The sequence below is a fragment of the Gadus macrocephalus genome, chromosome 17, assembly GCF_031168955.1.
Source record: "Gadus macrocephalus chromosome 17, ASM3116895v1".
NCBI lineage: Eukaryota > Metazoa > Chordata > Actinopteri > Gadiformes > Gadidae > Gadus > Gadus macrocephalus.
The window spans coordinates 15,194,995-15,267,083 of record NC_082398.1 but is presented as its reverse complement, the minus strand read 5'-3'; the positions used below and the strand labels follow the sequence as shown (position 1 = coordinate 15,267,083).

At 42.5% G+C, this 72,089-nt stretch overlaps 3 protein-coding genes and 1 long non-coding RNA gene across 4 annotated transcripts; all 4 read right to left on the bottom strand.

Annotated features, from left to right (window-relative positions):
• Nucleotides 1–15,219: 15,219 nt before the first annotated feature.
• On the bottom strand, nucleotides 15,220–32,183 carry LOC132445454 (uncharacterized). The gene is made up of 3 exons (XM_060035450.1): nucleotides 31,851–32,183; nucleotides 16,380–16,562; nucleotides 15,220–16,274 (listed from the first exon to the last, which is right to left on the bottom strand). Exons 1-3 carry the CDS (start codon nucleotides 32,089–32,091, stop codon nucleotides 15,235–15,237), a joined length of 1,464 nt encoding a protein of 487 aa, XP_059891433.1. The 5' UTR covers nucleotides 32,092–32,183; the 3' UTR covers nucleotides 15,220–15,234.
• LOC132445607 (uncharacterized) lies at nucleotides 23,544–26,367 on the bottom strand. The gene is made up of 3 exons (XM_060035698.1): nucleotides 24,667–26,367; nucleotides 24,354–24,566; nucleotides 23,544–24,113 (listed from the first exon to the last, which is right to left on the bottom strand). The coding sequence occupies exons 1-3, from the start codon at nucleotides 25,852–25,854 to the stop codon at nucleotides 23,904–23,906; spliced, it is 1,611 nt and encodes a 536-aa protein (XP_059891681.1). The 5' UTR covers nucleotides 25,855–26,367; the 3' UTR covers nucleotides 23,544–23,903.
• LOC132445455 (uncharacterized) lies at nucleotides 31,004–31,535 on the bottom strand. The gene is made up of 2 exons (XR_009522589.1): nucleotides 31,330–31,535; nucleotides 31,004–31,225 (listed from the first exon to the last, which is right to left on the bottom strand). It is a non-coding gene; the product is annotated as an uncharacterized LOC132445455 (long non-coding RNA).
• Nucleotides 32,184–44,811: 12,628 nt separating the features above from the next.
• On the bottom strand, nucleotides 44,812–46,259 carry LOC132445787 (uncharacterized). Its single transcript, XM_060035913.1, has 3 exons — nucleotides 45,568–46,259; nucleotides 45,279–45,414; nucleotides 44,812–45,066 (listed from the first exon to the last, which is right to left on the bottom strand). The coding sequence occupies exons 1-3, from the start codon at nucleotides 46,206–46,208 to the stop codon at nucleotides 44,812–44,814; spliced, it is 1,032 nt and encodes a 343-aa protein (XP_059891896.1). The 5' UTR covers nucleotides 46,209–46,259.
• Between the last annotated feature and the right edge of the window lie 25,830 nt (nucleotides 46,260–72,089).

Genomic DNA, 72,089 nt, shown 5'->3' with positions numbered 1-72,089 from the left:
ATAACAAAAAGTATAAAATACTGAGCCAATGTATAGAAATATGAAAATAAATAAAATAACATCCTGAATACAATTTGCTGAATTACAACAAATGTAAATATGACAAGCATTAACAGCCTGTTTAAAGGCCCACTATGCAACTTTTTTAGCCAAAATTACTTTAATTATGCTGGTTGAGAGTTATTCTGATGGCTCTCCATTCCATTTCTGGGTCGTTTGGTGGGTGTGTCATTGCCCGATGTCACCTCTCCAAGGAAAAAGCGCACATGCAACTTGCTCTGTTCGGACCGACACAATCCGGATGTGACGCAGCGGAAGTATCCAATCGCGCCTCGAAAATGTAGTCAGATTGTAGTTTCGAAAATGCTTTACGGCACAGACACACACCCAAACTTGGCACCGGCTGGATATTAACAGCCAGTTGCGAGGCAATTGTTGCATTCATCATGGATCAATCGACTGATAAGGGACCCAAGAGGCGACTGTCGGTGGAACAAAAGAAGAATGGACCAGAAAAGAGATCAGACACGAGTGAAAGGGGAACTATGCAACTTTTTTGGCTTGATTCACCTTAATATAACTCATCCTTGCCGCTTTTACCTTAATATAACTATAATATAGAGTCATTGCGATGGTTCTATTATACATTTTTGTTCGATTGTTCGTTGTTTCGACTCCCTCTTGCGCATCTTGGCGGAGAAAAGGAATATGTTTCTGCCGGGCGACCCGCCGCCCACTCTCGCGGGAGTCTCGGGTCTCGCGAAGTAACGAATTGCTTTACGGCACAGACCCCCAAACACGGAACCGGCTCAATATAAACACAAGTAACTAAGGGATTGTTACATTCATCATAGATCAGCCGACTAAAAAGAGACAGAAACCCAATGTAGGAGGAACAGAAGAGAAAAGGGAGACTGACCGAGAGAGAGGCCAGGCACGAGTAAACGTTGGGCAAGCTTTTCAGGAATAGCGTGAACTGAAAGAAAAAGAAGACTGCAAATCAGACGCCGACTTGGCCGTGTTGCTTTTGAAATTGAAAGTACCCTTGGGTGAACTTTGTCTTCGTGGTATTCTTGATGTTGATAGTCTCTGTACAAATGTGTTTGCTCAACCATTTTGTTGTGAGCCCTGTAAAAATTGTTTTCTCGACCGTTTTGTTGTGAGCCCTATGTTGCAACCATATAAACACCTTTTGTTTCCATGGGTGTTTTGCTGTTCGTCTGTCTCGTCCCCCAGATACAGACTGAATCCCCGAATCCAGGTTCTTGTTTATTTAGATTATTATGTTGGCCAACACTCTTACACTGATTGTTCTGTTCAACCTAAGATAAAACAATTATAATCTAGGATATAAATTCTCCCCGTCAACCATAAAAAAGGATGGATTTATGTTTATTGCAATACAAATACACCATTTTAAAAATGTATAACCTTGCCTACACTTTATGAACATCTACTTCGGACATGGCTCCACGTATTCGCCGGCTTCTTTGAAAACAAATGCACATGGCTCGCGTAGAAGTGCATGGGGAAGGGTCGTCAACGAGCTGTTACGACAGTGTTGTAAAATATCTACTACGAAGCTGTAGTGGGCGCTGTGTAGAGAAATGTGCGTGCCAAACCAAGAAAACGGCGAAGAAATGCCCGAAGTTGCATAGTGGGCCTTTAAATAAGCAGTGTCAATTTTTCTTCAATTCGATCCATAAACATCTATCAAACACATAATAACAAACATCATATTCACAATGGGTATTAGGCAGAGTCTGCAAGAATGATTCAAGTTTGAGCCACATTTACACATATCAGACTGAGAATCCAAACAGTGACATCTCATGAAAACTGAACACTTCAATGACTGTCCTTAAAGATCTAAAGATTGGCCTCCTGTATATAACAGAGGCATTGAACACTTTGATACTTTCCTCTGTGTTATAAAAAAAAAGGTCCAAGTGCCTCTTAAAAAAACAATTGCCACGAAGCCCTTGGGGATTATTTACATGGAATCTTCTAATGCAGAACTTCTAACTGCATTATTGAAACTATTTAGATCATCACTTCATCATATCATTGTTTACACACTCATTTCAGACGTATTCTGCGGTTATTGTGATTGGCAGCAAATCGATTTAACAAATTCATCCAAGTCCAGGGACTTTGCTCGTCTGGACTCCACACTTAATCAAATCTTCACCTCCTCTGTCCACCGTAGATCCAGCGGCATCTCCTGTATGCCCTACTGTCTTCGAGCAGTTCTACCCACTGTCGCTCTCTGAGCTATCGCAGGTGGTTACAAAATTGAGACCTTCACAATATCCGCTAGAGGGGTCGGCAACCTTTGTGACATGGAGTGCCAGTTTGAAATTTTCTTCTCATCTAGTGTGCCATTATCAACAATAACGCAAAGTTAAATTATGTCACAATTTTTTTATTTTTTCCAATATACCTGGAATTTTATTCTCAACAATAACAGTATCTGTATTCTTAACAAAATAGCCACATCAATATTTCAAAGACTGAAAAACAGCTACACATTTAAACAAAAACTAGTGTAGGCTGAGGCAACATCAAATTATCAGATGCCTACCAGACAGTCAGTGTGATCCCTGGCCCTGCTTTGCTTGACTGAGCTCTGTGATCTGTGGCTTGTAGTTAGTTAGGCCTACTTTGAGTTGCAAACATGCCTCAGAGTGCTCCGTTGTTAACCTCCTTAATAAATTCGCCATCTGTAAACGGCTTCCCATGCTTTGCAATGCAATGCGCAATGCGATAACTTGCTTCTGTCCCATGATCTTTAGCAGTGGTAAAAACCTTGAAGGAGCAAGGTTGTTTTTCATATCTGGACACAGCACGTTTGATTGACTCTAATTAGTCTGCTTGGTCTTTGAAGGTCTTCTCGTGGTTCGTCTCAAAATGACGCTTAACACTTGACGTTCTGCACACAACATTCTCACAGCATAAAATGCACACAGCACGGTCCTTCACAAATACAAAACCAAACTCTTGTGTCCAGCAGCACTGAAATGGCCTAGTTTTAGCTGCAGCGGGTGTGGCCATTGTTCACAATATCACGCTCTGTCATTAATTTATGTCAGCACGAAGACAGCGGACAGTGCGCTTGAATTTCAGACAATTTGATCTGAAATTCTCCCGCTGCAACCTGACCAATGGCCACACTCCAACATAAATTCCAGTGGTGTCCTCCGGGTCCTAGTGCCGGCAGACAAAAGCCGGCTTTTTTTTTTTCTTTTTTTTTTTAAACGGGACAGATAAAGTGAGTATCGTAATAACACTGAGGTGCCGTGCCAGTGTTTATTCTGCGGCGTGCCAACCGTGGCACGCATGCCATAGGTTGCCGACCCCTGCGCTAGACAGTATTCCTGCCAGATTACTGAAAGACGTGTCTAACACTGTTGGCCCATACATTTTAACGTTAATAAACACCTGCCTTTCCTCAGGCTGTGTTCCATCTGTTTTTAAACATGCTATAGTCCAGCCAATTATAAAAAAAACACAACCTCGACCCCTCTGTTCTCTCCAGCTTTAGGCCTATCTCTAAGCTTCCCTTCCTCTCTAAAGTGTTAGAAAAAGTAGTTTTAGAACAACTGCAGGTACACCTGGATTTTAATGACATAACAGAAAAGTTTCAGTCTGGTTTTAAATCACGCCACAGCACAGAAACTGCACTTTTAAAAATCTTTAATGATCTTCTTTTAACTGTGGACTCGGGGAGCTCTGCTGCGCTCGTGCTTTTAGACTTGACTGCTGCCTTTGACACAGTCGACCACCAGATTCTTTTATCCCGCCTGGAACTCTGTGTTGGTATCACTGGAAATGTCCTAAAATGGTTCAAGTCATATCTGTCCAAAAGAACCTTCTCTGTTCATCTAGGCCAGTACTCCTCAGCTGCAGCCCCACTAGTCTGTGGGGTCCCCCAAGGCTCTATTTTATCTCCAATTCTCTTTGCATTATATCTGCTGCCCCTAGGTTCCATTTTTAAAAAACACAACATTTCGTTCCACTGCTTCGCAGATGATCTACAAATATACCTGCCATTAAAATCAATCAAAGAATCAACAAATGCATTGTCAAACTGTCTGAAAGATGGGAAAACCTGGTTGGAACTTAACTTCCTATCACTAAACAATGATAAAACCGAAATAATTGTTTTGGGCAAATCCGAACTGCTGGATGGCATCGACAGTGTTCTTGGTCCCCTTGCCTCCTACTGCCGCCCTTCTGTCAGAAACCTCTGAGTTATTTTCTACAATGGTTTTAAATTTAACACGCAAATCAGCTCAGTCGTGAAGACAAGCTTCTTCCAGCTGCGACTCCTAGCGAAAGTAAAGCTGTATCTCCCACCAAAGGACTTTGAAAGAGTCATTCACCTGTTCGTAATGTCCCGTCTAGACTACTGTAATTCTCTATACTTTGGTGTGGACAAATGTCTGCTCCGTCGCCTGCAACTGGTCCAAAATGCTGCTGCACGTCTCCTCACTGGAAAAAGGCGATATGACCACATTACCCCTGTCCTGGCCTCTCTCCACTGGCTTCCTGTGGTTTTTAGAATTCAATTCAAAATTCTGTTGTTTACTTTTAAATCGCTACATGGGCTGGCACCTAAATATATGTCAGAGCTGGTCCGCATCCATGCTCCATCTAGAGAAATTCGGTCAGCTCAGCAGATGCTGCTGGATGTACCCAGGTGCAGACAAAAAACAAAAGGCGACAGAGCCTTCGCTGTGGCCGCTCCTAACCTTTGGAACAGTCTCCCCCTGAGTCTGAGATCTGCCCAGTCCATAGAACAGTTCAAAACACAACTAAAGACTCACTTTTTTACATTGGCTTTTAATACAGATTAAGATTTTATTTTATCTTATTCATTGTTGTTGCTAATATGCAATATTAAGCCTTCTTGTTCTTTGTTTTGTTTTTTATATTGTATTTGTGTACAGCACTTTGGTCAACTACTGTTGTTTTAAAATGTGCTATATAAATAAACTTGACTTGACTTGACTTAAAATACCCAGACTGCTCAGTCGATCATCATCCATAGTGGATCTCAAGTGTGTCTTTATTAACTTGAGTGTGGAAAAGCTGCGTTCACAGGAGGCAGTACTGACTGGTATGGCAATAGCAATTTTGCATAACCTGAAGAGCTCATGGAATACCTCTTTAAAGGGTTCAATGCATTTAGTGAGTTCTACTATGCTAGAGGGCTTCTGTATGCCAGATTTGACTTTTCTCTCTAGGATTCTTTTCATTTGGTGCACTGCATTACAATGAGAATTCTGATAGAGGACAAGCCACTACGTCATCAGGGGATCTAATGTTCAGACTGACCTTTGCTAAGGCCAGGAAGGGAGAGTATAGAGCCAAACCAGTGAAGACTGAGGCGACATTCCGTAAGTGTCAACTTTTTTTTTTTCTCAGAAAATGAACATTTATATTGAACATGAGACAAAGTACTGCAACTCGGGTACTTCCAACACAATAAATGAATAAATAAATACCTCAAAATATACCAAACATTCAAAGTGCAAAATGTCAATGCATGAACAGTTAATCAATGAATAATATAGTAACTAGTGATTCCCTTTTGTGTGTATTGCACAGAGTATGTGAATGATTTGATGGACATGATCATGGAGAAGGTCTTTGTCGACCCAGCATCCTACAGAGCAGAGATTCTGAAGATAAACATCCCACCGGAACTGTCTTCAGAATATGAGCATCCAGACAAGGAGGAGGTCATCGCCAGCTACGTCTCCAGATTTAATCAAGGGAGGGTGGTTTGAAGCCTCCGTATCTTCCATGGGCGTCCGGAAATTCCCGGTGTACAATTTATGTAGGCTCAATACCTGTAACGACTGAGAAAATGTAACATTAGTCAACAGGTTCTACAATGTCAACATCTGTTCACATTTTCTCATTGAATTCAGTGAATTCTTCACTTATACTGTATTTAGATGCACAAATATTCATGACTGCGTTCAATAAATGTTTATTGTATCTGTACAATGTTTTATGTGAATTAATGCGTAATATGCAGTATCTGCTTATGAAAAAATTGGCTATATGTTAAAATATGATGTGAAATTGTGGCTTTGGCTGACTTTATTTAGTTTATTGTGTATGAACAGTAGGGATGGGAATTGATAAGAATTTCACGATTCCGATTCCGCTTATCGATCCGATTCCTTATCGATTCTCATTGGGTGAGAAAATAAGTACAAATGTGTTTGCTTGCATTACATCTCTTTAATATCTGATCAGAAGTGCATCTAGTATTAGGAAATTGTACATTTTTAAATCAATTGGTCTAGACCAAAAAATACATGTTTGGCTTTTTAAGCCCAAATGCCATCATTATGTGCCATATAACTAAAAACACAGACTGAAAACAGTCGAGTAAGAGCTTGTGCCTTTTGGAATGCGAACAGTGCTCATTTGCATTCAACTTGTAACAAAATTCAACTGACATAAACAAAATGAAGTATTGATTAGACAGAGATTTATTAGATGGGCCTACCTAAGGAACACACACGACCGGAAACCATAGCAACGCCGGTAAACAAACCCCGAGAAGCCCAATCCCTATGAGACAGGGCTCCAGACTAACTTTTTCCTTGGGTGCACTGGTCCGCCTAAATTTTAAATTTGGGTGCACCAGCACGTATTTATGGTGCACCCAAGTTTTGAGTTGTTGAGGGGGGGGGGGGGGTTGGACCGTGCCTGCCTTGCGCTGAGTTGTTGACAGGGGGGGGGGGGCAACCGGGCAACTGCACCGTCGATATTTACGGCATTGATAAATCATATTTTGACCATTAAATAAATGCCTTAAAGGCCCACTATGCAACTTCGGGAATTTCTTCGCTGTTTTCTTGGTTTTGGCACGCACATTTCTCTACACAGCGCCCCCTACAGCTTCGTAGTAGATATTTTACAACCCTGTCGTAACAACTCGTTGACGACCCTTCCCCATGCACTTCTACGCGAGCCATGTGCATTTGTTTTCAAAGAAGCCGGCGAATTTATATCCTAGATTATAATTGTTTTATCTTAGGTTGAACAGAACAATCAGTGTGAGAGTGTTGGCCAACATAATAATCTAAATAAACAAGAACCTGGATTCGGGGATTCAGTCTGTATCAGGGGGACGAGACAGACGAACAGCAAAACACCAATGGAAACAAAGGTGTTTATATGGTTGCAACCAAGCAAGCTAGAAACATACAGGGCTCACAACAAAACGGTCGAGAAAACAATTTTTACAGGGCTCACAACAAAATGGTTTGATCAAACACATGTGTACAGAGACTATCAACATCAAGAATACCACGAGGACAAAGTTCACCCAAGGGTACTTTCAATTTCAAAAGCAACACGGCCAAGTTGGAGTCTGATTTGCAGTCTTCTTTTTCTTTCAGTTCACGCTATTCCTGAAAAGCTTGCCCAACGTTTACTCTTCTTCTGTTCCTCCGACATTGGGTTTCTCTTTCTCTTTTTAGTCGGCTGATCTATGATGAATGTAACAATCCCTTAGTTACTTGTGTTTATATCGAGCCGGTTCCGTGTTTGGGGGTCTGTGCCATAAGGAATTCGTTACTTCGCGAGACCCGAGACTCCCGCGAGAGTGGGCGGCGGGTCGCCGGCAGAAACATATTCCTTTTCTCCGCCAAGATGCGCAAGGGGGAGTTGAAACAACGAACAATCGAACAAAAATGTATAATGGAACCATCGCAATGACTCCTAGCCTGTTATATTAAGGTAAATCAAGCCAAAAAAGTTGTATAGTTCCCCTTTCACTCGTGTCTGATCTCTTTTCTGGTCCATTCTTCTTTTGTTCCACCGACAGTCGCCTCTTGGGTTCCTTATCAGTCGATTGATCCATGATAAATGCAACAATTGCCTCGCAACTGGCTGTTTATATCTAGCCGGTGCCATGTTTGGGTGTGTGTCTGTGCCGTAAAGCATTTTCGAAACTACAATCTGACTACATTTTCGAGGATACTTCCGCTGCGTCACATCCGGAATGTCCCGGTCCGAGCAGATCAAGTTGCATATGCGCTTTTTCACTGTAGAGGCGACATGGGAAAATGACACACCCACCAATCGACCCAGAAATGGATACAGAACCATCAGCATAACTCTCAACCTGCATACTTAATGTAATTTTGGCTAAAAAAGTTGCATAGTGGGCCTTTAAATAAATGTAGAATCTGTATCTCTCATAAAGAATATCGTCAGACAATGCCAAGGGATCGGTTCTGTCCCGAAAAACCCTCTGTCTCCGGAGAGACGCCTGTACGATAAGTGCGCCAAGGTCCATGGGAACACCCACAAATGGTGACGCCATTATCGGAGGAGGGGCTAGGAAGCTGCGCACGCCGATATAAGTAGCCGATCTCCGGGTAGACTCGCTGAAAAGCTGCTCCCGACCAGGTTTGGTTGCGAGCGTAAGTCACCAATGGTGATACAGCGACGCTTAAAGAGATCGACTTTCATGGTACAGCTAACCCAGGCTTTCAGCTCAACATACCTCGCTAACCCTCTAATCGAGCTTCGCAGTACAGGCCCCTGGATTGGGCTTCGCGGGTTTGTTTACCGGCGTTGCTATTGTTACCGGTCTTGCGTGTTCCAACGGTTTACTAGGTATCTAATAAATCGCTGTCTAATCAATACTTCATTCACTGCCTCTTCCGTGGTTATTGCAATATTATGAATCGACTGCTCTGTAAAAAAAAAAAAAGAATAATAATTATACCAGATAAATTTTCAGTCGCACCGGTGCGCCCAAATGAAATATTTGGTCGCACTACCCCGAATTCTAGGCACATGTGCGCCCAAATTAGGCGCACTCTGGAGCCCTGTGAGAGCTCCCCACGCTACGGCCATCCGGAGGCGCACAGAGCTGTTGGCCGTGATATTATATATAAAATTATATTATATTATATACTATTATATATAGAGCTCCGGGAGTCGCAAACTGCAACTATCACTTCCTCCTCCGTGCTGCAGTTCACCCCGGACTGCACTGCACTGAGTTTGACGGTTGAACGCTGATTGGCTGTCATCACGACAAACTTGTCGCCGGTTTTCTCTCGCGAAAAATTCGCCCGATACGCGTCTCTACGTTCACTTTGTATGGGATCTTGTCGCCCCATCGCGTTTGGTGTGAATGCACAATGCGCTTCTTCCTCGGCGGCGCCATGTTTGCTGCGTTCTGAACCAAAACGAAGCAGCGTGTGTGTGACGTCATGACGCATTTGCCGCGACCGATCGTTAAGAATCGTTAAGCAGGCTTGCTAATGATGCCAAGGAATCGGTTGACTCGGCACGATTCCCATCCCTAATGAACAGTCAAGTAGGTTATTACATGTAAAACTCACTGCTCTATCCCCCATAGTCGAAAAGGACCGTAGTCAGCTCTGTAAATGTTGCATGCGTTCTGCAGCGAGAACACATTCAGACAAACCGGTTCTAAACCTGGATGGTCTATCATGTAGGGAGGCCTTTCATCCAGCTGTTCCAGCCGTCTTGTAAACTATTATGGATAACATAAGGTGAGTATCTGCAGTGGCATGTTATCAGAAATCATGCACTGCAAACATAAGTGTAGGTAAGGGTTAGGTAGCTGCTAATGTTACCTGAGGCACCTCCTGACAGCATAAGTTCTCCGGCTCTGACTGCATTGTGGCACAATTTCCACATGTGCACCTATACAAACAAATACAAATAAATCATGCATGCATAATGCTAAATAAATAAATAAACCTGGCATACCAGTATTTGCAACCAATAATAGCTCCCACGTCCGAGATTGGTGCGTGCTCCAGATGGACACATTTTCCTAGCCTGAGTTGAATGTCCAGTAGCGCTAGGCATTCTCAAGATTACAACACAAACACATCTGGTTGACATAATTTCACGTTTTGTGAAATAGAAGAATATAGTTATAACTAGTGTAAATTCAATAGGCTTACTATATAATCGCCTAGCTTTTAAAGATGGCTACTAGATACTTATATTTAATTCATTTGCACTATTAACATGACATATTTACCAAAAGCACCTTACCATGCATACTGAAACACGGCCGGCCCCCGCAAGCGTCTGATTCAAGCGTATGAACCCAACGCAGACTATTCATAATATTCGAATGAACACGGAAGAGGCAGTGAATGAAGTAGCCTATTGATTAGACAGTGATTCAGACACTGTCACAGAGTGTGAGAGGAGAGTTGACGGACAAGATGGCAGTTGACCTAGTTTCAAAGTTTATAGGCCTACCGTGTATACTCGGTAATACCGGTGTTGACGCAAGTGTATTACTCGGTGTGAAAATGTCCACATCGCGGCAACCCTAATGTCTTCTATATATCTAGTGCCAGCAGCTAGCGTCAAACTTATACTGGAAAATCAGACAATGACGTTGAAAAGTTCCTTAAAAAATAGAAAGTTTTTCTTTGACTAACCATTCAGAAGCATCCTGCTGAATTCTCGGAGTGAGGTTCTGCAGGAGCCTCCTCTCCTACTTCAGGATCCGATTCAGGTCGAACATATATGGTTGAACCACTGAAGCTGCCATGTCCGCTACTTTCACATGCTACGCTGCACTCTCTCCGTAACCATGGTATAAGTTTGTTAGAAGGGCGGGTCCAAATGCAATGAGCGGTGGCTCATTTGCATTGAAGCTACACCCCCCTGAAACAGCGCATTCTGAAAGGGACTGAATCAGAGGGAATCGCGGTAGGCGAGATTTTTTTTCCTAAAAGTTATTTCAAGCAAACAGCTTCAAAAACATGTTTTTGGAACCTCAAATGCTATGTTTACTTGCTGGGAAAATAGCATAATATGTCACCTTTAATATTCTAACCTGTTATGGGCAGGCCGAGAGGGAGAGACGTTGGAGAACCCGACGCAGTCTATTCATAATATTGTAAGGCCTAAAAAAAAAAATTGTTTGGTTCCGGTTTTCGACCGACCCTGTCAATTTATGTGCGACCCAAATTATTTTATGATCATGGAAGAAAAAAAATGATGCTGGATTTTTATTATTATTACGTTTTTGTACAGCACCTCTTCATTCTGTTGAGCTGGATGAGTGCATTCTCTCGTTTTTAAATGAAAACAACCTACCTATCATTCGCTGCCGCTGGAAAAAATAAAATTAAAAAATGAAATAAATTCTCTACCTACCCATGACCTCAACTGACAACCAACAGGAACCAAACTTTTTTTTTTTTTAGGCCTAATGACCACGGAAGAGGCAGTGAATGAAGTATTGATTAGACAGCAATTTATTAGAAACCTAATAAACCGTTGGAACACGCAGGACCGGTAACCATAGCAACGCCGGTAAACAAACCCAGCGAAGCCCAATCCAGGTCTTACTGAAGGCATTTAATGGTCAAAATATTATTAATAAATATTCAAAATATATTCGAATATTAATATTAATAAAACAAACTTCGAATATGATTTTGTGGCAAAAGTCAAAGCCCTAACACACACACAATTTAATTAATTTACTGTTTGGAATAGGGCGATATACCGGTATTAAAGTTATACCGGTATATTTTTGAAAAGCGATATGAAGTTGAGACAATATCGCCATACCGGTGTACTATATATTATTTAGATGTTGCTTTGCGAGCGCTATTTTATAAAGCCGACCGCTGCTCTCCGAGCCTACAAACCACGTTCAGCTGCTAAATCCCGCCCCTTACATGTATGTAGTGTTTTCCCACCCATGTTACGCACATGGACCTATTAAAGAAGGTTACGCATCACAAACTTTTAACCAAAACATGGCGGAGACGGTGGAAGAGAGTGAGCAGTTGGTTACAAAAAAAAAAGAATGGCTCTGTTATTTGGAGTTATTTCGGGTTTAGGATTCAAAACAGCAAAGCGACGTGATTTGTAAAGCTTGCAGGAAACAGGTTACGACAAAAGGTTGAAACACTACAAATCTCTTCAGTCACCTGCAGCAGAACCACCGACTGCTCTATGAAGAGAGTGTCAAACTTTGTGGTGCTGCTGCTGCGGCCAAAGGCTCGCAGTCGCAGAATGTCTCTCTCCTTAAGCAAAGCTCGTTGCAAGCTTCATTAATCAGTGCCGTGCCTTACGACCGTAAAAGTAAGAAGTGGCGCGATATAACTAATTTGGTGGCATTCCATATTGCCAAGGACATGGTCCCTATAGCCGTGGTCGAGAAAAAGGGTTTCATCAATTTGTTGAAAGGAATTGACCCACGGTATCTATTGCCCAGCCGCAATTATTTTGCTCGGGAGGTTCTGCCAGAAATGTATACAACGTGCAGAAAAAACTTGGCGGAAAGACTGGCCAAAGTGACGCATTTCGGGCTAACAACCGACATGTGGACAAGCCGCACATGCGAGCCGTATATGTGTACAACCGTGCACTTTATTGAAGATTGGGAGATGAAAACAGCGTGCCTCCAAACAAGCTACTTTCCAGACAACCACACGGGTGAACACATTGCAGAGGCTCTTCAACATGCCCTAGTTAACTGGTGGCTTGACGAAAAGGGACTCGTAGCTATAACGACAGTTAACGGGAGCAACATCATCAAGGCGGTGGAGCTGAATGAGTGGCTGAGGATGCAGTGCTTTGGACACCGACTTCATTTGGCTATAGGGTGCGGGATCCGCGTTGCATTGTGGGACGTGGCGGCCATGTTGATGGATACGCGAACATTAACATAACTCTGACATAACGTTGTTGAACGAAGAGAAGTAGCAGTAGAGTTGAGAAAGAATAGCTAGAAAAAATATGTTAAAATCCCGAAAAGGATCTGGAATTTACCGGGACACATTAAATAGAGATGCCAGGGACCGGTATGGTGACAAAATCAGCATTATTGATAATTTGGATCCATATGAAGTTCCAAACAATGAGTGGAGCACCGACGACGACCTGTTGCCACAGTTTTGCATATCAGACGTCTTCGGCTACCTTGTTTGTGGTGTGAGCGCCTATACGTCAGAACAGTTCCGAAGCTACAAGTCCTTGGAGTCTCATGTGCAGTTCACGAATGGATGGGTTCAGGAGCTGCAGATCATAAAGCCAGCAAACAGTGGGAACACAGTAATTCGGACAAAGGTAAGCTGTGCTCCGACGGGCTCTGGCACCTGCTAGATGAATGTTGAAATTAATTTTCAGATGTTATACTTTACTGTCGTATAAATGTCATTTATATGTCATGTATACACATTACTGAGGGGTTTAGGTTAATGTTTGGTTTCCTGCATAGAATGAAACATAATGCAGTGGTGTCCTTACCTGCATAATGTATGTCCATTTATTTCTCCTCAGGTCTTGCACTCTCAGCGCATCAATGAGACTCCCCTGAAGCCATGGGTCATCATTGCCAACGATGGCCAGGTTTGCTGTGCACACTGTACATGCATGGCTGGCATTGCAGAGGCATGTACACATGTTGGGGCTCTACTGTTTAAGATTGAGGCAGCAGTCCGCATCCGTGGAAAAAAGACCGTGATAGATGTGCGAGCTTACTGGAAAATACCAGCAGGAATAAACAAAGTCCACGGAGAAGTCGCCCACAAGATTGACTTTACTTCAGCAAAAGCGCAGAGGATTGCTCTGGACAGAGTCATCAATGACAACAGTCCCATGCCTGGCTTACGGACACGAGCCAGCAGACACACGCCCCAAGCCACATTGGACGACTTGTCGTCACTGCTCCCTGTTCTCCATAAACACAGGGCAGTTTGTATGTCGACAATGGAGACCTACTTTCACGACTATGCTGACCCTGTCCAGCCAGCTGTGATGCCAAAACCCCTGCAAGACCGTCTGCGTGACCCACAGTTTGATAATGCTCCACTATCTGTCCTTCTCCAGCACTGTGAGACAGTGAAAGACATTGCAGCTGTGTCAAAGGAACAAGCCAACATCATCAGCACCCACACAAAGCAGCAACATAAGTCATCTGCCTGGTATGGAGTACGGGCAGGGAGAGTAACCGCCTCAGCAATGCATGCAGTTGTTGTTTGCAACATTGAGAAGCCGGCTGTGTCCACGGTGCGAAAATTGTGCTACCCAACAGCACTGTTGTCTATACAAGACACAAGATGGGGGATTGAGCATGAGGAGACTGCAAGGAGTGTGTATCAGGCCAAGCAAGCACCACACCACATTGACCTGAAAATTGAGCTGTCTGGTTTCTGCATCAACCCTGAGTTTCCTCAAGTAGGCGCTTCACCTGATGGATTACTTCACTGTATCTGCTGTGGGAAAGGCTGCCTGGAAATAAAGTGTCCGGCAAAGCACAAGAACAACACTGTCCAGGAGGCTTGTGATGGTGACAGGGACTTCTGTCTCCAACTTGTGGACAACACATATCAACTTAAACAAGGCCACAGATACTACACACAGGTGCAGACACAGATCTTTGTGACTGAGTCCAAATACTGTGACTTTGTGGTGTGGACACAGAAAGATCTCGTTGTTGTCCGAGTCATGCCAGATGTCAGGTTCTGGGAGTCATGTCTGCAGAAGGCACAGGAATTGTTCCTGAAGGTTTCCCTCCCTGAGCTCATTTGCCGCCACTACACACAAGATGCCTCCACACCGCAGACCTCAAGAGTTATGGCTGTCAAATCTCGTAACACTGTAACAGTCCCACAAGTAAGAGGGCAAAAGAGAGCGAGGAAGAGGACCACAGAACATAAAGAGAATATGTGGTGCGTGTGCCAAGGGCCTGAGGAACTGGATGACATGGTTGCGTGTGACAACGAGAACTGTGTGACGCAGTGGTACCACCTTTCCTGTGTTGGACTTGATGCAACCACTGCAGCAGGTGACTCCTGGTTTTGTGATGCATGTCTGTAGTAGCTGTCCAAAGACATATATTGTATATTATATATTATATATTGTATATTATACACCTCTTGCTTTTAATAATAATTTAATAATAATTCATTTTATTTGAGGGCGCCTTTCAAAGCACCCAAGGTCACTTTTGGGTATGGATGCAACAGACACTTATGGCTGAAAACCACTTACTTGGTTAGATGTTAGCTTAGAGTATATTGTCAGTACAAATAAATTGTCAATTCAATATTGATCAACAACTAATGAACTAATGAACACTTAACAACCAATGCAAGCTTGAAGTCAAAAAATCTAAGTTGTTGAAACCAATGTTAAAGTTAACCAATAATGATCAGGGAGAAACCAGATGCACATTTATTTCAGCACAACACTAGGGCTCATGTTTGTCAGAGCACAACATACAGACACAATCTTATCAAGAAATGTCATGTCTTCATCCTTGCATGGCAACACCATGTGAATAGGTACTTTAGCTGACAAAATGGTGTACTTGTTGCGGACGGTTCCGATCACCCTTTCCACATGAATTCGGAGGTGGGCAATTTTTCTTGTGCTCTCCGCGTCTCTTGCATCCAGCTGACAGCGTCCTTTTGTGAAAGCAGGGATCTTTACTTCGGCACACATAAGTCCTACACTGTCCTGTATGTCAAAGCCGCGGTCAGCCAACACCAAATCCCCAGGTAACAGTTTGTCCAGAATCCCACAGTTATCAGTTACGTGCTTATCACTGACGCGTCCCCCCCATCCCTTGGAAATGAAAGAAATTGAGCCCTGTGGTGTAATACTAATAAGGAACTTCATAGTTGTGTTGTGTTTGTAGTGGGAATATGACTGAGCTTGAGCTTTAAGATTTGATGGTGTCTGTATGAATATTTCAAAACAGTCCAGAATAACAGCAACACGCTTCCCAAAGGCCTCCACAAACTGATGGGGCATAGTTGCATGCAACGCATCTCGCCCTGGCCAGTTAATCAAAGGGCTGGTGCGCGCATGCAGAACATTTATGGTGTCACTGAACGTTTTGGAAACAGTTTTTCTGTCTACACAAAAGAGGTGGGCAATGTGTTGTAAAGGTAAGTTTAGTCTAAGGCGCATGAGGGTCAGGAAAAGCATCTGAAAAGGTGACAGAACTTTAGTACTCTGTGTCATGTACGGTCCAACACAGGCTAGAACACCCATGACAACTTCAAGGTGTGGAAGTCCAGTGTAGTATTTCACTTTGACGTTGTCATCCTTCAGGAAATGTTCATCCATTTTTCTCTGGCCAAGCTCACATTTCAGGGTCCTGTTCTCTTCCAGCAGCCGGTTGATTTCAGCACGCCGACGCTGACAGAAGTCACATTCTGTCAGCAGTGTCTGGTCAGCTCCATCCTCTGCTGGTGCTGGTGTCTCCACTGTGGATCAGATAAGGAAATATTTTAGCTAAATGTGCATCATGCAGCTGAAACAGCAAGAAAAGCAATATAAGGTCTTGTATCTGCTGGCTCTGTAAGGCTTACCTGGTGGAACAAGGTCATCAATAACTGTCTCATCCATCGCAGGTGTACTGTCAGTCCTTTGCCGTTTTCTTTTGTTCTGTCTCTCATAGCGTGCAGTCTTTGTGGCCTTCATCTCAGTGTGGCCCAAGTGTAGTGATGGTGCCCAATCCGGATGCGAGTTGTACATTTCATTTGCTGGTTTTCCTGGTAACACAATTTAAAAATTATTATCCATAGCAGAAGTGTTGAAAACATATAGAACCATAATGTTATGAAAGATCCTTAATATACATATTATTATATTATATGATTACATTACATTACATTTGGCTGACGCATTTTTAACCAAAGAGACTAACAACATGGTAACAGTTAAGTTTTAAAGCAATTCTCTCAACAATTTTAGGACAATTTAAAAACGGTAGAGTACAGTAAGAATAAGTGCATCAGTGAGTGCTGTTTTTAAACAGTTGAGTGTCAGTTCAAGACGGCTGGTAAGTACGGAAGCCGAGAACGGCCATCGATTATTTTATTTTTTTATGCACTGTTATCTCGTGATAACGACTTATTATCTCGTTATCTCGATATAACAAAGATCGTTTTCTCGTGAGATATTTTTTCCCCTTCGTTTTCTCGTGATAACGAGATAATCCCTCTGTTTTCTCGTGATAACGAGATGTTTTTTTTCCTCCGTTTTCTCGTGATAACGAGATAATTAATTTGCGTGCAGCGTGTCCGCTCCTCTCACTCACTTCGGAGAAACTGGACACAAATAACCATCCCGTAAGTCACCCACGTTTAGCTTCTCAATGGATACTGTGTTGTGTATCAATACCTAACGTAACGTGAGCTTATACGCTCCCATTTAGTTAACGTAACGTTAGGTTATGTTAGAAAATAAGCTCCACGAAAAGTAATATCGTTTTTTTTCTGAGCCTCCCAGTGCTAACACTTCTGTCATTCATTCAGCTGCGCCAAAATGGATGAGTCGTTCCTTGCTGCCTTGAGGCAAAGAGGGATACCTGATGCAAACCTTGAGAAAATGTCACAGGACAAGGTAAATAACATCAACTGTTCTGGCTCCTGTGTGGTTGTTGTTTTTCTGTCATGTTTGTGTTTCTTTGGCGACACCTGAGGTCCGTTTCACAAAGCAGGTTCAAGAAACTGAGTTTCAACCTGAACTCTGAGTTGAGGTTAGTAGTTAGTAGTTAGTAGTTGATCTACTCTGAGATAGAAAACTCTGAGTTTCCGGTTTCACAACAGCAGATTTGAGTTAGTTTAGTCAACTCTGAGTAGTTTAACCCAGAGTTAAGCGCGTGCGCCACAACTTTAAAAAGCCAGCATCAATGGAGCCCCGATTCGACGAGTCACCATGGCAACGGGGAAGCGGAGGGCGACGTTTTAATGCGCTCATAGTGCAACACCACCAACAGAGAGAGAGACGGCGTTTAAACTTACTCATTGCTGCTCTCGTCAATAAGTTTAAATGTAGTCCTTTGCAATCACAATAATATCACAGGGGGAAACTGCTTGAATGGTAGACTATTCATTTATTTCATTTAGGTGCAATCCTTCGGAGGAGAAGCGCACTTGGCAGCAGTTTAAGATGAAATATGAAAACATTGTTCAAACAGATAAGACTTGTGGCGCAGGAGGTACAGCGGGTCGTTCTCTAATCAGATGGTTGGCAGTTCGGATTCCAGCTTTTTTATTTTTTTTTATTTAATTTAATATCTTTTTTTTATTTTTTTTAAATGTAACCTCATTTTGATCATGTTTTACACTGTAACGTAAATATTAAGTGGCTATTTGACTGTGCAGTTGTTTTATCCCCAACATAATGCTGTGTTCACACAAATGTCTTCTCATCTATATCATGTTCTGTTAAATAATTAAGCCTATTTAAACTAACACACACTTCTACAACAGAAAGAAGGCAGATGCCCGTAAAATGGGTGGTGGCCCAGCACCGCCACTTCTAACGGAGGCAGAGGAGCTGGCCCTAAACCAGAATATTAGTATATTATTCTGGGATAGCCACTTTGTGTATCGCTAACTAGTTGCCTAGCAACCAAGTATCGTTTATGTATGGTTAAATCTGTAATCTTAATCTGTCATCAATCTGTTATATTTTAAACAGTTGTTTACATTTATGTGAACATGTCTGACAGCTTACTGTCTGTATTTTTATGTCTTGTCTAGTTTTACGAATCTGAATGGAATTAAGTGAGAGATGGAAAATAAATTAAATCAGTTCAAGTTTCATGGAAGAAAAGTCCCGCTCTTCATTTTATTCTCGTTAGCTATCTGTCTGTGCTTTGTAGTGGACACAACTGCCAGGACAGAATATCACACAATATAACACAATAACACTTCCCAACAAGCTATCATGACATGGGACCAATGGATGCCTTGGACGTCTAGTTAAATATGATGTTGATGATGATTTTGTTATTAAAAGACCATCTACTTACCTGATGTTTCTGTAAGAGAAATATTAATAGATGATAAACGTTTTTATGTAAGACTGATGATAAAGGAGAAATTACCTGCTTTGATAAGGGAATATTTGCTGTCCTGGTAAATTGGGTGTGTTGTTGTGTTATGTGCAGTGAGCTAATTTCTTTTTCACTGTTCAATGATTATCTTCAAGACAGCCAAAAGTCCTTAAGCTCATGTCAAAACCCGTTTTGTACAGTTTTGCAGTTAGCCTAATTGAAGAAAAAAAGGAAACATGTAAATATTGCATGTCCTACATCAATAAGGATGCTGTCGCTATAGAAAGAGAAAGACATATTTCTGTTTCGTGTTCTTTTTCTCACGTAGCCTAAACTGAATCCTGCTAACCGCTGACAACTCACATTGCCCCAATGCATTTCTCATTATGGTTTGCTTATCCTTAGATATGTCCAGACATTGAATTGGTGAAGACAATGATGTTGTAACTCTGTGAATATTATGTAGATTGAAACATTTCAGTTGGCTTTTGACTGACATGGAGCCTAAACCATGCCATAAAGTGAGTTTTAAAGTGAACTATTCCTTAAAGACAGTAACCTAACCATTTTTAGGTTGAAGATGACCTGTCTTAATCTCATATTAATGTTGATAATAATGCGTTTTTTTTTTTACCCTGGCAGGTGGACCAAGATGTTGTCAGTATGATGGATGAGGAAACCCTGTCAAAGTACATTCCTCATTTTGGAGACCGTGTGTTTGCCAAAAATTGGACAGGCTCAGCCTCAGCAGAAGCTGGGAGCAATGCAGATAAGAAAAATAAACTTATAATAATAATAATAATAATACATTTAATTTAGAGGCGCCTTTCAAGACACCCAAGGTCACCTTACAGAGCATATAGTCATCATTCAAAACTATGTAAAATAGACTAGGAATAAAAGGAAAACAGAGGTTAAACATGAAGAATAATAATAATTAATAACACTCAAAGACGCCTAAAGTGAAGGGGGGACCTCACTAACCACCACCAACGCAATAGAACGCTTGCGAGGTAAAATGAAACTTCCAAGCTCTGGCCAAGCAACAGCAAGCTCATCAAATCATACTTGCTCTGGACCTGGTTTGGGAAACAAGAATGCTGCACGAAAAACAAGAAAAATAGAACTGGGTTGGATGAATTATCAAGATGGTTATTTCAGGCAGGTTAGACGACCAACTGGTGGGGGCACAAGAGAGATCATTGCCAGGAAAGATGACACTTTGAACAAAATTCTAGGAGATGGGAAGAAAATATTTTTTCCCAAGGGTAAATCTTCAAAAGGAAGAGTTGAGGACTTTGACTTCACACTTTGTGTTATGGGCTCAGAGGAGCCCTTAGATTGCACACTTACAGTTGGGGCGTTGTACGATACAACTCATCATAAAATTCTCAGGTTGTACATTTGCTCAAAGAAAAGTGATGATTCAGATTTAAGTGACTCATCAGCACAAGCCAAGTCACCAGAGAGATCCCAGACAGCAGAGGCTCCCACCTCACCAGATCTTTCCCCCAAATCTTCCTCTCATACCATGTCACCTGAGTGCTCTTGGAGCTCTCTGTCCTCCGACGGGCCTTTGTCTAGCTCCAGCCCTTTCATGCATGCAGGTGTACCATCAACTTTGATTTCGAATTCTACCACAACTTCTCTACAAACGACATCTAAACCATCTATGGCCCAGATATTTAGTCTATCTCCTGATAATGAAGTTATTTTCCTTGATGATGATGGAAACATTTCCTTGGATGTTCTCTGTGACACACTGATTTATCAGCCTATCCATGCTTCTGAGCAGCAGGCATCAGATAATGTCATTGAACTTCAAGTGGATTCCAACCCTGCCTTCCAGTACCAGAGATTGCAGAATAATCCAGCAAGTGATAGAAATCCTGAGAATCCTGAATCCATGACTGAAGTACAAAGTTCCAACCTTGTGCCCACAAACAGTAAATGTGACAACTCCGTTGATAGTCAGTCAGCACCACCTGAAGTCATAAATCAGGAAGCAAGTTCAAACCACACCTCAACAACCAGCTCATCTGTACATTTCTATGAGAATCCAGAGAACATAGTTGAGAAGCAGACCATTATCATTCGCACAGTGCATTGTCTTTCTGACATGATTGAGGCATTTTCAGATGAGAATATACTACATGCCAATATTGGATTCAGGCGTGTGCTGGAAAATGGTGAGTTGGAGAATGGAGTTGGAAGTGGGCTTGTTATGGACTGTCTCACTTATTTCTGGAGCAAATTATATGCATGAAGAACCTCTGGAACCACATACAAGATCCCTACATTGCATCATGCCTTTCAAGAAAGGGAGTGGAAAGCTGTTGCCCGTATTCTGGCCTTTGGATGGCAGAGATTTGAATACATACCAGTTCAGCTGGCTCCACCATTTCTTAAGGAAGCCCTTTCCATACCTTCAAAAAACTGCAGCCTTATGGAAGTATTTTTCAACTACATCAGCCCCACTGAGAAGGATGCACTTACAGAGGCTTTGACTGATTTCAAGGGAGCTGATATGGAAGAGCTTCTCACCATTCTGAGCAGTCACAACTGCACCATTCTACCAACAGAACAAAATTTACCAATATTGTTGAAAGAAATCGCACACAAGGAGTTGGTACAACAGCCATCATTTATAATAAAGTGCTGGAAGCCAGTCCTGGAAACTATTGGAGAGTCTTTGAGTGGTGGAGTGCTGGACAAGATACTTGCTAATCTTCAACCAAAGGCAAGAAGTATCACAAAATACATTCAGTTTCCAAACTCAATGTCACCAGCAGAGAGGACCACCTCTCTTCATCTTCTGAGATTTGTCAGAGAAATTGATTAGAGAGAGATTGGACAGTTCCTTAGGTTCTGCACAGGGTCTGACCTTTTTCTGTCAAAAACCATCAAGGTTACATTCACCGACATGTCTGAGTTCTCCCGAAGGCCTGTGGCCCACACCTGCACTTGTGGACTGGAACTTGCATGCAACTACAGCACTTATTCAGAATTCAGGTCAGAGTTTCTGTCTGTGTTGCAAAGTGGAATATGGGTGATGGATATGGACTAAAAATAGTATGTGAAGTGAAGACCTCAGAATGGTCATGGCTGTGATGTTCTTAAGAAATTGCACTGATCTTTAGCAATGAACCTGCACATGTATACATCCATCAGGGAGCGAAACATAGATTATACCACTTAACTACAATCAGCCACTAGGCGTCAGTATTTCAACAGTGTCATGAGGACCATAAATGCTACAAACATTACACTAAGGGCTAAGTATTTCAAAGACTACAACATATTGTTCTTAGAGGAGCGATGTTGTGTTTGTTGTAATTTGTAAATGTTGTATTTCTAGAGCATTTTGTATACAGTATATTTGTTTAGCATCCACAAAGGTGGAACAGTGGCTTAACCAAAAGCCAACAATGTCCTATTAACTTCAAAATGTTACATGCTTGAAGATACTTTACAGAGATAATGCATTTTGATAAAATTTTGCAGTTTTGCACAAAAAGTTGAAGTTGTTTACAGAAGGGTTAAGAAACGTACAAGTTATTTTGACTGAACCTATAATGTACCAGATAGCAAAATCAGAATAAATTTTTTTGTGACCCAAGTCCTGTTTCTTTTCTGATGCACCTCGTATGTTGGCCTATATGCATTTCATTTATATGCCAATTTTGAGAAATGATTTTTTTTTGCCTAATTTGATTAGACCCTGCACTTTCCCGGGTCATAGTTCATGTTATTTAAATGAAAGCACTGCCTTATGAGTTTGCAATGTTTGCAATGAAAATGTTTCATCAATTAAAAGGTTTAAACTGTTTGTAATTTTCAATGTCTTTTTTTTACTGTGTTAATGTGTCGACTAGATTAGTCATTTTTTATGCTTTATTACCATGCTGAATTAGTAATTTCCTGGAAGATTATGTTGTAATTCAATCAATTGGCCCTTAAAGGTTTTGTCATTTTATTCTTGCAAGAGGAACAGTTCTACACATGCACAAGACAGTCTGCAGAATATGTTCAGGGTGGGGCAGTCCCACGCTGATTCTTATACACTTCTAGGAGTATTCGTCATTATTATGATTCACTTATCTAACTGCTGCAGGTAGCTACAATGGAATGTACTCATCACTATCAAACCTCACTAACGTGCTCTGCTGGACCGTGTGAACCAAGGTCAAGTTTATACATCAAACAACTAATGCTATAAAAAACTTGCATAAATGAGAGAAAGATTTCTAAGTGCAAAATCAAACAAACTATAATGCACACAGTGTTATACTTAAAAACGTTTAGATCAAACATGGCTATATGGGTGATTCTCACGAACTGTGTCAAAGTAACATCAAAATATAATCAACCTAATTTGACCGATTTTTTACTTTAGTGACTAAAATAGAATGTGGACTTTTATTTTTTGATAAAAGTTAAACAGGAAAACTAATTAATTCAATTTTATTTCAATATCATAGCAGCGTGATACAGAATAACTCATTACCGATACGTTGAATGAAAAAAGGAAACCATTAAGTACCATTTTTTTTACATTTTTTCACAGTTACACAAATCAGCACATTAAATGAACAGCATCAAAAGTAATGATTTATATATTTTTCCTTACATTTAAAATCAAGTAACTCTTCTTAGTAAACAAGAAATTGTTTACAGAAAACACATGTGCAAAACAGCTCAGGAACATATTGTAATAAATGAACAAACACATTTCTCTAAAACATTAAAATATTAAAATAACTGTTTAATGTTATGCATAACGGTAATGAAAAGTCCATTGCGGAGGATGAGAATTAATGTTGCGGTAATGAGAAAGGTCATTAAAACCTGACAAAACTGATTAAAATGTGTAGGTAACAAACAACTGATTGAAATGATCATTTAATAAGATTCAGACTCTTTATGAAATAATTCAATATCCCTCCCCTTTCTTATTTTTCCCAAACAGTTTTAATTTGCTTTGGCGCTTATATTATTTATGTCTTGATTTTGTAATTTTGTAAACACTTTTTTGTATTTACAAAAATCAGGTTTTTTTGGAGTACTTTGCCCAAATTTCTGGTAAAACACAAAAATGTCGACCAGAAGACGATGCAGGCATTGGCTCGGGGATGACTGCCCTGATGTCATCCGGCAAGTACCACACTTTGTCCCCAGGTATCTCGACTCCTGGGATGAAGAACCTGTTTGTACCAGCCCTGTACATCGTGTCCACCTCATACTGCTCCGCAACAGCCTTTATGTAAAGCACAACATTTCAAATATTTACAATTTTGTTAATTTATGTAGGAATAAATGGAAAAAGTATCAGTTGGACAATGGTGGTGGCTGCAGGGTCAGAGTGATCTTAAACATAACAATAAATTTACACTTAACAGAAATATCATTCTATTTAGTTAAGATTTATTTAGCTTCAGATTTGAATATATGAATTACTTTTATACTGTATGTAAGCTTTGTCATTTGACTTACATACCTGTGTAACAATGCCTGGAAAAAGGTCTCCATCGTAGTTCACACGCACCCATGTCCCAACTTCAATCGATTTTCCTTCTGCTCCTCCCTCATTCTCTGCTTCACTGTTATTACATGAAAATGTAAAATCTTTTGGAGTGTTGCAGTCGCACCAGTTTTTGCAGAAGCAGGAGACTTCTCTGACCCTGATGCAGCCTGCCTTCTTTGCAATGAGCTTTGTATAGAGGAGAAAAAAACCATAAAAATAATTACAAATCTTGATCATCTTTCAGGTTTAGAAAACAAAAAGAATAAAAAGCATAGAGAGGACTTACCTGGTGCACAGTCATTGTGCCAGGCACAGGTTTGAGCGTGGGAGGAACCAGTTCCGCACTTTTGAGTATCTCCTCCTCTTTGACTTCAAATATCTTTACAGAGGAGTGCTCCTTTAGATTTGTAATGAGAGCTCTCATGTCGGGAATATCCGTCCCACGTGCCACAATCCGATCTGCTAAGTTCTTCAGAGCACCTCCAACACCATCAGGTGCTCCTTTGCCATGAGAGGCCTCAGTAAAGTTCCATGTGACATAATTGAAACCTTTTAGGAATGGCACAGTTGAAGCCAGGTAAAAAGCTGTTTTATTCCTGTACTGTGATGTAGGCCCATCCGACAGGAAGTGGACCTTGGTGACCGCAGGGTATTGAACGCGGAGGTGCTCTAAAACTGGGCTCAGGTGTGCCCATGTTGCTGCAGCATCATGCCTCAGACAGTCTGACACAGAAGCAAATGACTCAAGTCTTCCTCCACTCACATAGAGCACCCCTGTGTGGAGTGTCACTTGTCTATGTGAGCCTCCAAAATTGACTTCTTTTATCTCCCTGCTCCATTTGCAGTTATAATTTTCGCTGTAATCTACGTGAACTACAGCTTCATTTTCCTGTAGGTTTGCCTTCAAGCACTGAATTGACTGAAATTGATGCTTGATATTGAAAATGTGTTTGCAGAAACGATCAAGGCCATCTTGAGTCATACTCACAAGCTTCTCAATGGAGGCAGAGCTTTTTTCTAGGGAGGTTGTTTTGACCTCTGTCTCAACCGTGGATCCATTTTGGCCCTTCTTACTGTAGGGAGTGGACTTGCTCACCCACTCCTTCCACTGGACAATGTTGTCTTTTGTGTTTGGGTCTAACATTGGGGAGAATTTCTTGTTTTGGCAATCGCTACATCGCCTGTACATGCAGTCAATCTTAACTCTCTCACACACCACAGAGTCAACAACCTCTAAGCAAGAAGAGGTGCCTAGAATCCCAAGTTGATGTAACTTCTTTATTTTGCTTTGGAAATTCTCGTGTATTTTGCATGCGCATGTTTCTCTGTCCAATAGTGTTGGACTAGAGATCCAAAATGGACGCAGTTTAAAAAACTGAGCCCGAGAAATCGCTTGTGAAGGTTCTCTATTGTTTGCAGAGAAACCTTCTCCTGAACACCTGCCCTCCTCGCCTGATCTCTCCTGCTTTTCCATTTACTATTGTGGAAACATCATCACGATGAAAGAAGGTTCTTACCACACTTCCCATCAGCTGTCTCCTATTCATTGATGAACAGACTTTTGTAGGCAGATTGCGTTTTCCTCTTTCTTCCCTTCTCATTTCCATTCGTTTAATTTGCTTTCTCAGCCTTTCTAATTCTGTCTTTATTTTCCAGTGATTTCTTATTTTTTTTTAATTTCACTCTTAGCTTCGACACAGTGGTAGGCTTTTGTTTTCTTTTTTTTGGTGTTGATGTTCTTGGGTAGTCTGATGGTGATGGAGCTTCATGAGCACAGTGATTTCCAACATTCTCTGCAATAGGATGCAAGACCCTTCGTGATGGTCCAGGCTGTACATCTGTCTCATCAGAGGGTGGCGTGAGATCTAAAACATCTTTCAGGATCTTATTTTTTCTGTAATGTTTTGCAGAATTTTCTCTCCATTTCTTTTGTTGCTTTTTTACTGCTTTTGCATCCAGGTCACTGATAGATTTGAGCAAACCCTCAGATTTATGAAATATCAATGAGTCAGATGCCAATACACAGATTTTAATGTCCTCATAATTTGTGCTATAAGTCACCAATCAAAATTTCTCTTGGCCAAGCATTATTCAACAGTAAACAACAATAATATATATATATTACTTATTAAAGGTGAAGTCATCAATTGGAGAACAATTGATAACAAAATCACTTTTTGTCAAATCCAAATACCTTTCAGAATTGTGTGTGTTCTAAAAAATAATCTTGTGTTAATACACAGCCTAGGCTCTGTAAACAAAGGGGGCCCACCATATCTAGCAACATGGAGTTAACAGAGCCTGGGCTATGTTTTTAACACTGGATTTTTTTTCAGCGCACACACAGTAGCAGTGGAACTTGAGGAGATATTCACTGATTGACAAAACATTTTTGACAACAGGCCTTTTCCAGAATCGCTGACTCCTTTAATGAAGAAAATGTAAATGTAGGCATAATACAAGAGTGGAAATAGAATTAAAGTGATGACGCATTCCCCTATCTCAGTAACTAACATGTACCTCTCTCTCTCCTTTCTCCTGTACTCTTCCAGCAGCTGAGGATTTGCATATAATTTCTCCCTGCGCTTTATGACCCTAGCTTTGGCTGCAGCCTTCTTGCGCTGTTTTTCTGTCAGTCTTGGTAACAATTACAAAAAACATTCCACATGATCATTGAAACATGGCCTCATATGAATGTCCTCTGATTAACTGCCGGAAACAGTTCGGCAACACTTCACAATAAGGGTACACAATAAGGGAGTAATTACATAGTAATAACATGGTAATTAAATAGTTAATAATGATCAAATTAATAAAATATTAATAATTGTTAGTTATATATTAAGATCTCATTACCGCAACACAGCTTATCATTACCGATATGCACTTTTAAAGTGCGCGGTAATGAGAAAAACGAGTTACGGTAATGAGGTGCTATTATCTAAGTTAGCAAATAACATGAAATGCTAACATGTTGAGCTAACAATGACTTTGCTAGATGTTAAAGTCTTATATTGTCATTACCAACAAAAACAAATAATTTTTTTTTTTATTTAAAGTATAGATAATCAACCCATATCGGTAATGATAATCGACAGTGAAACAGGAGGAAGATTCAACAACATTTACAAACATTTCATAATGTGAGTGAAGATAAAATAACTGACCTTCTGTCCATTTTGAAGCTTCTGTATGAAGTGATGCATCATGGGAACGATTGTAAATTTAAAGTGACAGTGTAGTTTTTAAAGGCAGATGAAGTCGCGTTGCGGTAATGAGGACCATTCAAGGCAGACACAACAATTTTCAATTAAATAAGAAAATATGTGTGTTAAATACCATAAATATGCATAGTTATATTAAATATAGACACTTTTACATATTATTACATACTTTTGTTTCATTTATACGAAAAGGACATTTTAGGAAATTAAAAAGATCATTAAAAAAATGGACCCGGACGCATTTCGGTAATGAGAATTTACTTGGATAATTTGTTTAATTTTAATGAAAATAATGCTGATATTCCAAAAAAAATATTTGTCCCTAAAGTACCATTCACTCTCTTTATAGAACAGTCCATAATTAATAATAATAAAATGTTGTTTTTGTTAAATATGACTTGGACCTGTTCACATTGGCTTCATGAGAATCACCCATATATTGTTATAAAAAAGAACACACAATCAGGTTATATAAATGTTCCATTACAATTACAAGGACATCTCTGATAAGCATGATATTTAAGGAGGCCCTTTTGAATTATTGCATGTGGAAAACTCAAACTTTACAGATTTGTCGATAAAATAGCTTAGAATTTCTTTAGTTGAGGACAGCCCTACGTTACAGTGATTTTCAACATTTTCATAGCATGGACCCCACATTTGTTACACTTAAGGGGCACAGACTGACCCCCATTTTATGTAAATTTGTCTCTTGGACCCAAATCTGAGAATATTTTTATTAATCCTATACATGATTTTGTCCAGAATTCCATGACTGGAAAACCCTAGAGTGCCCTTGTTGGTCCCAGGACCCAACATTATCAACCTGGCCTACTACACAGAAATCACATTATCTAAGTAAAATATTTCAACACAGCATCAACTGATGCAAAACCGGCCAATGATACTTGAGAAATATAAACTTTTGGAGAGGCCTCATTTCTGGAGATGCCATCATCATCAATATTAGAACCATGGTGCATCTGTCTGTATGCTACAACAACATCAGTGATGAGGCTCTGGCAGGAGTGCTCTTATTAAAGGCCTCAGGTCTTTGTAAAGTCGTATTGCCTCTGCAGCATTATGACACTGTGCTATGTTGTTCTCTTCCATCACCATCAAACAGAGCTCATGCAGGTCATGGTCGCAGGGAATGTCTGTTTTCCACAGACAAATGTCCTCTTGGAGAACAATCCCCACTCTTTCATACTGTAGTGGATGCAAATAATCTTGTGCGTGGTAGAGCTCAGGTACATTGTACATCAGACATGGTTTCCATTTCCATGATAATTAGGGTGTCCGTTTCCACCTGGTCGAATTCGATGGTTGTCCCACATTGTCACAACGGTGTCGAGCTCGTTCTGCAACACAAAAACAAAACATGAGGATTTCAATATGTATGATGATTTCTTTTGAAAATGAGTACATGGAAGAAGCCACCTTAGCCGCCTTACACTGTATATATTTATTATATATCATTATAGCAACATAATGGGGAAATGCAGTATTGTTTTATGCTATGGTGGAGTTATCAGCAGAATAATACTGTGCTTCAGCTTCCTGCACTCAGCCATAGTAGCCTACATAATGAAGAAAAGAGTATTGACCCCAGGACAAAAAAGCTTACAAAATGCTTGGAGTGAAGAAATTTGTGGCAGAGAGAAAAAAAGTCCAGAGAGCTCAGAAGTTTAGACACATGCGATGAGGGTGCTCTTTGGTGGGGGACACAAAAATTCATAAAAGAAGAGGAAACCAAGACCTATAAACAATCCAAAAGAATATTCATGGTGATCAAATCAAATTATTATTGCAGGCTACAGTATATCCAGGACTCAATGAGGAAACTGATTTCAGTCCTTTTTAATAGTTTTCCTTGTATTTGTGGTATGATGCCTGTGTTGCTCTAGAGACTGTGTTGCTTGTACATTGATTAATCATTATTGTTTTTATCTCTTTATTTATTTTTTCCACATTTTCACTTATGTATATCTTTTCTTACATTTTGAAGAGCCATCTACTGGTGAGACCTTGTACTTTTACCTGTGAGTTCATTGTCTACCTGCTGTGTAACCTGTCTACTTAAGGGGAATCTGTGTGCTGTGGGTTACACCCTGAAGAAGGCTGTTGTGCCACTACGCATGGTCTTCAACCCCTTGGGGGACCCCCTTATAGTTAAAAAATAAAATGATGTTGCATTTTAAGTGTGATCTATAATAAGAAGTGCACTCCAGGATATCAGGATTGACACTCCTAGGATAGATATCTGTAAACTGTAAATCAAAAGCGCATTTATAAACGTAATGCTGATGATTCATGTGTGATTCATCGACATTTTGATTTGATTTATTTATCCTTAGTTGTGACACAGCTTGTAAAGTTGGATTTGATATGAGCAACGAGGTTCAAGTGAAGATGGACGATATAAAGAGCACGCAGCCGTGCGTAATTTGCGCGTAATGACAGCTCCTTGCCGGTGAAACACAAAAAACTGCCTTATTTCATGTTTCTCTCATTGACAGGTGGAGCCTGCAGACAGGTATACAGAAAAGTGGAGCATGCGGTAAATTGAAAATCAAATCAAAACAACACGAAATACAGCCCTGAGGTGTACTATATTGAAGATATGAACAGTGGAGGACGTACTTGGATAATCTTAAGAAAGCAGAATTGGATGAGACCCTTGTCTATGAAATCCCCATTAAAGTCTCCAGTTGCCTGGAACTCCTGGAAGACGTCCCTCCAATAGCTCGCGTTCTGTCTCCTGTAGATCCCCCACCAGCTTTCGATCCGTTGATTTGCTGTACTGCGTCCTTGGAACACACACGGCCCATGCACAACGCCAGTCTCATCTTCTCGGAAGAAGTGTTGCAGACTGTTAACATGGACATTTTCAGTTCCCAAATCCGATCGGATTATCTTTGGACACCCCCCAAGTTCTGTGACTGCATTGACGAAGTATGCTGCGATGACTTTGGGGTTACTATTGGAAGAGTTTGCTTGCATCCAGATTATATGACGCGAAAACCCATCAATGCATCCGTTAATTCCGATCCCGAAAGGGGTCAGTTTGTCATATGAGTCCATATGCCACAAGTAATTTGGCCCTGGAACACTATAAAATCTTCTCCGAAGTCTTGTTCCTCTCCGTTGCTGTACGCCCTCTGGGTCAAGATGTGACTGAACCACCTGAACCATGTCGCGAGTAACGCGCAGTCCAGCCAATCTGCACCTCTCGTGCATCATTCTAACCATGGAGACGACCCGGTCCTCTTATCTGGTTGCTAATGAAGTCTACAATCTCAGCAGGATCACTTAACCTTAACCGCCTGTGAAGTTGCAACCGGGCTAGTCTTCTTCTTAAATGTCGAGGACTAATCTGAAAGCCATCTCTTACAGAAAGGCACAATGCAATTTCTGCCTGTGTTAGACCTTGGTTGAAGTAGGTCCTGATGCGTTGATCAATAATGTGATCTGCCATTTTCACCTCCCTGGGACACACCTGGATCAGACAGTGGAAGCTCTCGTAGGCTGAAATCAGCACGATCACATTAACCAGCGCCAAAAGTCTGTCTGTTATATCGAGATAACGAAATAATTAATTCGTTATCACGAGAAAACGATCTTTGTTATAGAGATAACGAGATAATTAATTCGTTATCACGAGAAAACGACCCTTGTTATATCGAGAAAACTAGATAATTAATTCGTTATCACGAGAAAACGACCTTTGTTATATCGAGAAAACGAGATAATTAATTCGTTATCACGAGAAAACGACCTTTGTTATATCGAGAAAACAAGATAATTAATTCGTTATCACGAGAAAACGACCTTTGTTATATCGAGAAAACGAGATAATAAGTCGTTATCACGAGATAACAGTGCATAAAAAAATTAATAATCGATGGCCGTTCTCGGCTTCCGTAGGTAAGTGCTAGGATCAGCAAGACTTGTAAGTGGTGCTATGAGAGATGTTGTTCTCCAAAGTGCTGGGTCTTCAGGAGTTTTTTGAAAATGGAGAGGGATGTCCCTGCCCTTGTAGGAACTGGCAGTGTGTTCTACCAACGAGGATGAAATGCTATATCAAATGCTATATCAACCAACGAGGATGAAATGCTATATCAACCGTCTCTGATGTTATGTTATGTTTGTGTGGGCGCGCATTCATGTATGTGGTGTCGCGGTTGAAGGAAAGAAACAACGTAGATCTAGGCTATAAAAATAAAATCGTGCATCTTTAACTTACCAGAATGAAAATGCAGGGAACACACTCTCATCGACATCGGGATACTGTGGAAAGTTATGTTCGGTCGTCTTACAGCCGCGATCCAAGCGAGCCGACGACTCTTCGTTATCTCCGACACTTGGTCTCCGTGGTTGCGCCTCCAGGCAGGAAAGCGGTGGAAAGTTAACCCATTTTCTATCTTTTTCCCATGGCGATCATGTGTTGCGCTGTTACAGCCCACAATACAGCAACGGTTTACCATGGTTGAAATCAAGTAATAAGGTGAAATTAATCAAATTAAAACACGGCTGAGAGGGAGTACAGTGCGCAGTAGTCATAGGCAGTAGTCTTAGTAGCGGCCATGGACATATTAAAGGTAGCGGCAGGTAGCGGTAAAGGAGGCCATCAACATGTCATGGCGGCCACGCAAAGTAATTACGCCACGACACCCAAGCCCTGGTAAGTGTCAGTATTATTATATCAGAAATTGTTTTAAAAAAACGTATTTGCAAGCGCATATCAAATTCGAAGTTTGTTTGTTTATTAATATTAATATTCGAATATTTATTCATCATATTTTGATCATTAAAAGCCTTCAGTTAGACCTGGATTGGGCTTCGCGGGGTTTGTTTACCGGCGTTGCTATGATTACCGGTCTTGCGTGTTCCAACGGTTTATTAGTGTCGTGGAAATATCAATCATAACTATAAATATACAATCACATACAAATTATATTAACCTTGTTTATATAATTATTACATTAGAAGGAACTGTATACATTCTCCCTGTAACTTAAAACAAATCCCTTCCTCTCTTAACTGAGAGAGGTTAAGTTAATTCGTATTCAAGTTCCCACTGGAGCCAGTAAGTCTGGTTTTGTGACCAGGCCAATCGACTGACTTCTTTGTTGTGTAAACTGTTTACAGCCATGTCTTACACACCTGCAGACATGTCCAATATCCACCCATTGTATTACAAATTGACTTGGCCTTCCCTTAGGTCACCCGCTGGGCTGATAATTGCACCCATGGTAAGAAGTTATTTAATTCTGACCCGGACCTTTGCACCGTTTCTGCATTGACAGAAACGGTTCAAAGGTATGATGAATAGACAGAGATCTATTTCAAATAGGGCTGATGGTTGCACCCACGGAAAAATCTATCTAAAAACATGAGGTTTCATTTAAATTCTTATTTAGGCGGAGGCTCTGTCTGATATTTTTTGCTAAAATATCCAAGAATTAGGAATCCTTACGAATTGATAATCCGTACTACGTAGGCATCAAGGATTGGCCAGTAGTAGACTGTTTGTTCCTACGAATGGAAAGCTTGTGCCGTGCGAATCATTAGCAAGATTTCGCTCTGCAGATTAACTCTTGTTATGTGAGGAATGCAGGAATGTTGGCGGAGGACGTTTTGATTACTCTCAGTAAGGGTAATAACCCTCCAAAGAACTACGTACATTACAAGAGTTACGTTGGTGTGTTACAAATAACTGTGCATCCCAAGTAAAACCCATTCAGTAAGTAGCCCAGTAATAAAACAGTTTGGGACCCCACATACGGCCAACCAGTGAATGTATTTGCTTGGACCTCAGATGAATGGGTAATGTACGTCCCTCGGAAGTTATGCAATTCTGACCCGGACCTTTGAACGTTTCTGTAGGCTACTGACAGACCTTTCACTGGTATGATGAATAGACAGAGATCTATTTCAAATAGGGCTGATGATTGCACCCACAGGAAGAAGTTAATTAATTTTGACCCGGACCTTTGCACCGTTTCTGCACTGACAGAAACGGTTCAAAGGTATGATGAATGGACAGAGATCTATTTCAAATAGGGCTGATGATGGCACCCACGGTAAAACCAAGTAGGATGAATTGAGCGGCTTCATGTTGTTTGAACCTGAATGAAATGTACCCAAAATAGAGGAGCCTCCCAACCTAAAGACACCAACGACGGCGGAAAATTTGATTTAACCACTGTTCAACTTTTCTTGTCATGTTACTAAACTTATTTTTTTTCAGAAAAGTGGACGAGTGGTAAAACTAAATATAATAGAGAAATAACTTCCGGCCTTTACGGACGCAAACAGTGCCAGCAGGTAAGTATGGCACTGAAACAACTGATTGAATAGGCCCCCTGTTATGTGCAAGTCTGCTCCATTCTTTTGCAGTTCTCCTGGAGCTCCTCCTTCAGCCCCTCCTCCTCCTGATTACCTGGCACCTGCTGTTGCCTATAAAGCCTGGGAGGCTTTATTGGCTCTTTCTCTAGCCAGGGCCAGCAGCACGGTTCCCATTCACCAGTCCGTGTAACCTTTGGTGCCAATAAACCCGGTTTTCTTATACCTAATCCTTGTTTGTCGACTATATGTTACTCCCCTCGAGCCGGGTCGTAACATATTGGGGGCTCGTCCGAGATCAATCTGGATCAGTTTTGCAGAGTTAAATATTTCTAATTTTCCCCTAGACAGAGTAACCTGGTATGTTTTGGTGGTGTTTGGCAGTGTGGCTATGAGCAGTTTTTTTTTTTTCATGGTGAGTATGGTGAGTATTGAATCTGAGTGCTATGATTTTAAGTTGTGAGTGATCCCCCCCTGGTTAGTTAGGGAGTGTACCAGCTGGGCGGAGCAATCTGTCTTTCCATCGGTACACTATTTGTTATTTTGCCTTCTTTATTTTCGAGGTAATCCTGGGTGGAGACGTGTTCTCTGGTGGGGGCGAGCATTTCAGGGCCTTGGCCACATGGCTGAGGTTAACTGAGCTTTGTTTTAAAGAAGCCTCGAGCCCGGCACGCCTCAGAAGACCATTAGGGTTAGTTAAAGTTAGGCAGATACCAGGGGGCTTGCTTAGTTGATCATTTGCACTCGGAGGCTTGCTCACTGTGCTCAGCAGTGATTGGTGTATTTGGTTATTTTTGCTTGGTGATTGAAGTTGTCTAGTATGGCGGCTATAGATGACTTTATTAGTGCACCCTCGGAGGAGTTGCTTGGTCAGCTCACTAAAGAACAGCTCCTTAGTCTTGCCAGTCATTATGACATTGAGATTACCAGTAGTGATAAATGTCTTAAAGAGAGTGTAAGAGAAGCACTTAAGGCAGGCCTAGCAGAAGAAGGCATCCTGAGGACGTCGGCTCTACCAGCATACCAGCATCAACTTGTTCTTCCTCAAATGTCAGCTGCTGTGCTGGAGTTCAGGTTGAAGGAGTTGGCGTTCCGAGAGTTAGAACTAGAGGATAAAGGAAAAGAGCGTATCCTTAAGGAAAGGCAAATGCACCTAGAGCATGAGCGTTTCTTGAAAGAGCTTGAATTTAAGCATGCTGCTTTGAGCTCATCCAGTTCTGCCTCGGCTCAGTTTAGCGTAGCAAGAAACATCAGACTAGTTCCTCCATTCGCTGAGAAAAATGTTGAGCGGTATTTCGCTCATTTTGAACGAGTGGCTACTGTTTCGGACTGGCCAATACATGCCTGGACATCGCTTTTGCAAAGCGTTCTGGTGGGAAAAGCACAAGACGCTTACGCTTCTTTAAACATTGAGGATGTCAAGGATTATGAAAAAGTTAAAGGTGCCATACTAAGAACTTATGAGCTCGTTCCTGAGGCGTACCGCCAGCGTTTCAGAGGCCTCAGTAAGTTGGATGAACAAACTTATGTTGAGTTTGCAAGAGAAAAGGAGATCAGTTTTAGTTCTTGGTGCAAGTCACAGAAGGCGGAAACTAAGGAGGATCTTGGACAATTAGTTCTGCTGGAGGATTTTAAAAATTGTCTGCCTGTTGCTGTGTGCACTTATCTCAATCAGCAAGAAGTGTCCACTCTTGTTGAGGCTGCTGTTCTAGCAGACAAGTTTGTACTGACGCTCAAGGTGAACTTTGATAGCGACCAGGGTGAGCGAAGGGGAAGGACTGGTTTTGACAGATCTCGGTTTCCAACCACTTCCTCCACCTGCTCAAAGCCTCCTCCTACCGTTTCTACAGCTTTCGTTAGAAGATCGGCTAATGTGAGTACTCCGTTGGAGAGGACTTGTTTTTATTGCAAAAAAAGTGGTCACTTTATTGCTGATTGCCCTGTCTTGGGTAAAAAACAAGAGTCTTATAAGCCTGTTGCCTTAGTAAAAACTGTGAGCAGTTGTGCTATCGACCAAACCATGGACCAACCCGCTCAAAAGAGTGAGCTGCCTGGTTCTTCGTCTTTTCTTATGGATGGTTGTGTCTCCCTTATCACTGATCCTTCAACCAAGCAACCGATTAAGATCTGGAGAGATAGTGGAGCTTTTCAGTCCTTGATTCTCCAGGACCTCCTACCGTTTTCTGAGCAGTCTAAGTTGGGTTCCAGTGTCCTCATACAAGGGTTTGGTGGGGGCTATCTGTCTCTGCCGATGCATAACCTTACCCTTGAAACGGGACTTGTTTCTGGGGAAGTAGCTGTAGCGGTTTGTTCGAGCATTCCCATTAAAGGGGTGTCCTTCATCTTGGGAAATGACCTAGCCGGTGGTAGGATGCTTGCGGCTCCTGAGGTTGTCCCCTTTCCTGTTGTGTCGGAACGCCCAGATGTTCTTGAGAAGCAATTCCCAGAAGCATTCCCTGTCTGTGTTACTACCCGTGCCATGTCAGAGAAGAAGAAGCCAGACAAAGAAGCTGATTCTGATATCGCACTGTTTGACACATTTTTGGCGAAGGGTGACGTGTTGGGATTTGGCAAAGTGTTTCCCTCGTGTGACGAGCTCAAGTGTGAGCAGGGGAGAGATTCAACATTATCTTCACTTTTTGACAAGGTTGTGCCTGAGGATGAGATGACAGCTGTGACTTGTTGCTATTTTGTGGACAATGGTGTGTTAATGAGGAAGTGGACTTCTCCGACACTGTCCTGTCATGATGATTGGAGTAGTGTGTTTCAAGTTGTAGTGCCGAGTGTCTATCGACAGGATGTCTTGCAGTTGGCTCATGACCATTGCCTGGCCGGTCATATGGGGATTAGGAAAACTTTAGACGGAGTGATGAGACATTTCTTTTGGCCTGGTGTGAAGTCTGATGTTGCTGAGCACTGTAGAACATGTCATGTGTGCCAAGTTATTGGTAAGCCCAACCAGAAGATTCCCCCAGCTCCTTTACATCCTATCCCTGCCATAGGAGAGCCCTTTGAGCGTATCCTGATTGATTGTGTTGGTCCCCTTCCTCGTACCAAGTCAGGTAACCAGTACCTATTGACAGTCATGTGTACAGCTACCCGGTTTCCTGAAGCGATCCCTCTCCGTAGAATCACCGCTTCAGCTATTTCCAAGGCTCTCATCAAGTTCTTCGCAGTGTTTGGCCTGCCAAGAATTATCCAGTCCGACCAGGGTTCGAATTTTATGTCCCGTGTGTTCTCCCAGGTTCTCCAGCAGTTGTCTATTGAGCACCAGACTTCATCTGCTTATCATCCCGAGAGTCAAGGAGCCCTTGAGCGGTTTCATCAGACCCTAAAGGCCATGCTACGAGCCTACTGTAAGGAGTTTGAGAGAGATTGGGATGAGGGAACCCCTTTGCTCCTCTTTGCGGCTAGAGAGGTCACTCAAGAGTCCCTTGGCTTTAGTCCGGCTGAACTGGTGTTCGGCCATACTGTGAGGGGCCCTTTGAAACTTTTGAAAGAAAGATGGTTGGCAAACCAGTCCCCCTCGACAAAGTTGTTAGACTTTGTTTGTCATTTTAGGTCAAAACTGAACAAGGCGTGTGAGCTGGCGAGGCAGTACTTGGGGGAAGCCCAAGAACGGATGAAGGGGTGGTACGACCGAAGTGCAAAGCATCGAGTATTCTCCCCTGGCGAAAAGGTGTTGGTGCTGTTGCCAATTCTGGGGTCTGCTTTGCAGGCTCGATTTAGCGGTCCATATGTGGTTGAGCGTCGGGTGGGTGAGCTGGATTACTTGATAAAGACTCCAGAGCGAAAGCGTAAAACGCGTCTCTGTCATGTTAACCTTTTGAAAAGTACTGTGAGAGGAGCCAGGCTGGGCTCTCAGGGGTGAGGGCAGTTGCTGGGGTGAAGACAGCTGCTGTGCTGGCATTTGAGAACCTGAGGGCCCTGTTGGTCAGTGCCCCAGTCCTGGCTGCCCCTGACTTTAACAAGCCATTTAAACTGGCTGTCGATGCTAGTGATGCTGGGGTAGGTGCTGCCCTACTTCAGGACGACTCATCAGGTGTTGAACATCCCGTTTGTTATTTTTCGAGAAAATTTGACATTCATCAGAAGCATTACTCTACCATCGAGAAAGAGGCCTTGGCCCTTATTTCTGCTCTGGACCACTTCGATGTGTATGTCTCTTCCAGTCAGGTCCTGGTGGTCTACTCGGACCATAACCCACTTGTGTTCCTCAGCAGAATGAGGAACTCCAACCACCGGCTGATGCGATGGAGTTTGTTCCTTCAGGGCTTCAACCTGGAGATAAAGCACATTCGGGGAAGGGACAATGTACTCGCTGATGCCCTTTCAAGATCATGAGTGTCCAAAAGCATCGGTGGTATAGGTTCTCATTTGTTTTGTTGTTTTTGGTTTGTGTAACTTGGCGGTTGCCTAGAGCAACCGTTTTAAGGGGGGGGGTGTTATGTGCAAGTCTGCTCCATTCTTTTGCAGTTCTCCTGGAGCTCCTCCTTCAGCCCCTCCTCCTCCTGATTACCTGGCACCTGCTGTTGCCTATAAAGCCTGGGAGGCTTTATTGGCTCTTTCTCTAGCCAGGGCCAGCAGCACGGTTCCCATTCACCAGTCCGTGTAACCTTTGGTGCCAATAAACCCGGTTTTCTTATACCTAATCCTTGTTTGTCGACTATATGTTACTCCCCTCGAGCCGGGTCGTAACACCCCCCTCGGTTGTGAAAAGAAAAAATATATAAAGAACATCGTTGTGTCTCATCCCAATTGTTATGTTATGTATTTTTCGCGCCGTATTTCTATCCTTTGTTTCCATGCTTGCTTTCATGTTGTCTACAACCTCTTGTAGACCCTTCTTCTCTCCACAGCGCTGGAGAAGCAGTTTTACGCCGTCCCGAAATTCTAAATGTATTTGAATGCGATTGTAATAGATTTACTGCTGAGTTGTATTAATATGATCTGAGAGATCGTATCGATTTTTTTCAGATAAATAGCAATGTCCAAGGAACGAATGCCCGAAAAACTTAGCAGTTCAGGACACTGATCCAGAGCCAGAGGACAATTCAACTCCACAAAAGTTTATTCTTCAAACAGGTTTGATTGACAAACCACAAGTGAGTACCCTGAAACTAACATAGAAATAAATAAATCGGGCTCCTTTGAGACATTGACTTTACTCAGATTTACAAATTTGTGCAAAATATATTAATATCATTCAGTTAGGTAACATTTCTTTGTTTCTTTATCAAACAGATCTGTGGTCTCCATTTACGCGATATATGTCTGCGCCAACAGTTAAAGGCACCCAGTGCAACTTTATGTAAACATTCAATGAAAAATAAACATTCAATTTCTAGTCTTTTTTACACGTAGTAAGTTTCAATAACTCCATACCATTACATATCGACATTCAAGGAGCAAAGATGAGACGTCGTTGTGTGGTGAGAACTGATAGAAAATCGTAAACAACAACAATCGCCGGTGGGGAGAAGCCATTTTTCCATTGACTGGAAGCCTGCTTTATTTATTGTAGGTTACAAAAAATAAAGAAAATGGCGGCATTGTTGTTGTTATCGATTTTGTATCAGTTCTCACCACACAACGACGTCTCATCTTTGCTGCTTAAATGTCGGTATGTAATGGTATGGAGTTATTGAAACTTACTATGTGTAAAAAAGACTAGAAATTGAATGTTTATTTTTAAGCCTCGAAAGTTGCACTGGGTGCCTTTTAAAGAAATCACCTCAGCACTCAACAAAGAGTTTCAGATGGTGTTTAATTGGGTCTCTGATAACAAACTGGTCTTTAACATTTCCAAGACTAAGCATTGTATTTGGGACAAAGCACTCACTATGCTCTAAACCCCAGCTGAACCTGGAACTGAACAATGTTGCTGTTGAGCAAGTACAGGAAACAAAGCTTCTGGGTGTAACTTTAGACTCTAAACTATCATGGTCAAGACATATAGATCTACTGGTGCACAAGATGGGTAGAAACATATCTGTGGTTAAAAGGTGCTCTTCTTTTTTAACACCTCATCTGTCCAAACAGGTTCTGCAGACCCTTGTATTGTCACAATTAGATTATTGCTCGGTAGTCTGGTCAGGTACCACAAAAACGAATCTAGGGAAGCTTCAACGGGTACAAAACAGAGCAGCTAGGCTTGCCCTTAAGTGCACATCAAGAACAAACGTAAAAAACATGCATGACCGACTCTTCTGGCTGAAAGTTGATGAGAGGCTAAAAGCATCACTTCTGTCTGAGAAGAAGGCATATACTCGGTCTTTCCATTTACTTATGATGTGTACGAATGGACAGATGGCTGTTGGCCAATAGGTGGTTCTTTTGATTCTTGCAAACTACAAGAATTAAAAGAAACAATAACATCTGGACCAGATCCGAAATGGGATTTTCATTACACACAGAATTGTTTAGATGCATGGATTCGCATGGCAAAACGGCACCCAATACCGAAACCAGCTAAACAAGACTTAACTCCAGAAATCGCGTCTAGCATTTTCAAAATAATGAGGAAAATCAACCCAGATTGGACAGAAGTGTATAGAACAGCTCTGTTGAACATAACAGCAACTAGTAATGCAGAACATGTTGATAAATTAATGACTGAAATAGAGTTAACAGCCGCAGAAGTAGACGCTATTAAAACAGCCCAAAACAACATAAAAGACAAAACCGCCCTCGCTACACCTTGTATATGGAGCCAACGTCAACTCGTTAGAGACCTAAACAGATGCTATTACTGCGAAAAGATTGGTCATCGGGAGAGATATTGCAGAAAGAAACACAGCAACAAGGCCAAACCGTCGGCCCCGCCCATGGAACCAGTCCGCGGCCCCCACACCATGAAGAACCTGCTCCAACGCCCAGGTGAGTATAATCATTACTAGGACCCCTTGGAAAAGGAAACAAGGATCCAGGCAACGCTTCTTCAACTGTCTTCCACCCCCACCGAAAATCCAAAATGCTCCGTGCAGGTAGGACAAAACCATTTTGAATTTCTTGTCAATTCTGGTGCTACAGTATCAGCTATTAACAAAACTGGTGTTTTACAAGAAAGTAACCAAACATTGAAAACGGTTGGTATTGCTGGCATTGCGATGAGTGAAACAATATCAAAGCCGGTTCCTACTATTGTATCACATGTCCAATTGGAACAGAAGTTTTTAATCTCTCCTGTTAATTTAATGGGACGAGATATGTTGTGTAAACTAAATGCAGTAATCTTTTGCACTCCGGATGGTATGTTTATGTGAATACCCGATGATAAGTAACGCTACATTGTTTAACAACGTCGTACCAATAGAATATCAACAGAAGACGTGCTTGTTTCTAAATCACACTGCTGCATTTAATCCTATCACGCAACTATACATTGGTCCGGCCGGTTGTGCTGCAGTTGTGTCTCTCACAAAAGACCAATTTTCTCTCCTTCACGACAATACAACTGTACCACACATCATACTAGCTATTTCACCAACACATACACCTCATCATGGATGACCTTGGGTGTCTTGAAAGGCGCCTCTAAATTCAATTATTATTATTATTATACACCCCAAGAATTAGAAAACATGATTAAAACCATACACAACACAAAACCCATTAGTTCATCAGCGAACTCTACAGGTATACTGCACACACACTACAGTCTGACGGTTGGAGACTAGATTTGAAAACCCTGTTGTTTGCGAATTCGAGTTGTACATTCGAAAAACACTCTCCAGCACCGTCTCCTGATTACAGTTCACCCCAGAGTTTATCCCAGGTACCATCTAAAACTATGGGCCATGCATAAAAATCATGCAGGATTTGTAACCTCTTCACCATCTCTTAAAGTTACATTAAAGTCAGATGCTACTTTGACTTGTATTCGACAATATCGTTTGTCCCCCGAAGCATTAGATAGAATTCAGCCGGTAATAACTTCTCTTTTATCTCAAGGTATTCTAAAGGAAACAACTACTAGTCCTTTAACACACCCATATTCACTACGTGCACATTAGCATATGCTACTTCCGGTAGCGTACTTCCTATTGGGTGTCGAGCTTCCGGTATCAACACGACTCGGCTGGAATCCGGTAGCCCGAAGCAAATTTCTCAAGATGTCTTGGACATATGCCGGCGATAACAGTTGAAGATGTGAATCGACTGGTCAGCATTTTTTCTCCCGCACCCCACAGCAAACGAGAAAAGGGGTTTATACTGTATATATCGCAATATTTGCACAATTTTGAAGGTAAGTCACAACAACATGATATCCATGCTACGTGCTAAAGTTATGTTATCTGGTAAATGTTATGTTATCTCTATGCATTATAAAAGTCGAAATCGTGCGTTAGATGTTTGTCTTAGCCCTTGTTTAGTTTATGATGTTATGTTCGGAGGCTATGTGTTGTTGAGACTCCTGCGTGTTATATAGGCAGTAGCCTGAAGGTGCGGCCACACCAGATGCGTATCTCGCGTAATTTTTACGCGAGATACGCGCGCAAAATGTTGCTTGACCATTTTGTGTCAAAAATGGTCGCATACGCGCCATACGCGCCTACGTCACTCGCCTAGATGAGTCCATGTCCATGCAAGTGAACGGAGCGTTCCCTCTTCGTCATAACTATCAAACCAAACATCCTTCACATTCACCGAGCGAACATTACGAAAGTAAAATGCACATTTCTCGCTAAAAATGTTTCCATAAACGCATTTAATGGCGTAACTATGTTACTATTTCCACCCAGAATAAAGATAGTTGTCGGCCGTGGCTGCGCTGGAGTCCGAGGTAGGAAACCCAAACGCTGCCGTGTTTTGGTGATAGAGTTTAGATCGGGTTAGATTAAATAATCTCGGATATAAATAACAATAATCGGGTTAAATAACTTCACATGGTGTGTCTGGTGTGTTTCCAGCATTCGTAGTGTTGATCAGCAGATATATAGTCCGCCAAGACGTTGAGGTTGCTTAGTAACCAGAGACTCTGTCCATGCAAGTGAACGGAGCGTTCCCTCTTCGTCATAACTATCAAACTAAACATCCTTCACATTCACCGAGCGAACATTATGAAAGTAAAATGCACATTTCTCACTAGAAATGTTTCCATAAAAGCATTTAATGGCGTAACTATGTTACTATTTCCACACAGAATAAAGAAAGATGTCGGCCGTATGCTTCTGTCCAAGCTCACTACTCTCTGCCAGTGACGTCGGGTCAAGCTCAACGCTGATTGGGCAACACGGCTAATCGTCATGCGTATGAGCGTAAAAAGTTAAATTTTTTGAACTCTTGAAATGTACGCGATATACGCGCTTTACGCGCGTATAGCGCGTAAATATACGCGCCTCATACGCGCAATACGCGCGTAAACCAATGGTTCCCTATGGAAAAAATGGCGATTTCATACGCGAAGTACGCGAGATACGTGTCTGGTGTGGCCGCACCTTAAAAGTATCAAACGTTGGTTCGTTCGTTTTCAAGTTAGCAAACTGCGATTGCCTGTGTATGAACAAACAAACTTTAGATGGACAACAATATTTTCCTATTAGAGTTGCTAGTCATTGTTCTTACCAACTAACTTGCATGCTATCCTATTAATTACTAACTTGCTAAAATTTTTATTTTTCCACAGTGTCTGACAAAGATCAGGGCCAACTGTTGGTCACAGGTATGAGTTGGTGCGATTTTGTTGTCTCTGCCCAGGATGATGTTTTCATCCAGAGAATCCAGAGGGATGAGGGCATGATGCTAACAATGAAGCGTGGGATTGACATGTTCTTCTTCAATGTATACATGGACAAATACCTGGCAGTGGCATGAATTGTTGATTTCATTTTAGCAGATGACTCCTTTAAATCTTATGTGACTAATGATTAAGTCAATTGTACATGTTCATTTGAATGCTTTGTTTATTGAAGGGCAATCTCCTTTCTCTCTTTATTTAATTCCCCCCTATCCCTTGATTTATCAATAAATGATAACGTATTCAAACATTTTATCAGTTGTCTCCCTCCTTTTTGTTGCACCTCTTTAACGAGCAGGGGTTCGTAACAGGCAGTGACACGTCAAGCTAACGATTAATGACATTTTACTCTTTCAAATACATTTCACTTGAAATCTATATGATGTGTTTTTCCTTTCTGAAGTACAGATAAATGGTCCTTTGCATCTTTACAAAATCAATCACAGCCAATAGGAAGCACACAGAACAAAGCTGTAGACTACATTTATGAAGTAAAGCAGTTTATTTAAAGAGTAACAACAAATCACTTCCAAAACAGTATGGAGTATGGTTAAATAGCATGTTTATTTTGCTAGGAGAGTATGGTGTGGGAGTCCATGGATAAGGATACCTGGCCACCAGAAAATCAGACCATCCATTTCTTGACCAGGGGTCCGTACTGATCATTTGAGAGGAGACATGCAACAGTGAACAGTTGATTTATATTGCCACAAATAGAGAGAGGGATGACTGTGTCAAAAAGTTTGTTTTCTTTGACCCTCCTAATGAGCCTCTCCACATGGACTCTCAGGCGTGCAATCGACTGGGTTTTAAGGATGTCTACCTCTGACATTTGCTCCTGTTTGCACATAAAAGCAGGGCGATGCACTTTCCCAGAAACTAGCTCATCTATCAAAAACCCCTTGTCTACCATAACCTCCATGTCGGGTGTTAGGAGAGAGGTGATGCCGGAGTGACGGAAAATCTCCTTGTCACTGATGGAGCCTTCAAAAAGTGCTGACACAAATGTCAATGCTCCATGGGGGGACATGCCAATAAGTGCTTTGAATGTACAGTGCGACTTGTAGGCGGAGAATACCTCACTTTGAAGCAGAAGGGAGGTAGGGGCTTGGCATCTCATTTATGTGCAGTCATGGACGACCTGGGTGTTCTCATAGGTCCCATTGAAATCTGTGGGGCAGTTTTCTCTCACTGATATGCTGGTCATCCAGATGGAGAGCGATCCAAGCAAAGTATACAAAAAGTTGGACCACGTCACAATTATTCTGCTTGCTGTTGCTCTGTGGATATTGAACTTGTGACCAAGCTCCCTTTGCGTACAGCCGGTTGACAGGTAGTTGAGGAAGAGGAAGAGCTCGTCAATTGGCAGCAGTTTCTAGGGAAAATAGTCACTGTATTAGATACTGTAGATAGAAGCACTACAACACAACGATAACATACACAAACTAGGGTGTTTAAAATATGTGGTGCATGCACGGAGCTGAGCAGAAACAACACACAGTTAACTGCCTCTTCTGTGGCAATCACCAGCAAAATGTGTGATCCACATGTACCGAGCTGGTGGTATATGTTTATTGTAAAACTTACTGTTGGTCTGTTCATAGGGGTCTCAGTGGATGTACTGGTGGAGAGGTTCTTCTGACCACTGGTGACTCTCACCATTCTGCTTGTTGCCTCTTGAATTAGATCCCAAAAGGTCATCAAATGTTCATATGATGGAAATCTGCATGCAAACAGGACATAGCTTTTATGTTGATGGCATTCATATTACATTAAAACATTCCAATTTAATCATCATTCAAATCAATCATACAGATGGGAGGCAAGTGAAATGTTTGTGTGATAATTAGAAAAGTTCAGGTTCAACATTTCTTACCTGGAATAGTAGCGAATGTCACTAGGTGATGTAGAAAACCGTTGCAATCCAAATCTCTCCATGTGCAGTGTTTCGATCTGCCGTGTGAGCTCCTCGACCTGCCTCGACATGCTCTCAAATTTCTCACGGCCGACCACGATGAAAGAGCTGGCTGTGTAATCGTGGTCTTCCATCAGAGCTGTCGAAGCCAACTCAGTACAACCAGAGACAGTGTTTTCAACCACTTCCATTTCCACGGTGGTGTCATCCTCGGGGGCGCGGTCCAAAGCCTGGGTTGCTCGAGGCTGGCGATCCCAAACTCCGGGCCGTTGAGGTTTTTTTGTATAATTATTCCAACCGAACAAGGATGGTATAATATTTAGTCGAAGACACCGCTTTCCAGAAGAAGAGATAACTATGTCTGCTTGCTCAAAGTGTCGACTACACACTCTAGAGCTGGTGGTTGGGGTGAAACCTTCTCTTCTGACTTTCACAAGCCACTGGGCGCGTAAATTAGGTTCCTTTGGGAAACTATGAAAGCTCAAAACTTTGTTGAATCTCCCCCCGGCAGTACAAAGTGGCACACAACAATGGTGGTTATTACCACCGACTGCCCTTTGAAAAGTAAATAGTTTTTTCCGATCCATTGCGAACAATAACATCACACCGCCAGCCGGCTAATGTCAACAAACCGCCAAGCGGAAGCTAGAGGCTCAACTTCCGCCCTCAAACAGGAAGTTAGCATTTTCGTCGTGCACAGAGTGAATTGCCCCTCCCAAAGCCAGGGAGACCAGATGAATAGAGATTTGTACAAGATTTGAGAGCAGTCCACAATTGCGTTGTTCCTATCACACCCATAGCACCAGACACACATACAATACTGTCATCAATCCCTTCAGATTCCACACATTACACAGTAATTGATCTGTGCTAAGCGTTTTTCTCTATTCCAATACCATCTGACAGCCCTACCCATGGCTTTTATCCTAGTGATATGATCATGTTAAAGTCACTTAACCCAAATGTTCTCCTCCCCAGATGGCAAGGACCAATCCAGGTGTTACTGACCACGAGGACTGCAGTCAAACTCCAAGGAAAACCAGAATGGATCCATGCAAGCCGATGCCGACCAGCACCTCCAGAAGAGGAAAGCACCAACGCCTCGGATGTACCAGCACCTCCGGAAGAGGAAAGCACCAACGCCTCGGATGGACCACCCCTACCCTGATCTGCATAATACTACTGATGAGCCCAGCAGACCAATGCAACGCAACCACCAGTAACAACGACCGACTCCCGACCAGAGCGGAACCCCAGCTAACCACATCATCACACAACCAGTTTACAAGCCCACTTGCTGCAATTCAAACCCACTTCAACACCACCAAGGTCTGTGGAATCAGACCCCACTCTGTATCCTCAGAATTACCCTTGATGGCCGTAGCGCTATCCCCATGCGCTATGGCAGACGCTTTCTACTCCTACTACAAATCAGAATAGGCCCCTTACTCCAAATGGAATACCAAAAATGAGTGGAAAATGAGTGACCTAACATACCAAACATAATTTTTACTATTGTACATTTTTATGGCTTTATTAATGATTGATACATAGTTAATCTTAAGCTCTCTATTTACAAGTTTTGCTAATGTACATATTTATTGCTTTATTGTTTATTTTTACTAATTTCTTTGACTTTCATTTTATTACTTTATTAATGATTACTTTTACTAATTTCTTTGAATTTGCAATTTTACTAATGTACATATTGATTACTTTATTAATGATTGATTTTTACTAATTTCTTTGAATTTTATTCCTATTATTCTGTGTTTTAACTTGTTTTACCATCATTTGTAATCCTGTGACATAATATATCACCTGTAATAAGTGTTGATCTTATGATCAAAAAGGGAGGAACTGTCGTGGAAATATCAATCATAACTATAAATATACAATCACATACAAATTATATTAACCTTGTTTATATAATTATTACATTAGAAGGAACTGTATACATTCTCCCTGTAACTTAAAACAAATCCCTTCCTCTCTTAACTGAGAGAGGTTAAGTTAATTCGTATTCAAGTTCCCACTGGAGCCAGTAAGTCTGGTTTTGTGACCAGGCCAATCGACTGACTTCTTTGTTGCGTAAACTGTTTACAGCCATGTCTTACAAACCTGCAGACATGTCCAATATCCACCCATTGTATTACAAATTGACTTGGCCTTAGGTCACTCCCACTCCCTACCCACAATGAAAACGTTCCCTCTAAGAATCTTGTTCACCTATTGTTTCAGCGAATGTGTTCTTGGTAACTTTTGTAGCCAGTACTTTCCCATGATCATGCCTTAAGATTAAATCAAATATTTCGCTGTCCGACGTGTCCGTGAGAGAACTTTCTCTTCATCAATTAGGTATCTAATAAATCGCTGTCTAATCAATACTTCATTCACTGCCTCTTCCGTGGTCATTACAATATTATGAATAGACTGCGTCGTAGGAATAAAAGAAAAACTCGGTTTTTCAAATTGACCTGTTTTAGCTGATTCTACCAAAACGCTATCAACTTGGAATGATCTCATGGTAAAAACTAAATCACTATTTTAAACCACTTACAAGGCTAAAAGTAGCCCGACACTTCTTTGGTAGTATAATAAGGGTCTTAACATATAAAACGAGGCATTGATAACTTTGTAAGTGTACAGATTGTTGATTAAAGAGGTACAGATTGTTGATTAAAGAGGACATTTTATATACACAATTAGGAATGCGCGATATAAACGATATACGATATAAACGATAAAAAATGGCCTACGATAGAGATTTTAGTTAGGGGAGAGCCGGGTCGATTGAAACACTTTTCAGTTAAACGTCTTTTTCAAAGATGACGTTACATATACAAATAATTTCAACATGTGATCAACAACTCACATGTGTGTTATCTTAGTTTCAAGTGTAATTTAATACATATGTTGGATGATCGAGCTGTTTTTTAACTTTGAAAGTACGTTGACATCTGTTTCAAACGCCCCGCCTAGTCGGGACGTTTGAAACACACATGCGGGACGAATGAAACAGCATATTTTAAAAAGAAACTATTGAACTTACTCTTGTTTTTATGCAATATACCGGACAACATAGTAGTGTATTCATCATTGCTAAAATTTCACATAATTCTGCATAATATAAATAGGTTAAAATATATTTTTGGCCCGTGCGTAATTGTGCGTAATTGTCAAGATGCACACTTCGATTAAAACTCACCTTTCTTCTTTTGGACGACTAAATTTGCATTAAATTTACTTATTACCCTGTCCTAAGTCATGTTTAAGGATACACAGTTGAACATCCTTTTATTTATTTAAACAAAAACTACCACGTCAACCGGATAACATGACTCCTGTTGCGTTTGAAACAAGTGTTTCAATCGTCCCGACAGCGACTACTGACACTTAAACCTTTTTTTACCTCTAAACTTCAAAACTCTGACATCGCACACTTTAACACAGGTTTAAGTACTAATTCATCTGTTGTATAGTCATATTATTATGGCATGAGACAAAAAACACAACTATTTATTACAAAAAAACTACCGCAGGAAGGATTTTAGTTAGCGGTCTCTAAAACAGGTTTGGGGGATAACATTTGAACGGTGGGACGTCATTACATGAAATTTCGTGGGGTTGGTCAGTCTTGCGTGCTGAACGTAGTGACGAAATTTGACGTGAAAGCCTTGCGTGGTTCTCGAGGAAATCGCTGTGTTTCAATCGGCCCGTGTTTCAATCGGCCCGGCTCTCCCCTATATTGCTCTATCGCGATAATGTATGTTTGACGCGATCTATCCATGACTCGCGAAATATAAAGAGCCACGAGCTGCAACCGTCTGCAACGCATCGTCCGCGACCCGCGAATTTTAAAAAGAGCCACGAGCTGCAACCAGCTACATCGCATCATCCGCGACACGCGAAATTTAAAGAGCCACGAGCTGCAACCAGCTGCAACGCATCGTCCGCGACCCGCGGAATTTAAAGAGCCATGAGCTCCAACCGGCTTCAACGCATCATCGTCATCTAAATAAATATGGCTGAAAGCGAAACGGAGGAGCTGGTGATTTGTCTCATTTCATGTTCATTTCAAAATTATGCGTTCATTTTGCACTTATTGTTTTATGTTTTAATAGCAAGTATCTGTGCACACACTTGGAAGATTTTTCTTTATTTAAAATAGCCATGCCTAATACTGGACGTATTTCCCTAATTCACAGTATCAGTTTCTTTATTAACAAGACACCACCAATTTTAATTTCATTAAGTATACGTCATTACACAGAAGATTTTTTTCTTTTTTAAAGTCTCTGCAGCTACAACATTATGTTGTATGATTAGTTTTGCACAATAAATGTTCTCAAAACGACATACATTTAGCAGTTTAGCTTTCCTTAGAGTCTATGTAACCTGTTCTGAAATGGTTCTATTATGATTTATATATCGTGATATATATCGTTATCGCAATAGGTTGCATGCATATCGCAATATGGATTTTAGGCCATATCGCCCATCCCTATACACAATAATACCATCAGTAGTTCACCCGTCGACGCCATCTGTGTTAGAGCTTGCGGGTTGACTGAAAAGCAGATCAACCATATTTATATTTTTAAGAAAGCACTCTGCTGATAAAGTTATGATTCTGATTCTCACAGGTCATGGGATGGATGACAGCCGCATCAAAAGGGCCATTTCCCTGTGCAAAAAGATCGTCAGCAGCTTTTCCTACAGCTGGCTGAGGAGGAGTGCGCTCTCTGAAGTCCAGCAACAGCTTGGCCTCCCAACTCATCAGCTCATTACAGAATCGGCCACACGTTGGGGATCAAGGCAGCTGATGATCGAAAGGATCCTGGAAAAACAGGCGGCTATCACCAAGGTCCTCTCCTCTGACAAAAAGAGCCGGCACCTAGTCCTCACATTGCAGGACATTGAGGTACTGGAGACGGTCCAGAAGGCTCTAAAACCCCTCCAGGAGTTCACAGATGCTTTGTCAGGGGAGGACTATGTGACCCTTTCCTATGTCAGACCCGTCCTTCATCTTTTCAGCACGAGTACCCTGGCAGTGGAGGAAGGTGACACTGAGCTGTGCAGGTAAATAAAGTCCACCATTGTGGACTACCTTACTGATAAGTTCTCTGATCCAGCCACAAGTGACCTCTTGGACATGGCCACATTTGTGGATCCACGCTTCAAAGATGCATACATTCCAAGAGACAGGGTTGATGCCTTGAAACAAAAAGTTGTTGAGGAGGCAAAGTCTCTTTTAGATGAAGGCAGTCAGCTGCCTCTGTCTGAGCCTGTAGAGCAAGAAGTGTCAATGGCACCATCCGCAGCAAAGAAGAAAAAGTCACTAGCTAGCTTCTTCAAACGAAGCACAGTGACCAGCAGCGGCAACACACCGACACAGCAGGAGAGAATTGAAAATGAAGCTACTTGCTGTCAGCTAGGATTGAGAGTGATACAGATCCTCTTAAATGGTTGAGGGAATTTGAAATGATCTATCCAGCGCTTAGCAAGGTAGCAAATAAGTATATTTTAGTACCAGCAACCAGTTCTCCTTCAGAACGAGTTTTCAGCTGCAGTGGTAACATTGTAAGCTGTTACAGGGCATCCCTGAAGCCTGAAACAGTTGACAGGCTTGTTTTCCTAGCACAGAACCTGTAAGTTTACATAGGAAGACTTAAGACTAAATATTCTGGTTAAAGGTTTGGTTCAAAGACTATATATCCTCAGTGAATATTGACAATATATCTAGCCATGAGTTTATTATGGCTTATTTATTTTCTATACTTTATTTTCATAGATGTAGGCCTGTGTTTTATTATATTTCTGTTTTCAATGTAATACTGTGAGGCATAGGCCTGTTTTTCGGTCAGCCTGTTTTACATTTTTTAAGCCCACGCAGTAAGCCCACCCAGCTGTACCACGTAAACATCTTGAAGCAGTGGAGGGGGGGAGCGGACCCCCCGGAACCGGCACCAGCGCCCATGGCGTTGGCGGCACGAGACGGGATCCCGGCGGTACCGATGGGGGAGGACCTCAGCCCGGCCCAAAAGCACGACCTGGAGGACATCGTGATGCAGGAACGCCATCCAGGAGGAGGTGAGCCGAATGCTCCAACTGCGTGTCATCGAGGAGTCGCGAAAGGCCTGGTCCAGCCCGGTCATCCTCGTTCCCAAGCCTGACGGGACGTTCAGGTTTTGCAACGACTTCAGGAAGCTGAACGAGGTGTCCGACTTCGACGCCTACCCCATGCCCAGGGTGGATGAGCTGATCGAGCGACTCGGGCCGGCCCGGTACCTCACCACCCTGGACCTGACCAAGGGGTACTGGCAGGTGCCATTGACCCGGACCGCCCGGGAGAAAACGGCGTTCGCGACACCGGGGGGCCTCTACCAGTACACCGTCCTCCCCTTCGGCGTTCACGGGGCGCCGGCCACCTTCCAGAGGATGATGGACCAGCTCCTGCGACCCCACCAGGCCTACGCTGCGGCCTACAGAGACGATATCATTATCCACAGCGACAGCTGGGACGTCCACGTCAGGCAGCTGCGGGCCGTGCTGGGGCAGCTGCGGAAGGCGGGCCTCACAGCCAATCCGGCCAAGTGCCGACTGGGACTGGAGGAGACGGCCTACCTGGGGTACCGGGTAGGACGGGGGAGCAACCGGCCGCAGGAGAGCAAGGTGGCGGCCATCCGGGACTGGCCCCACCCCTCGACCAAGAAACAGGTGAAGGCGTTCCTGGGGCTGGTGGGGTATTATCAGCGGTTCATACCCAACTTCGCGACCCTGGCCAGTCCACTCAACGACCTGACCCGGAAGGCCCTGCCCGACCGGATCAGGTGGTCAGAGGCGGCCGAGGAAGCATTCGGGACGCTGAGGGGGGCCCTGTGTGCGGAACCGGTGCTCGTAACCCCGGACTTCGCCTCACCCCTCATTGTGCACACGGACGCCTCAGAAGTGGGGCTGGCTGGGGTCCTGTCCCAGATCCGGGCAGGAGAGGAGCACCCGGTGATGTACATCAGCCGGAAGCTCCTTCCGAACGAGAGGAACTACTCCACGGTAGAGAAAGAGGCCCTGGCAATCAAGTGGTCTCTTGATAAACTACGCTATTATCTCCTAGGTCGAGAGTTCACCCTGGTCACCGACCACGCGCCACTGAAGTGGATGGTGGGCGCCAAAGACACCAACGCCCGGGTGACGAGGTGGTTCCTGGCACTCCAGGACTTCCGGTTCCAGGTGGCCCACAGACCGGGGAAGGAGCATGCCAACGCAGATGCCCTGTCACGCAGGGACGCCTGCCTGGGATGGAACCCGAGCGGCCGGTGGCTTGGTCTGGCGGTGGAGGAGTGTGGCAACCCGCCCCCCTCCAGGGGCCGGGTTGTAGAGGGCGTGTACCGGCGATCGAGATCAGCTGGATGGGAAACAGCCGGCACAAGGAAAGGGCAGAGGGTATAAAGCAGAGCGGAGGACTGACGGCAAGGAAGCGACCCCCCGGAGAAGGAGTAGGAGACGCATAACCCCGCAACGGCTACGTGGCTCAGAGAGACCCAAGCCCAGACACACGATTGATTATATTCGTGATTGTTGAATAAACGCCGGGAACGGCTTTATACCCGCCTCATCCGTGCCTTCTTCCTGTGTGAACCAGCCACTCAGCCAGCCGGGGCGCCACCATCCATCCATCCATCCATCCATACCAGGGGTTGACACTAAGGTTTCAAAAGCACCTGCCCATCGGGCAAGTACAGGTCAGGTTCAACTTGCCCGAATGTGATGTTCACTTGCCCAAATTATAATCAGAATCGTGAACAGGCCTCTTTTTGCCAGGCACGCGGCCTGGTTTTGGGGGGGCTCAGAAAAATCATCCTAGCTCAGACTGAAGCTGAATGTTAGCTTCCACACATGTTGTGTTTAAAAAATAACAAACTTCTTTGTTTACTTATTTATCGAGCGGTCACATCGTGCCTTGAAGTGATTTCAGTCCACCGTTGCAACCTATTAAAGCTATCGCCAAGTTGTGTGTAGACCTGCATGATTTCATGCAAATGTACTTAACTAAATATCAGAGGTAGTAGCAAAGATATGTATTTTTTAACTTTCACGTTTCTTGTAGCTCTAACTCAGGGGTGCCCAACCTTTTTTTGACCCAAGATCTACTTTTCAAGTAGCCAACCTCCCGAGATCTACCAGTCTAGTGTCAACCTTCAAGCGGGGGGGTATAGAATATCGATATATCTATATATATCGATATTCTATACCATTTTCGATATCAGGGGAAAAGTTTTTTTCAGGAAAGAACATACCCAGTATGTTGTGGAGTTGTGGACTATATCTCCACAACTGCAAGGGCGATATTGTCGTCTTTGTGCCAAAAGAAAGATTGTTTTGCAAGTGAAATATTCAAAGGGGATGATACTTGGTTAAAGTGAATAAAGCCATGGAACACAGCATAAGTGGAAGATAACATTTCCACCTGAAATAATTATCAGTTGGTCGTTATCAGTTGGGAGCGATGTCTTACTATGTGACACAAATAAGGTAGATATCCTACAATTCTGACACTTGACACCTCAATTTAAAGTTCAGGGCAAATATATTCGAATGCACCAAGCCAAACACTCGCAAATAAACATATGGCCACTAGATTGCGTTGAAGAATATGTTTTCTGATTGAAGGCAAATTACCTATTTCCTAAGAAACCTTCTCTTATTCATTGATTGAAAACACACCGTGGTGAAGTTAGTTTGAAGTTGGATATTCGACAGATATTCGGCCATTCATTTCCTATGGAAAACGGCTTTTTGCTCAATAGCTCCCGAGTTATAGGACCCAGAGGCCCCAGACCAATGTTGACCTGTCCTACTATGTGGTACTAACAACACACACCTCACTAAAAATTAATATTTTGCTCCTCCTATTTTATTAAAATATTTTAAGAATCCCATTCATTTCCTATGGGAAATTGCTTTTTGCTCAATAGCTTCCGAGTTATAGGACCCAGAGGCCCCAGACCAATGTAGACCTGTTCTACTATATGGTACTAACAACACACACCTCACTAAAAATTAATATTTTGCACCTCCTATATTATTTGAATATTTAAGAATCCCATTCATTTCCTATGGAAAACGGCTTTTTGCTCAATAGCTTCCGAGTTATGGGACCCAGAGGCCCCAGACCAATGTGGACCTGTCCTACAATGTGGTAATAACAACACACACCTCACTAAAAATTAATATTTTGTACCTCCTATTTTATATGAATTTTTTAAAAATCCCATTCATTTCCTATGGAAAACGGCTTTCTGCTCAATAGCGTCCGAGTTATGGGACCCAGAGGCCCCAGACCAATGTGGACCTGTCCTACAATGTGGTCATAACAACACACACCTCAATAAAAATTAATATTTTGCACCTCCTATTTTATTTGAATTTTTTAATAAATACCATTCATTTCCTATGGAAAACGGCTTTTTGCTCAATAGCTTCCGAGTTATGGGACCCAGAGGCCCCAGACCAATGTTGACCTGTCCTACTATGTGGTACTAACAACACACACCTCACTAAAAATTAATATTTTGCTCCTCCTATTTTATTTAAATATTTTAAGAATCCCATTAATTTCCTATGGGAAATTGCTTTTTGCTCAATAGCTTCCGAGTTATAGGACCCAGAGGCCCCAGACCAATGTAGACCTGTTCTACTATATGGTACTAACAACACACACCTCACTAAAAATTAATATTTTGCACCTCCTATATTATTTGAATATTTTAAGAATCCCATTCATTTCCTATGGAAAACGGCTTTTTGCTCAATAGCTTCCGAGTTATAGGACCCAGAGGCCCCAGACCAATGTTGACCTGTTCTACTATATGGTACTAACAACACACACCTCACTAAAAATTAATATTTTGCTCCTCCTATTTTATTTAAATATTTTAAGAATCCCATTCATTTCCTATGGGAAATTGCTTTTTGCTCAATAGCTTCCGAGTTATGGGACCCAGAGGCCCCAGACCAATGTAGACCTGTTCTACTATTTGGTACTAACAACACACACCTCATTAAAAATTAATATGTTGCACCTCCTATGTTATTTAAATATTTTAAGAATCCCATTCATTTCCTATGGGAAATTGCTTTTTGCTCAATAGCTTCCGAGTTATGGGACCCAGGCACCCCAGACCAATGTAGACCTGTTCTACTATGTGGTACTAACAACACACACCTCACTAAAAAATAATATTTTGCACCTCCTATTTTATTTAAATATTTTAAGAATCCCATTCATTTCCTATGGGAAATTGCTTTTTGCTCAATAGCTTCCGAGTTATGGGACCCAGAGGCCCCAGACCAATTTAGACGTGTTCTACTATATGGTAATAACAACACACACCTCACTAAAAATAAATATTTTGCACCTCCTATTTTATATGAATTTTTTAAAAATCCCATTCATTTCCTATGGAAAACGGCTTTTTGCTCAATAGCTTCCGAGTTATGGGACCATGAGGCCCCAGACCAATTTAGACTTGTTCTACTATATGGTACTAACAACACACACCTCACTAAAAATATTTTTTTTGCACTTCCTATTTTATTAGAATTTTTTAAAAATCCCATTCATTTCCTATGGAAAACCAACACAGTCTCACTCCGAGAACGTCAAATACCGACTGTTGGCAAACGCACTTTAGCTTCGGTGACTGACGGGAAAGGTACCCTTTGCCGTCGGTCGTTGACGGAAAAGGTACCCTTCGGTGTCTTCTGCCGACGGCATGGGGGGTGCCCACTACGTCTCTAATATACGCTGTGAGCATCTTTCCTATTGGATAGTTTTTAGGATATCTTTCTGTGAAAATGGCGGACATACTTTTTATTCTGGGTGGAAAATATGATATTTTAGCATAGTTACACCATTAAAAGTGTTTATGTAAACATTTTTAGCGAGAAATGTGCATTTTACTTTCATAATCGTCGTTCGGCGAATGTGAAGGATGTTTGGTTTGATAGTTATGACGAACAATATTTCATTAGTCTCCACATAATTATAATAACATGGTTGATATGATGTTACTGAAACCAGCAGCTCGCATGTTCGTGTCAAAAAGCACAATTTTCAAACTCATGCATATCAATTGGAAGTATTTGTCGTGATTTGTCACTAAGCACGACTTCCATCTAAGGTTCTGTCCGGGAGCGTTCTCCCTATTGTCCCTTAAGGAGCTCCGTACAGAACATTTATTGTTAAAAATTGTCTGTGATAACTAAGAATATGACAGCTTTTGGCCACCCGTTTCTACTTAAAATTGTCTGTGATAATCAACCCAGTCTCACCAATATGCGTACAGATCGCACGGTTTGACACTTTCAAAATGCGTGCAGTACATACGCCAAATGACCATTTCGCGTGCACATGATACGCAAAACCCAGCATTAACTACTGTGGAGGGCGGATACGTCCATTTCGCGTGCCTACACACGAAACCCAGCATTAACTGAATGGGAAATGCAATATTTTAGGACAGATTCAACATTAAACGTGTTTCTAATGACATTTCTAGCGAGAAATGCACATTTTCCTTGAATAATCTTCAGTCAGTGAATGTGTATGATCTTTATTAATCTTTATTATCTGAATGGGAAATGCAATATTTTAGGACCGATTCACCGTTAAACGTGTTTCTAATAACATTTCTAGCGAGAAATATACTTTTTACTTGCATAATCTTCAGTCAGTGATTGTGTCTGATCTTTAGTTTTATAGTTATTAGGAAGATTTTATCGGCTCGCTCGCATGTTTCAACGACGTCAGGTTGTTAGGGACGATGCTTTCGCTAAACTAGCAACTCACGTGTTTCCTGCGTTTGTGTTACTTTATGTCACTTTTAATGATATCATCTTGTTAGAAACACGTATATCGGAGAACCAACCCAGTCGCCAAAAGCATACGTTGACAGTGTACGTTTTCGTGAACACTGGATTACGTCGCATTTCAACATAAAATAGCGTGTTATACACACACACACACACACACACACACACACACACACACACACACACACACACACACACACACACACACACACACACACACACACACACACACACACACTGCATTTCGCTGCTAAATAAAAAGATAAATACTAAGGCAGAATAAAGAATAAATTCATTCATTATCATTCAACTTCAACATGTGTTATTACAGTATAGTGGTGGAGGGATGACGTATGTTGGCCAACCCGGAAGTGAGCGTCGCCCTGGGTTCCCTTGACAAAAAGCCAACAGGTTTTTCCATTTGATTTTGGATCATTGCAGAAAAATTAGCATCTTTGAAGCACTTCCTCAAAAACTGAAAATAAATAAAAATAACTGCTCCAAAGAAAGAAATGTAAACCAATGCATTCCGAATGGGAGTGTTTCTCCGATTTTTCCATGCTACACAGAACGAAATGTAAACCCATGCAAATACAGACTTCATGGTCATAATCATTTAAATATCATTAATCTCCTGAGGGTGGTATTCTATTTTTTTCAAGGGGGGGCCCTTCCTGCCCGAAACTTGGCCCGGTCAGACCCCGAGGGCAGGCCCCCCCTTCCTGCCCTCGGGGTCCGACCGGGCCAAGTTTCGGTGCGGAGGTCCCAGTAAGGCCCTAGAATAAGGTATTACAATTTCAGGGCGGTAGGACCTTCCTATCTCAAAAACTGTTTTTCCACCACATTCTGAATCATTAGGTCTTGCAGGCTCCACTTCTGAGGGGCTTTGTCCAAATGACACTCCATTTGGGAAAACTTTTTTTCTCTAAGGGCTAGAACTCCAAATCTCGGATATGTCGTTCACGGGGCCCCGGGAAATGTGTGTAAACATTTTAGCATCCCTAGCTATCTCGAAAAGGTCGGCAAAGGGGCGTGACCTCCAACAGTACAGTAAATGTACATAAGACAGAGGTTAGTTTCTCGTCCCCATTCTTTGTGGGATGGAGGTGTACATTTGTGGCTACAGGTGTGTAGACACAGCTGGCCTGTGGCCACGTTTTTGAAGTCGGGGGTCAAAAGGTCAAAAGGAGCCGGCACCACGCCGCTTATGAGATAACAAAAAGTTAATGTGTGTTTCTCTCATAACTTTTTGTCATTATTAAAGAGAGGCCTGATTCTCAGATATGCATGTTGGATGGCTAGGGTGTAGGTCTGGGAAGAACTTCAGGCCAAAATCTTGCAAGCGAGCCGCTGGGTGAGTTGGGAGCACTTGCCGAGTCATTTCCTGTAGTGCTGGAGCCACAGGTTGAAGCGTATGCGTCCTTTGAGACCCCCTTTGATATATAAGAGACCCTATACAGCTTACTTAAATGTTGTCGACTCAGTCACCTATTGCATCACTTCCTTTAGGGCTTCGGCCTCCTAATCGATCATTGTAGTAGGCTATAATTGAATGCCCTCTTTCATATATATATGATACCTCCACCACTGGGACGTGGCAACAATTCTCCAAATCCATATGGAGAGGGGGGGGATGCTTGTGGACAGTAGGGGTTTACCCTAGACATAAATAGGAAGTCAAATCAGGAGAAGGAATGACCTCTCACAAATATTTATTTAATAAATTGTTTCAAATAACCCTCCCTCGTTAAATCAATGAGCTTGGTGTTTTGCTTTCAAAAATTAGTTATCTAAACTGCTAAACTGCAGTAAATAAACACATCCAAGCTGCCTATTAAGGATACCTTGGAATATCTGTCTATTTTTCAACCATCGGACTCTAGTTTACGACAAAAACAACCCAATTGACGGCAGCTCCTTTGCCGCGTGGTTTTTAGAGCCACGAGTATTAGTGGGGGCGGTCGATAGCAACCACCATAGCAACCATGACGGTCAAGTGACTGGATTCAGCCCCGTTGAAAAAAATAGAATACTTCCCTACACACTCAGTAGTAGCTTAATGATATTTAAATTATTATGACCATGAAGTCTTTATTTGCATGGGTTTACATTTTGTTGTGTAGCATGGAAAAATCTGAGAAACACTCCCATTCAGAATGCATTGGTTTACACTTCGTTCTTTGGAGCACGGTTATTTTTATTTATTTATTTATTTTCCGTTTTTGAGGAGTTGAGGATTTTTCTGCAATAATCAAAAATCCAATGGAAAACCCGTTGGCTTTTTGTCAAGGGAAACGAGGGCGACGCTCACTTCCGGGTTTGCCATCATACGTCATCCCTCTCCACCACTCTATACTGTAAAAACCGTAAAAACACATGTTCAAGTTGAATGATAATGCATGAATTTATTCTTTATTCTGCCATAGTAACACGGTAAATAAATGGCAAAAATAGGCTGAGAACGAATTCGTATTTACGATATTATAGCGACCCTGGGACAGTTAAATAGTATGTGTGTTATGTGTTGCATTGTATTTCGTTGTCCGTTATGCCAGTTGTTCTGTGTGCATGTATTGTAATGTTCTTCTTGTCAATCAATGTGGGGGCGAATCATTAGGTCAGCTGGGGGAGGGCCTTGGAAGAACACGAGGGTGGGGGCCTGCACATGAGTGAGACCGTGTTGGGGGTTGCCGGGGTAACCAGGGTTTGTTTTGGGTGGGATTTCTGCCATTGGTTACGGGTTTCAGTGACCTGGTTTTGGTTCATTAAAAGTTCCTTCAATTACTAATGACTCGACATCGTTATGTCACCGGCGAGGTCATTACAATATGTTCAATAAAACGTAATCACAGACAAAATACTTTTTTTAGACACACGTAATTGAGAATGCCGAATAGTTCTCTGGGAACGTAATTTTGATGAGAAAGAGCAGAACAACCTTAGCGAACGTAAGAGTCATGTGACGCGTTTTTTGTCACGTGGCAAAAAAACGTAGGCATGTCACATGTTTAAAGCCTTTATTTTATTTAATTCATTAAATATTAAAATATTCTCTCTCTCTCTCTCTCTCTCTCTCTCTCTCTCTCTCTCTCTCTCTCTCTCTCTCTCTCTCTCTCTCTCTCTCTCTCTCTCTCTCTCTCTCTCTCTCTCTCTCTCTCTCTCTCTCTATATATATAATTATTTTAGTTAAAATATTATAAGTTGACCATAGCTTTTATTCAATTATCGTTATAACAAGATCTGTATCTGACCATTGACCATCAACTCGGTAATTCTATGAATGAAATTCAGACGCAAGGCCATGGACCGTACGCCACCCTATCGCCATTCTCCCATCTTGAATTTAATCGACCATTCTTGTTACCTCGAGGAAGTCTGGTGGTCTCCGTATAATAAATAAATAAATAAATAAATAAATCTATTTATTTATTTATTTACTAAACGGCTCTTCTCAATGCCATGGAACGCTCCGTTCACTTGCATGGGCCTTCCCGACTTCCGGCGGTGAATTATCTTTTCCTTCCGGGCTTGAAGTTGTTTTAAAGTTGTTAAATTAAATATCGTTACACGGTTACGTAAAATAGCATAATCAGCAAAGAAAAAGGTTTTATAGCCATGATTTAAACGGCATGCGAGCTGCTGTTTTCAGCGTCCATAGCAACCATGTTTTTCTGTTGAGAGCTAAAATATTCTTCGTCATAACTATCAAACCCAAATACTAAAATATCCTATTGTCCGCCTCCACCATTTCACGGAAAAATATCCTATTACCTCTCGTTTTGGATAAATTCCAATGGGTCGTAATCTGTGGCGGAACAAACCACCTACGTGGTCGTATTTTCCGAGAGGACAGGCTGATACTGGACATTGATTGGTTTGTAGGTGGGCGTGAGTCTGACGTCACCGTTCACCGGTATAGCCTTCATGAATGAATGAAGAAACATGTGAACATAATTTCCTGCAGCTCAGTTCAGGCAGCCGCCCAGACAACGCACACTTCCCGCTTTGACCACAGCTATAGCCCTAGATAAAGAAATCAACAAAGCAACCCCCGCTCCTAGTTACCCCGTCAGCATCTATAATTTCTCCTCTTGTGACATGTTGATATAACGTTGGACTATTAACATTACAATCAAACGTACGCTTCCCCGAGAGGTAGGCCTATGCCTATATACTGACAATAATGTGTTATCGAAATTTAACGTAGCCTATTAAAGGGACTCTCACCTTTGTTGCATTTGAGAATTACAGCACATTCAAATCATCCCGCCTTCCTCCAATGCCCCACCCCCTAAGCGTTATTTTAAAACTAAGAGTACAAAACTAAGCGTTACTAAGCGAGTACTGCAACGACCTCGCCGGTGACATAATGATGTCGAGTCATTAGTAGTTGAAGGTAGTTTTAATGAACCAAAACCAGGTCACTGAAACCCGTAACATTGTATCCAACGGCAGAAAACCGACACAAAACAAACCCCGGTTACCCCGGCAACCCCCAACACGGTCTCACTCGCGTGCAGGCCCCCACCCTCCTGTTCTTCCAAGGCCCTCCCCCAGCTGACCTAATGATTCGCCCACACGCTGATTGACAAGAAGAACATTACAATACATGCACATAGAACTGGCATAACGGACAACGAAATATAATGTAACACATAACACACAAAGTATTTAACTGTCCCAGGGTCGCTACAGTACAAAAGTTCTAGACTCCCATGGGTTATGTTTAGACTCCCATGGGTTATGTTTAGACTCCCAGGGGTCATAATATCTACCATCCTGGAGCTCCAGATTAGCGGGACAACGTCGCGTCTGAGCCCGAAATGGGTCCCGTAATCGGACTGAGTGTGGCGGTTGGTTGCCAACGGTCTGGAGGTCTTCCTGGAGCTCCCGAGTAGCGGGACAATGTCGCGTCTGAGTCCGAAATGGGTCCCGTAATCGGACTGAGTGTGGCGGTTGGTTGCCAACGGTCTGGAGGTCTTCATGGAGCTCCAGAGTAGCGGGACAACGTCGCGTCTGAGTCCGAAATGGGTCCCGTAATCGGACTGAGTGTGGCGGTTGGTTGCCAACGGTCTGGAGGTCTTCCTGGAGCTCCAGAGTAGCGGGACAACTTCGCGTCTGAGTCCGAAACGGGTCCCCTAATCGGACTGAGTGGTGCGGTTGGTTGCCAACGGTCTGGAGGTCCTGAGAATCATCCAGGGGAGCGGGACCACTTGGCTTCTGAGGCCGAATCGGGTCCCCTTGTCGGACTGAATGGTGCAGTTGGTGGCCAACAGTCTGGAGGTCTTCCTGAGGCTCCAGAGGAGGGTAACTGTGAGTCTGAGTCCGAGATGAGTCCCCTAATCGGACTGAATGGTGCAGTTTCAGTACGCCGTGGACCACTTTGGTCTGCCATCGTCAGTCGCTACGGTCGCTACTGTCTGCCGTGGAATCAAAACAAACCCTCTAGTTGAGGACGCGCCTTGATGACGCGGCCCCCGAATGCGCCACAAGAAGCAGACGGAAAACCTTATATATCCATGCAGCAAACAGACAGGTCTGTCGGCCAATAAGGTCATTCGGTCCGAAGAATTTTATTGGTTGAAGTTTTCATTAAATATTATGAGAGTAAAATAATTGTTTGTTTTTACTCCTGGTGGGTCTGTCTTGCATATTAGAGTGTTATTACCTTATTAATACCAATTTAACCGTATCCAAAAAAAGTGTAAAAATGCAACAAAGGTAAGAGTCCCTTTAAGTTTCAATTAAATGTAGCCTATGTAATCCAAGAGGTAGCTTAAATAAATAACAACAAAAATGTTGAGAACGAACCTATTTGCAATATGTTCAATAAGACGTAATCAGGGACAAAATTACGTTAAATGAAACGTTTCCCGAAAGGGAAATATGCCTTAATGACAATAATGTGCTATACATTGACATTTAACATATTTGGGATACGTTTCAACCAAACATAATCCTAGAGGTAAATTAATGGCAAAAAATAGGTTGACAACGAACGTATTTGCGATATGTTCAATAACACGTATCCACAGCCAAGATACGTTTTTCAGACAAAATACGTTAAATGAAACGTTCTCTGAAAGGGAGATATGCCTTAATGACAATAATGTGCTATACGTTGACATTTAACCTATCTGGGATACGTTTCAACCAAACATAATCATAGAGGTTAATAAATGGCAAAAAATAGGCTGAGGACGAACGTATTTGCAATACGTTCAATAAAACGTAATCGCGGACAAAATACGTTTTATGACAAACGTAATTGAGAATGCCGAATAGTTTTCTGGGAACGTAATTTTGACGAGACAGGGTTGGTATTTGACGTTCTCGGAGTGAGACTGTGTTGGAAATGAATGGGATTTTTTATAAATTCAAATAAAATTGGAGGTGCAAAATATTTATTTTTAGTGAGGTGTGTGTTGTTATTACCACATTGTAGGACAGGTCCACATTGGTCTGGGGCCTCTGGGTCCCATAACTCGGAAGCTATTGAGCAAAAAGCCGTTTTCCATAGGAAATTAATGGGATTCTTAAAATATTTAAATAAAATAGGAGGTTCAAAATATTAATTTTTAGTGGGGTGTGTGTTGTTAGTACCACATAGTAGGACAGGTCTACATTGGTCTGGGGTGCCTGGGTCCCATAACTCGGAAGCTATTGAGCAAAAAGCAATTTCCCATAGGAAATGAATGGGATTCTTAAAATATTTAAATAAAATAGAAGGTGCAAAATATTAATTTTTTGTGAGGTGTGTGTTGTTAGTACCACATAGTAGGACAGGTCAACATTGGTCTGGGGCCTCTGGGTCCTATAACTCGGAAGCTATTGAGCAAAAAGCAATTTCCCATAGGAAATTAATGGGATTCTTAAAATATTTAAATAAAATAGAAGGTGCAAAATATTAATTTTTAGGGAGGTGTGTGTTGTTAGTACCACATAGTAGGACAGGTCAACATTGGTCTGGGGCCTCTGGGTCCTATAACTCGGAAGCTATTGAGCAAAAAGCAATTTCCCATAGGAAATGAATGGCCGAATATCTGTCGAATATCCCACTTCAAACTAACTTCACCACGGTTGAAAACACCATGTTTAGTTGCAAAATTTGGCCCAGACACTGGGTTATCTGTTTATGGTGGTTTCATTCGACCAGAATCAAGTTTGTGGACAAAAATCACAAAGGTACTTTTCGTCTTAAGTTGTCATTTGCGAGTTTTAGTCACAGAATGATATGGTTTGGACTGTTGGAATAAGTGGAGGCTCAGCTTTCATTTAATCTATAGTAGGCCTATATATAATATAGTTTGTGAGGGTCCAATTTCGTGAAAAAGATCGCTATTGCTGTGCATGTGCACAGTTATGAAACCCAAAACCGTGTTCTTGCATACGACTTTCCTTGGTAATTTGCCTCAATCCAAAGTACTTCCAAACTGCACTCCTCCATCACTACTCCATTTTCCTTCTACCTAAACCGTTCGCGGAGGCGCTGCACTTGCGATGCTAGCTTTGTTGGCTAACCTTTAGCTTACACCTTCGAATCACGGCCAGAGAACGCACTGCGAGTGACAGAAGGCGGGGCTATATTCGCACTGAAGCGATACGTGTCTGTTAATAATAATTAATAATAATTCATACTTTATTGTCATTGTGCAAACTTGTACAATGAAATTGGGGGTGGTGCTCACTACCCATAGTGCAAAATAAAACAGTGCAAAAATACAAACACAAACAACAGCAATAGGCACAATAAATATAAATATGCAGTCATAACATATAAGTGTCTTTTTTTTTAAATAAATAAATATGGTAGAGGATTTCACATGTCCATTGGGGGGGGGGGGGGGGGGGGTCAGGCGTTAAGTAGACGAATTGCCCAGGGGTAGAAGGTATTCCTCAGCCTGTTTGTCCGGCTCCCAAGGGACCTGTATCTCCTACCCGAAGGGAGGAGTTGGAAGAAGCCATGGCCGGGGTGTGATGGGTCACTCATAATTCTTTTTGCCCTATTCAGCCCCCGGGAGGTGGCAATGTTCTCCAGGGAGGGCAGGGGGCAGCCGATGATTTTTCCTGCCGTCTTAATAACCCCCTGCAGGGTTTTCCTGTCTTTGGCTGTGCAGTTTGCGTACCACACCGTAATGCCATACACCAGTACACTTTCAACAGCAGAGTGGTAAAAGGTCTGCAGCAGCTTTGTCCCCACCTGGCATTTCCTCAGCAGTCTTAGAAAAAATAGCCTCTGCTGAGCTTTTCCGACCACCGCAACCGTGTTGGTGTGCCAGGTTAGGTCCTTACTGACCTGCATCCCCAGAAACTTGAAGGAGGAGACCTTCTCCACGCAGACCCCGTCTATCTGGAGTGGGGTGAGGTCACCTCTCGTCGCGCTCCAGTCAAATATCATCTCCTTGGTTTTGCTGGCGTTCAGCAAAAGGTTATTAGCTGAACACCAGGCTGTGAGCCTCTGGACTTCCTCCCTGTATGCTGTCTCGTCACCGTTGGAGATGAGACCCATCACTGTAGTGTCATCCGCAAATTTGACGATGACATTGGAGTGATGGGCGGGGACGCAGTCATGCGTGTAAAGAGAATACAGGAAGGGGCTCAGCACACAGCCCTGAGGGGAGCCCGTGCTGAGTGTCAGGGTGGAAGATGTTTGTGTCCCCATCCTCACTGTCTGTGGACGGTCCGTCAGGAAGCTGTAAATCCATTTACAGGTTGGGGCAGGGAAATCCAGGTCAGTCAGCTTCCTGATGAGAATGTTCGGCAAGATTGTGTTAAACGCCGAACTAAAGTCAACAAAAAGCATCCTGACATAATTCCCCTGTTTTTCCAGGTGACTTGCTGCAGTGTGGTGGACAGTGGCGATTGCATCAGCTGTCGACCTGTTTGCTTTATAAGCAAACTGATGCTGGTCAAAGTTTTGAGGGATGCAGGACTTAAGGTGGGGGAGGACGAGCTTCTCGAAGCACTTCATGACGACAGATGTTAGTGCCACTGGTCTATAGTCATTTAGGCTGCCTATGGTGGATTTCTTTGGAACTGGGACAATGGTGGCTGCTTTGAGGCAGGGTGGGACCATAGCCTGTTCCAGAGAGGTGTTGAATATCTTTGTTAGGACCCCTGACAGTTGGTCCGCGCAGGCCTTCAGTACTTTTCCCAGTACTCCGTCTGGTCCTGCTGCCTTGTGTGGGTTTACGGCCTTCAGGACTCTTCTCACCTGATGTTCCTGCAGCTCAAGCTGGTGGGTGCTCAGGGGCTGGGAGGACAGAGGAGGAGGAGGAGCAGGAGCAAGGTGGGGTTTTTGAACTTCAAAACGGGTGAAAAAGTTATTCAGTTCTTCCACCAGCGAAGTGTTGGCAGTTACTGCATCCGAAGGGGTGCCCTTGTAGTTCGTCAGGTGTTGTAGACCCTGCCACACTTTCCTCGGGTTGTTGTCAGCCAGATGGTTCTCCACCTTCCTCTTGTAGTCCACTTTGGCTGCTTTGATCCCTCTCCTCAGGTTTGCTCTTGCCATCCTGTACTGGTCCTGGTCGCCAGCCTTGAAGGCTAAGTCTCGGGCTTTCAGCAGTGTCCTCACCTCAGCTGTCATCCATGGTTTCAGATTATTGAAAACTGTGATTTGTTTGTTCACTGTAACATTGTCCGTGCAGGTCTTAATATAAAACAAAACAGACTCAGTGCGGTCATTTAGCTCCAGTTGATCAAAAACAGCCCATTCGGTGTGGTAAAAGCAGTCCTGTAGCTGGCTGAGTGCTCCCTCGGGCCAGATTTGTACAATTCTTTTGGCTGGTTTTATTCTCCTCCTGAGGGGTATGTAAGCTGGGACACTGAGCAGGGAAATATGATCCGACCTGCCCAGGTGGGGGAGGGGTATTGTCCTGTATGCTTTCTTAAGATTTGAGTAAAGCCAATCTAATGTGTTTTTACCTCTGGTGGGACCCTGGACATACTGCACAAACTTGGGAAGCCATGGTTCTTGCACCATTTTTAAAGTCAAATTTAAGACTTTTTAAGACTTTTTAAGACCAACACATGCATAAATTAAGACCCAAAGAATGTCTGAAAAATTATTTGATAGAAAAGGTGTGTATAATTGAGTCACTTATACACATCAACCGTAGCCGTAGTACTAGCAGTAGTAGTACTCTTGCAAAGTTATCTCGGAAGCGCGCGGACACGACGATACGCGAACACATTAACCCACCCGTGTCACCCATAGTCACCCATGACCGTCGCTTAGCAACCGGACACGCTGGGGTTGATATGTTACCGGACTACTGTAACTACTACGGAGTGATAACAAAGACATGAATCGGGCAATAAATCCACCGTCCTTGACAGCGGTCAAGTTTGGAGTGCGGAGTGGACCAAATGCGAACTACTGCAGCTTTCCTAAGTTAAACCCCAAACTAATCGGAATAAGTGTATGCATGTCGATTATAGCAGACGAACAGATTTACGAACAGATAATTGTATTCCGATTGAGGCGTATTATATGATCCTTTTCTATTCCGATTGAGCTGTTCTTCCACAACTATGCGGATCAGATGTGTCCATGTAAACACGGCTGACAGTGATCACACACACACACACACACACACACACACACACACACACACACACACACACACACACACACACACACACACACGAATATCAAAAAATAAATCAAAATTCAAACAAATATTAGGCAGCCCTTAATATTCGAACCTGTTATGGCAGGCCAAGAGGGAGAGCGAGAACCCGACGCAGTCTACTCATAATATTGTAATGACCACGGAAGAGGCATTGAATGAAGTATTGATTAGACAGCGATTTATTAGATACCTAATAAACCGTCGGAACACGCAGGACCGGTAACCATAGCAACGCCGGTAAACAAACCCCGCGAAACCCAATCCAGGTCTTACTGAAGGAATTTAATGGTCATAATATTATTAATAAATATTCGAATATTAATATTAATAAACAAACAAACTTCGAATATGATTTTTGGGAAAAAGTCCGTCACACAATTCAATTTATTTACTGTTTGGAATACTTACATTAAAATGATCCAGCATGAACTGTGATCCATAGTACCGCGATAAGACATGGCTGTCGGTGTCGTCCGTGGGCCAGTACCTCACATGGATATCCATCGGTTTGCTTTTAGTGGTTTTGTTCACTCATCGAACATGAGGACGTACTGTTTATCGTTTACGCTGCGTGACAGCTCTCTTTTTATGAAAGATGCGATCCCGTATTTGGCTAGATAGGCCGTTTTGTTTTCACCGCAGGTGAACGACTTTGCAAACTCAGAATCTGGGAACATAGCAGCCAAGACGTTACTAATGTCCTCGTTCGATTTGAAGGAATTATGTCTGCTCACCGTGTGGAGAACCCACAATACCTCCGCCTTCTGGGTTTCTGGTGGCGACACAAAGCCGGTTAACGCCGTCTGATGTGAAGTACTAGCCACGGATGCTGAACTTTTCAGTCCACTTCTTTCAAATAATACGGGCATCGCTGTAGTCCCGCTAGCTGCCACGGAGTATCGGATATATTTCTGCGACTTCATGTGGGACTCAAGAGCTTTTGCTCCCATGGTCCCTAGTATGAATGCCTTTCGGGATAAACAACACCTTGCCTCGTAGTCACCTGCCTTCTCCAACCACCCCCGAAACGTATCTTCCTCAAACCATTTCTCATTGAATTTGCACTGTCCCATCCTGAAAGTAGCGCAAGTTGGCCTAATGATGTCAACCGTCACTAGCTAAAAGTAGCGCCAGCAAGTTAGCCTACAGACGCAGCTGCAGGCTGCAGATGCAACCGGCCCCCCGATGACTGATGTCAACGTTAACGTAACGTAAAACTCCTGAAAATGCCGTAATTAAAAGACGCACTAGGTGATTTGTTGTGCGCGACAATTTCCCAGTCTTAAAAAACCCTCTGCAAAATTTTATACCTAGAGCAAATTTACAGTAAATTTAAGACAATTTATGGCCTTAATTTTACACAAAAAAAATTAAGACTTTTTAAGGACCCGCGGGAACCATGGAAGCACACTCTTTAGACAGGCCTGATTAAAATCCCCAGCAACAATAAAAGCTCCCTCAGGATGAGCCTTCTGTTGTCTGCTTATCAATTCGTGGAGCTGGGAGACAGCCGTGCTGACGTTGGCATCCGGGGGGACATATACAGCAGTAACTAGTACCACTGTTAGTTCTCTTGGAAGATAAAACGGCCTGCACAGAACAGTCATTGTCTCCAGTTCGGGAGAGCAGTGGGTGTTTATAACTCTGCTGTCCATACACCAGCCTTGATGAATGTAAATACACAAACCTCCTCCCTTTTTCTTAAGAGAGCTGCTGGTTCTGTCAAAGCGGTGCATGGTGCGACTAGTCAGCTGTACTGCTGCGTCCGGAACGAAAGAGTGAAGCCAAGTTTCCGTGATTATCGTCACGCAACAGTCCCGAGTGTGCCGATTCTCCGCCATCAATAACTCCAATTCGTCTGTTTTGTTGACCATGGATTAACTCGCTTTCCGAGAGAAGAGAAGACAGCACGCTGATCAATTGCAAATACTTCTATTTTGTGTTATTTTGCGGAAAAAAAGGTTGTTCTGCAGTTTCTAAAAACATTTCAATAAATAGCCTTTATATTAACATCCACCCAAAATCCATCTCAACTTGCTCAAGTATAACTTTTGGTTGCCACGGGCAACCGTTAATGTCGACGTACACACACACACACACACACACACACACACACACACACACACACACACACACACACACACACACACAGACACACACACACACACACACACACACACACACACACACACACACACACACACACACACACACACACACACACACTAGTGGTGCAACGGTTCAACCATCACGGTTCGGGACGCAAGTGATCCGCGGATCTGCTGATAAAAAAAGAAAATGTTGTGCGTTGACGTGATCAGCGCATGTTTAGAGGACAATTCCGGTATGAACATCATCATCAAGTATCGTAGCGAAATACAGTTTCTGTTGGGTTTTATTTGGCGTTCCGTAAATCCCATTGAAACGTAAACCGGAACCGGAACCGGACGTGTTTAGGTTTGGTTGTAGTCTTTTCACTCGGTTCGCCGTATCAACAGTAGGGCTAGAACCGAGCGAAAAGACTACAACCAACCCCCCTTGCAATGAGCGAGTCTCCCAACCGAAATCAATGGATTTACAAAATGCCAAATAAAACACCACAGAAACTGTATTTCGCTACCAAACTAAAAAAAAGAAGATGAGGATGTCTGCATTGACTTGGGAGAGTGTAGACTCTAAACCAAGGGTCCCCAAACTACGGCCCACGGGCCGGATCCGGCCCGCCTTAACAACTGGAGTGGCCCCCTTAACGATCCCAAACAATCCCTCTAAACATGGCCTATTTAATTATTTATTTTTTTATTCATTTCTTCATTTTTTTTTAGGAGGGAAGTGAAAATTTAAATATACCATACAAGTCAATTGTTAATTTTTACATAGTACTTTTTCATATATTTGAGATGTCAAATAGCGCTTTGCAACGTGACGTCACCAAGTTCGCGACGCAATGTCGGGCGATCAAGCTGCAAGTGTAAGCGGGAGATCAAGCTGCAAGTGCGTGCGGCGATTGAGCGGCAAGTTTGCGCGGGCGAAAGCAAGACAAGAAAATGTCGAAACTGTTGGGGAAACGGAAAATAGATTCAGAGTGCAGAATTTTTAAACAGCGGTGGACAGATGACTATTTTTTTGTCCAGTGCAAGGAAAAGGCAGTTTGTCTAATCTGCAAAGAGACGGTGGCGGTGTTCAAAGAATTTAACATCCGCCGACACTATGAAACCCGCCATGGCGGCAAGTATGCTAGCTTGCTGGGCCAAGTGAGGAGAGACAAGGTGGCTAGGCTAAAAAGTGGATTTGCTGCCCAGCAGAGTACAATGCTACGCCAAACAAAGATCAACCTGTCATCCGTTCGGGCCAGCTTCAAGGTAGCTCAACTGATTGCAAGCTGTGGAAAGTCGTTCAGTGATGGGGAGTTCGTTAATAAGTGTTTGAACGCTGTCGCGGAGGAGGTGTGTCCGGACAGGAAAGATGCTCTGAACGCGGTGAGTCTGTCCGCATCTACAATTACCAGGCGAATTGAAGAAACGAATTGAAGAAATAATGTACATGTCCAGCTGAAAGAGAGAGCTAAAGATTTTGAGTGTTTTGCATTGGCAATGGATGAGAGCAATGACGTGCAGGACACGGCACAACTGCTGATTTTTATTCGGGGAGTAAATTCAAATTTTGAAGTGTCCGAGGAGCTGGCAGCTCTACAAAGTCTCACGGATACTACGACAGGAGAGCATATTTTTTCTAAAGTACGCCAAACGATGGAAGAGTTGGGTTTGGACTGGTCTAAGCTGGCTGGCGTCACAACGGACGGTGCTCCGAGTATGGTTGGTGCGTCGCGGGGGCTAGTGGGGCGCATAAAAAGAGAAATGGAGGAACGAGGCCTAACCCCCCAACTACAAGTCCACTGCCTGATTCACCAGCAAGCACTGTGCTGCAAAGTTCTGAAGTGGGAATCTGTCATGAAGGTGGTTGTGTCTTGCATAA

Bases quoted from the DNA above. Each gene is read 5' to 3' on its own strand.
- LOC132445607 (XM_060035698.1), bottom strand. From the start codon at position 25,854: ATGGAAAAGCAGGAGAGATCAGGCGAGGAGGGCAGGTGTTCAGGAGAA. The intron at 24,567-24,666 runs GTAAGTCCTCTC...CTCTATACAAAG, and splicing joins GCACAATGACTGTGCACCAG to CTCATTGCAAAGAAGGCAGG. The intron at 24,114-24,353 runs GTATGTAAGTCA...CTTTACATAAAG, and splicing joins TTCCAGGCATTGTTACACAG to GCTGTTGCGGAGCAGTATGA.
- LOC132445454 (XM_060035450.1), bottom strand. From the start codon at position 32,091: ATGGTAAACCGTTGCTGTATTGTGGGCTGTAACAGCGCAACACATGAT. The intron at 16,563-31,850 runs GTAAGTTAAAGA...TTGTGTTACCAG, and splicing joins TTCCCTGCATTTTCATTCTG to GAAAACCAGCAAATGAAATG. The intron at 16,275-16,379 runs GTAAGCCTTACA...TCTGATCCACAG, and splicing joins TGATGACCTTGTTCCACCAG to TGGAGACACCAGCACCAGCA.
- LOC132445787 (XM_060035913.1), bottom strand. From the start codon at position 46,208: ATGTTATTGTTCGCAATGGATCGGAAAAAACTATTTACTTTTCAAAGG. The intron at 45,415-45,567 runs GTAAGAAATGTT...GTTTGCATGCAG, and splicing joins GACATTCGCTACTATTCCAG to ATTTCCATCATATGAACATT. The intron at 45,067-45,278 runs GTAAGTTTTACA...TATTTTCCCTAG, and splicing joins CCCCTATGAACAGACCAACA to AAACTGCTGCCAATTGACGA.